The following is a 72,089-nucleotide window of genomic DNA, read 5'->3' as shown; positions in this document are numbered from 1 at the left end:
GTGCCCATCACGAAATGTGCTGAGTACTTGCCATGTGCCAGGCCTGGTGCTGAAGACGGGCTCAATTCTCCTAACGCCTCCTCAAGTGATGTTGTCGCCCCCACCCCCCCACAGGCGGGGAACTGAGGCACCGAGGTTAAACGGCTCGCCCAAGGGGCCCCAGTCAGCAACGGGCTGGCCTGGGACCAGAACCCTGACTCCACGCGCTGGGCTCTTAACACCAGACTCTGCTACTTCCAGGACCAGCCATCAGGTTTGTGGAGAACAGTGAAAATGTGGGGCCCCTTGTTCAACAAGTATTAAGACTTTCAAGATGATGACAGCAGAGTATTAGCCGATTGCGGGGGCCTTTCTGAGTGTGGGTGCACCTGGAAGTGCGCCCTGACCACCTGCTTTGGACGTTTCCCTGACAATCTGCGGCTCCCGGGCCTCTCTTCCACGGCTGTGCTCTCGTGAGGACAAACCACGTGGCCGGGCAGTGTGCCTCAGGCCCTGACAGCTGTCACAGCGGCAGTGCCCCGGGGCTTCAGAGCTCTGGGCGGCGGCAGCTGCCGTCCAGACAGGAGGCAGGCGGGGTTCAGTGCCTGGACTGGGCACCTGAGGCCACCCTCCTGCCCCCTCCGTGCCCCCAGTTGGCCAAACCCCACCCACATTTAGGTTGTGCGCTGGGAGCCCCTCTTCACTCGACCTGTGGCTCTGTCCGCGACGGGCCCCAGGCTTGGAGAGGGCCAGAGTCTCGCCCTTCCTTTAAGCTTCGCTTTATTAAACCATAAAGAAATGTCAACTGGGGTGCATTTCAAGTGTGTACATGTTTAAAATTAAGGCCATTAGCACATCCAAAAATAATATAATGCAATGTGTATGCTTTTCCCAAGGTAGTTCCTGGGTTTATTCACTCATACCTCACACAGACAGCAGAACCTGGTAAAGGAATATCATATTTTTCACTTTTGAGGTATAAGACTCAGAGAGTAAAGTATATGTAAAGTGCACTAATCCTACACGTACGATCAGATGGTTTTTACATGTGTGTACCCTCTGTAACCACCCCCCAGGCCAGGATTTCTACAGCACCTGGAAGTCAACACCCAAGAGGTAACCACCATTATGATTTCTATCACTACTGGTTGCCTTTGCCTGTTCCTGGATTTAATATAAATGGAACAATACAGTGTACATTCTTTTGTGTCTGGCTTCTTTCATTGAACGTGGTGTCTGAATTCATCCATGTAGTCAGTGGTTTATTTTCCCTGCTACGTAGCATTCCATCCTATGAAGACGCACGATTTACTTTCCCGTTCTCTTGCCGACGGGCCTCTGATGGGTTATTTTTCGTTTGGAGCTGTTATGAATAAACTGTCATGACCATTTACTGTGGACTGAATGTTTGTGCCCCCTGCCCCTAGAATTCTGTGTTGAGACTTAGTCCTCAATGTGATGGCTTTTGGAGATGATTAGGTCATGAAGGTGGAGCCCTCATTAGTGAAACGAGTAGAAGAGACCCCAGGGGGACCCCCTTATAGAAGAGACCCCAGGGGGACCCCCTGCCCCTTCCACCATATAGGGAACACAGCAAGAAGACGGAAACAGGAAGCAGGTTCTCATCCAATCTGCCAGCAGCTTCATCTTGGACTTTCCAGCCTCCGGAGTTCTGAGAAATACATTTCTGTTGCTCCTAAGCCAGCCAGTCTGTCGCTCTCTGTTCAAGCAGCCCAAACAGGCTGAGACCACGTTCTTGTATATGCTTTTTGGTGGCTATAGTCTCTCCTTTCCCTTTGGTAGGGTAAGGTAAGTTCAGTGTTAGAAAATACTGTGGCACGGTTTTCTGAAGTGGTTATACCAATTGTCACTCAGCAGCACAGGAGCGTGTGGTGTCTACATTTAGGGATGGAGGCAGATGTCATCTTCCCCAATCCTCTAGTGTCACTCTGTTTAAGTGGGACACCTTGAGGTCTGGGCAGCCTCCTGGTGCCCCACTGGGTCCATATCTGATAAGAAAACTCCACGGAACCGCCTGAATTAGTGTTCTCCAGAGAAACAGAACCGATGGATGGCTATAGATACCTACAAGAGGCATTTACGATGGGAATGGGCACATGGGAAACAGGGTCTGCTGTCTGCAAGCTGGAGACCCAGTCTGCGTCCGAAGGCCCGAGAACCAGGAGCACCGGTGTCTGAGGGCAGGTGATGATGGATGTCCCAGCTCAAGCAAGGAGAGCAAACGCACTCTCCCCCGCCTTTCTGTTCCGTCCAGGCCACCCATCGGTGGGATCCTGCGCACCTGCATCTGCTGAGGGCGATCTTGACTGATCAGATGCTCATCTCTTCCAGGAGCACTGTCACGGACACCCCCGAGTGACGTTTCACCGGCGATCTGGGCATCCCTTCGCCCAGTCCAGTTGTCCCATAAAATTAACCTTCACACTGCCTGTCGTACCTCAGCCTTTCCTCACCCCGCTCCAGCCCCCCCAGCGAAGGGGTTCTCCCCATTTGGCCATCTGGCAACGAGGTAATGAAAGGGGCAACAAGCCCAGAAAGAGCCAGACGAGAGAGAGGAGGGCGAGACTGGACCCTGTGCTGGTTCCTCACTGTGGGATCTCGGGCAGCCCTGTCGACATCACACTCAATCAGAACCCTCCAGTCCTTTCAATGGACGTTTCTTGGGGAAGCTCCCACATGCCGGGCACATTTGCTACTTTGTGTGACCATTCCAACCACCCTGCAAATGTGCTGTTATTAACTATCGCTCTGTGTCAGGCACCTCGTGAATATTCATGGCCACTCGTCTTCAGGACTCCTCCGTGTCTGAAGGAGAAAACGGCGGAGCCTGAAGACGCGCAGCTCGTGCAGGGTCAGGACTGGCACCAGACCGCCCGGCGCAGCGGGAGGCCCATGCGTCTCGACAAGCGGTGCTTCTATCGTTGTGAGTTAAACACATGCACATATGTGCACGCGTGTGCACATATACACGGGTGGACGTGTGTGAATGGCAATTCCTCTGACAGGCATGGCTTTTTCTGAAAGACTAAGCACAAATGGATATTTTGTAAATCGAATAACATTATTTACCGGGGATAAGTGGCTTTAAAAAGCAACAACAATAAAACTCCCAAACCTAAAAGGAGACATAGCGGGAGGCTGCTGGGAAATGTAACCCTGTCCTGTGTGTGGATCTATGGGTTTTATAGTTAAAGCAGGAGCCGCGTGGCTCACTCCTACCCCGTGCCCCTCCCACGCACCCCCACCCCACCTGGCACCCCTGTGCACAGCGCCAGAAGCTTAGCATCCTGTCCTGCTTCGCAGTGACCCAAAGTGGGCAAGGCCCTAGACGCTGGTGCTTTGCTTGGGCCAGGTTGGGTAGGCGGGGTCCATAGCCCGCAGGGTTCAGGGTGGTGCCTGAGGGCCGTTCTCCCTACTCCCCACCTCACCACTCCCAGAGGGCAGCTGTTACTCCTGCCAGGTTTGTTTATTTCAGAGTCTGTGAAGTGAGCTAACACAGTTAGTAAATCGATAGAAAAGGATGCTTTCCAGTTCCAGAAATAATTGTCCCTTCTGCGTGTCCCCTTGGGGAGATGGGAGGAGCTAGCCATGAGCCCCGCATGGGGCTCGCTCGTGCTGTGGGAGGTCAGCAGCCTCTCTGGGCCACAGTGGGGCCCTCCCCACCATGGTCCTCATTCATCCGAGGGGACAGCTGCACAGCCACCGGCTGGGGCCTCGTCCCTCCTGCTGCCCAGCCGGCTCCTCTCAGAACTTCCCCCTTGAACTACCCAGGCAGCGGGGGGCCCTTGGCAGGGGATCGCCCCCCACGTCCAGCAACAGCGGAGCAGCTGCCAGCAGCCGCAGCAGAGCGAGGCCAAGCAGTGGGTGGGGAGGGCTTTGTGTTAGTTCCCAGCAGGGCCAAGCAGGGTGAGTGAGACTGGACCCAAGACAGCCAAGAAATTCCTCTGAGAAGTAACGGATGGGTGGAGAGGAAGGTAAGATGCAAGGAGGAAAATTTGCATTTTTTAGTACCTACTATGTGCCAGGAACTGCATAAGGTGCTTCCACATGCCTTATCCTATTTGGGCTTTATGACAACCCAGGGAGACAGACACTATTTGTGATTATTCCCGGCCAGCGTCACTCTCGGGCATGCAGCCCACGCAGGTATACAGGACCCTGTGCTCCGGGGAGCCCTGCACATGGTTTAACGCCGCCTTGAGATCCTCAGTAGCTTTTTAACAAGGGGCCCATGTTTCCATGTGACAGTGGGCCCTGCAAATCCAGTAGCTGGTCCTGATTGTACTCACTTTACAAGTGAGGAAACCGAGTCTCCGAAAGGTTACATAACCCGCCCAAGGTCACAGCTAGGGAAGAGCCCACGTAGCACTTGGACCCAAGGCTGATTCCCAAAGCCAAACCCTCCAGGACCGTGCATTTCACTGGGAAAAGTATATTTACTGAGCGATGGTCAGCCCCGAGGCCCAAGGGCAGGAGTGTGCCCGGTGAGCCTGAAGAGCGGTCAGGAGGCCTCTGGAGCAGGGACAAGTGTGGCAGCAATAAAGCCACATTCGACGCGTCGCCAAGCCTCTGGGGCCCAATCTCCTTTTCTTTCCAGCCATGTGACTTGCCTGGGGAGACGATTTGGAAACAGTCACCCAAGCCGGACAGACGTGGCTGTTTCTCTCAATGGGCAGTTGTGCTCTCGGAGGGGAAGACATGAGGACCCTCTGTAGACACAGCTTTGTGGATAAGCAGATCGAGCCTCGCTGAACCGCTGAGGCTCCTTGGTCAAGGTCTCCACGCGCGTTCTCACTTCCTGGGGAGCAGCCCTGAGGGCAGGGCGGGAGGCGTTTCATTGGGTCGAAAGGGGACCTTGAGCTCCAACAAAGAACACAGCAGGCTCGGGGCTCATTCTGCCGCGGGGACAGCCGGTCTGCGGTCTCAAGGAATTTCTCAAAACCACAGGGCCAACCTTGTCACCTGGCATGAAACGCTGGAAGAAAACATATTGGCACAGTTGACAGCAGTGACTCACCCTCTTCCTCAGAAGTGGCTCTGAAGCCGGTGACCTCGTGGGCTCATGCCCCAGGGAGGCCCCCAGCTCCCCTTTGTCTTTCGCCTTGTCATCCCTTTCCTTCCTCAGACTGTGCAGAATCCGCGCTCTGCTCCTGTGGGGTTCATGAGAGCTTGGGATCCAAGGCAGGGGTGGGAGGAACGGAGAAGAGAGGAAGAAATATCAAGGTGCAGGATGAATAGACTTAGTCCATGATGTAGGGGGGTCGGCATGGGAAAGCAAATGGGGGGATACCTTTCTGACTGTGCTCCTAGATAATAGTATCCAACATTTAACTGAGTGCTGATTTTGTTTCAGATAATATATCAAGTGTACCCAGTCTATTGCCACCTTGAATTTCTCATTAGACCCATTTTACAGATGGGGAAAACTGAGCCTCGGCTAGGAAAACACTTGCCTCGGGTCACAGAGCCACTAAGTGGTTCTCAAACCTTAGCACGTATCGTAATCACCTGGAATGCTTGTTACAATAGAGATTACTGGGCCCTACCCCCAGAATTTCTGATTTAGTAGGTCTGGGGGTGGAGCCTGGGAATCTGCATTTATAATGATGCGTTGATACAGGCACCACATTTTGGGAACCACTGCATCTCAATGAACGAGTGTTTCTCCACCCTAGTTGTGCATTCGAACTACCAGCACACTTCAAAATTCGGGTGCTGGCCAGCTTGTACTCTCTGTACATCCGACTGTATTGGTCTGTGGTGTGTCTGGACTTTGGTATTTTCTTTAAAAACCTTCTGGGTGTTTCTCATGTGCAGCCAGAGATGAGAACCACTGTTCTAAACTCTGTCAGCAGGAGATACAGGCAGAATAGCAAGTTTCTAGAGGAAAATAATAGTCCCTGTTCACTAATATACAGAAACATAATGACGTCTGCTTTCAAGCTCAAAATCTCCAGCATTACGAGGCAATCTGCTCGGGCTCCGCTCGGGCCCAGCTAGATGCTAATTGAGTTTCCTCTTTGGGCCGGTGCTTTTCCAAGGACCCGAGTGCCGACTGATTGGGGCCAGCCGGTTGGTGGGAACGGACCAGGTGGAAATCCATTGAGAAGCTGACGACAGGTCTACCTTACAACTGGGCATTTTTCTTACAAAAGATAATCTGCAGTGATTTCGCTTCAGTTTGCAGCAGTGTGTTTCATGACCAGCGTGCTCGCGTAATTATGCAAGGGAAGTATATTTGAAATGGCTTAAATGGTTATGTATAGGTAGGATCTGCTCAAGCATTTGATGTGCTGTTAAGAAGTCTGCATTCAGGTGGATTACCTTTGAAACGTGCTTTTGAAATGGGAGTTTGCTGTTCTCGGTGCAGTGCTGAGAAGAGGGTGCTCTGTGTAACCCAAAAGTGGCTGTGCGTTTTATAGGGCTGGCCTACATTGTTTCTGAGGCTGATTCAGCTGTATCTGATGATTAATTGTTTCGGAACTAACTGGGTAGGCTTGTGGTTACTCCTTTAAAAAACAAGGAAAACTGAAAAAAAAAAAAAACACAAGGAAAGTTAAAGAATACGAGGAAAGTAGAATGTCTCAATTCACTGGGTCTCACCAAAGTGAAAACAAAAATGGTGATGATGTCGACTGGATGGAGGAGAGGAAAAGAAGCTGGACTCATGGGTCCAGGTGGAGCCCCAGACTTGGCGCTGGAGAGGACATCCAGGGTCCAGCCCACAGCCTGCAGCCGCCGAGGTGGGTGACTGCTCCACCCACCAGTGTGGGCCCAGGGCTGCCAAGTCGCCTGCGTTTTCAGAAGACAGAAATCCAGATCGTAAAGTAAACGCTCCTGATTTTAAATGTATTGCTTAAATACAATAAATAATGTGTGGGCCGCAGAGGTCTGTGGGCTGTAGTCGGACCACATCAGTGATCTTGTCCAACCCCATTATTTTCCAGAGGAGGAAACAGGCTCTGGAGTGTTTACTCAGTTATCGATTTAAATTAAGGCAGTTAACTGGGAGCTCGTTTCCTTGCAAGGCGGTCAGAGCCTGGTGAGGGGAAAGGCAGGAAGTGGGCGGGTTGTGACATTGGCCACAGGAGGCTGTGAGCATGGACAGGGGGTGGTCTCGTTCAGCCTGGGATCCGGCAGGACTTCCCTCTGGAGAGGCACCCTCAGCTGAATCTTGGAGGAATAGGGGTCAGAGAACTGGAATGGCCAAGACCCAGGGGCAGGCCCTGGCCGGTTTGGCTCAACGGTTAGAGCGTCAGCCTGCGGTGCAGAGAGACCCGGGTTCGGTTCCCGCTGAGGGCATGTACCTCGGTTGCAGTTTGTTCCAGGCCCTGGTTGGTCGTGCGGGTGGCAACCGCTCGATGTGTCCCTTTCACGTCGATGTTTCTCTCTCTCTCCCTCCCACTCTATCTGAACAAAATATATGGAAAAATGTCTTCGGGTGGGGATAACAAAAAGACCAGGGGCAGGATGTCTGGAGAACTACCTGCTGAGGCTGTGACACTAAACCAAGGACAGAATCCGAACGCTCGCAGGCTGAGCGAGAAACGGGGAGATTTTGATGTGGCTGAAACTCTAGTCCACACCCCAAGATGTATCTTCACTGTGGTGCAGGAAAAAGGTGAATTAAGTGTCTGAGAATCTGAGCATGGAGCTTAGCCAAACCCAGAGGAGAAAAGGGTGACAATGTCAGGTGATGAAATACAGTCTTGGCTTTTTTTTCTTTCCGTATTTGCTTTGAAACGAGCATTCCAAGCGCTGTCATCATAACCTCTGAAAAGCTGCCTGATTCTTCTGTGGAAAAGGCTGATTCTGCTTTTACCAGCTCCCAGTGCTTAGAGTGGATGGGTCTTCACATGTCAATAATCAACGTGCCTTTCCTTCGGTACCTTGCCGTTCATTTCACCGACTAGGGAGGAGTTCTTTCTCAGCCCTGGTGCCTTCGTTGGGAGGAAGGGAAGAGATCATTCAGATGGCTTTTCTGTGCTGTCATGCGCTGGGGAGAAGTTCTTTCTTTCTTTTCTTTTTTTTTCTGTTCATATTGTTTCTCTAAGAGGGACCACTAGAAGTGGGCAAAAATAAGGGTGGTCCTGTTTCCCCCCTCGGTCAGCTGTTGCTTGGTTGTTTCTGTGGCTTCTCTAAGTTTGAGGCTCCATAGTTTTCTGTATTTTCTTGGCTTTGTAATAGACTTCTGGGACCCAGACACTGTCCCTACCCTCGTAAAGCTTACAATCTCATGAAGAGAGCCGTGTGTCATCCAAGTCATGCCAGGGTTAATGACAGGGTCCTCGCCACGTGCCAGGGTTAATGACAGGGTCCTCGCCACGTACAATGAGGAGTTTAATTCCTTTCATGGTTGGCAAAACTGATGCCACCAGCAACCATCAGGACCCAACAGTTACCTTTTCTTTTAAATTAAAAATAGAAGAAACAGAGATAAAATTCAGCATTTAAACCACTTTCAAGTGTAAAATTCAGTGATTTTTAACATCGATGTTACGCAGCCATCACCACTATCGAATTCCAGAACATATCCATGACCCTTCAAAGAAATCCCATACTCGGCAAACGGTCACCTCCCATTTCCCTTCTTCCCAGTCCCTGGCAAACACGAATATACTTTCTGCCTCCATGGATTTACCCATCCTGGGCATTTCATATATGCAAATAGAATCACACAATATATAGCCTTTTCTGTCTGGCTTCTTTCACTTAGCAGCTTTTAAGTTGCAGTATATATCAGTACTTCATTGTTTTTCCATTGCATAAATATACCACATTTACCACATTTTGATTATCCATTCATCAGTTGATGGACATATGGGTTGTTTCTACCTTTTGGCTACTGTGACTAGTGCTGTTATGAACATTTGTGTAGAAATTTTTGTTTGAACATTTGTTTTCAATTCTTTTGGGTATATACCAAGGAGTGGAATTGCTGGGACATATGGTGATTCTATGTTTAACGCTTTGAGAAACTGCCAGACTATTTTCCGCAGTGGCTGAACCATTTTACACTCCCATTAGCAAATGATGAGAGCTCCTATTTCTCCATGTCCTCATCAACACTGTTATTATTTGTCTTCTTTATTATCACCATCCTAGTGTGTATGAAGTGGTATCTCGTTGTGGGCTTGATTTTCATTTCCTAATGACTAATGATGTAGAGCATCTTCTAATGTGCTTGTTGGCCATTTGTATATGATTTGGGGGGAAATGTCTGTTCAAGTCTCTTGTTTATCTTTAAACTGCGTTGTTTATCTTTCTGTTATTGAGTTGTAAGGATGATTTATATATTCTGGATACTATACTCTTAGCAGATATATGATTTACAAATATTTTCTCCTCTGCTGTGGTTGTCTTTTTGCTATCTTGATAGTGTCCTTTGATATACAAAGTTTTAAAATTATGATGAACCATGTTTTCTTTTATTGCTTGTGCTTTTGGTGTTACATTTAAGAAACTTGGATTATTGCCTAATCCAAGGTCACAAAGATTTATACCTATGTTTTCTTCTAAGAGTTCAACAGTTTTAACTTTTACATTTAAATCTTCAATTAATTTTGAATTAATTTTTGTTTATAGTGTGACACAGGAGTCCAACTTTATTCTTTTGCATGTGCATGCCCAATTGTCCCAGCAACATTTAGTAAAAAAAAAAAATTTTTTTAAATTGATTTTACAGAAAGAGGAAGGGAGAGGGAGAGAGAGATAGAAACATCTATGAGAGAGAACATTGATTGGCTGCCTCCTGCACACCCCCCACTGGAAATTGGGCCCACAACCTGGGCATGTGCCCTGACCGGGAATCGAACCAGCTACCTCTTGGTGCATGGGTCGACACTCAACCACTGAGCCACACCAGCCAGGCCGAGCAACATTTCTTGAAAAGACCCTTCCTTCTTTTATCATTAGATGGTCTTGGCACCCTTGTCAAAAATCAATTGATCACATGTCAATGAGTTTATTTCTGGATTCCTCATTCTATTTTATTGATCTACATATTTATCTTACCTCAGCACCACAGTTTGGATTATTGTAGCTTTGTAGTAAGTTCTGAATTTGAGAACTGTGAGACCTCCAACTTTGTTCTTCTTTTGTAAGTCACATATGCTATTCAGAACCCCTTGCAGTTCCCTATGAGTTTTAGGATGAGCTTGTTCATTTCTGCAAAAAAGGCAGGGAGACTTTTGATAGAGTTTGAACTGAAGCTGTGGATCACTTTGGAGAGTATTGCCATCTTAACTACATTAAATGTCCCAATCCATGCACTCAAGATGTCTTTCTATTTATTTAATCTTATTTAAACATTTTTGCTGTTTTCAGTGCACAAGTCTTGCACTTTCTTAGCTAAATCTATTCCTAATAGCTTTTTTTTTTTTAATCCTCACCCGAGGACATTTTTCCATTTTTTGTTTAGGTAGAGTGGGAGGGAGAGAGAGGAACAGAGAGAGAGAGAGATAAAGAAACATTGATGTGAAAGGGACACATCGAGTAGCTGCCACCCGCACAACCGACCAGGGCCGGGGACAAACTGCAACCGATGTACGTGCCCTTAGCGGGAACCGAACCCAGGTCTCTCTGGACCGCAGGCCGATGCTCTAACCGCTGAGCCAAACCGGCCAGGGCCCTAATAGCTTATTTTTGATGCTGTTGTGAATGGAATTGTGTTTTGTTTTAATCCTCATCGGAAGATATGTTTTTCTTTTTTAATCCTCACTCGAGGATATTTTTTTTATTGCTTTTTATAAAGAGTAGAGGGGAGGGAGAGAGAGAAAGAGAGAAACACATTGATTGGTTGCCTCCCACATGCTCCCCGACTGGGGCTGGGGATGAATCTGCAACCCAGGTATGTGACCTTGACCAGGAATTGAACCTGTGACCTTTGGTGCACAGGCCAATGCTCTAACTGCTGAGCCACACTGGCCAGGGTCCAAGGATATGTTTTTAAATTAATTTTAGAGAAAGAAGAAGAGAGAGAAACATTGATTGGTTGTCTCCTGTATGTGCCCTGACTGGGAATCAAACCTGCAACCTTTTGGTGCACAGTATGATGCTCCACCCACCCAGGGCTGGAATTGTTCTCTTAATTCCTTTTTGGAATGTTCATTGCTAATGTATAAAAATATAACTGATTTTTGTATATTGATCCTACAGCTTTTATTAGCTCTCGTACATATTTTTGGTATGTGTGAATTCTTTGGCGTTTTCTATATGTCATCTGTAAATAGAGACAGGTTTACATCTTTCTCTTCAATCTGGATTCTTTCCTCCTCACCCCACCCCTTTGCTTAATCACCCCGAATAGAACTTCCGGTACCATGTCGACAGAAGCGGCAAGCGTGGACTGCCTCGTCTCCTTCCTTCTCGTAGGGGAAAGTATTTACTCTTCTCCACGACGTGTGATGTTAGCAGACAGGTTTTCACAGGTGCTCTTCCAAAGGTGGAGGAAGGTTTTCTTCTACTCTTAGTTTGTTGAGTGTTTTTATCACAAAAGGGTGTTGGATATCTTTTCAAATGATCTGTCTGTATCTGTGCAGATGCATGCAGGTTTCCCCCCTTTTTCGATTATTATGGTACTGGGCACATGATACAGGTTCAGTAACTGTTTACTGTATTAATGATAGAAAGGCCACAACCATAACAACAGCAAAGTGGTACTGTTGTGTGTTGCGGGGGTGTGTGTATGTGCTGTTGGTTTGTTGTTTCTATAGCATGGACGGGGGTCGCCCTCGGTCATCACTGCTCTTTCCCCCAGCGGTCCTTTCGACCTGCAGAAGCCCCTTGGATGGCTGGGTAAGGGTTTAGGTGGTTGGAACTCCTCCAGTCAAATCAGAACTGACAACTATACAAGAATCGTATGACCTTGACCTTTTTAACGTTTGGGCTTGCCAAACCAGGCAAGGGAGCTTTACCTTCCAGATGTTTGGGTCTAAAACATTAATGTCGCATCCTCAGGGCATTCGTTGTGCATCAGAAAGCTACAAAGAGTTAATTCCCAGAAGCCATTCCTATTAATCTTGGTGACTGGATAGAAACTAAATTTGGGACCTCAATTACCTGATGGAGTTGCACGGAGACTTAGCCGGCAGTAATATTGATGAAGATGGCAATCATTTTCTCCCACTTGGAGAGCCAATTGCAATCCCATCCTAAGCAATCTGTCCTTCAAGTGCATCTAGAAGTGGGTGTTATTTTTCTCTTCTGTTGTTGAAAGAGTTTTTGGTTCCTGAATCTTTAACCCTTTATGCTCCACAACAACACAGCCCTACTTGACAGAAGAAGGTAAATAATACCACTAACTTCTTTTTTTTATAATCCTCACCTGAGGATATTTTTCTATTTATCTTCAGATACAGTGGGAAGGAGAGAGAGGGAGAGAAAGAGAGAGAGAGAGAGAGAAACATCGATCTGAGAGAGACACATCGACCGGTTGCTTCCCGCACGACCCTGGCCAGGGCCGGGGACAAACTGCAACCGAGGTACATGCCCTTGACCAGAATCGAACCCGTGACTCATTGGTCCATGGGCTGACGCTCTAACCGCTGAGCCAAACTGGCCAGGGCAATACCACTAACTTTTGAATTGTCTTTCACAGTCTAGGAAGCACTTTAATGATATCTTGTCTCCATCAATCCTCATCACTGCTCAACAAGTTGTGTTGGCCATGCCCACTTGTCAGGTGGGCACACTGAGGTTTGGAGAGTAAGGTAAGTCACCTGCCTGTATATCCAGCTGGTAAGGGGCAGAGATGGGCTCAGAAACCTGGCTTTCTGGCCCATGTTGTGCTTGTTTCTCCAGGATATAGATGGCTTCCTTAGACAAGTGCAGATGTTTTCGAAAGGTCACAGACAGAAAAGACCAGCGGTTTGTGGGGGCGATGAAGAGCCAAGTCTGATTGAAAGGCTGTGTGGGAGGAGAGAGAAGAATTTCGAAGAGGGGCCTGAAATGGCCACTTTTAGCAGGTCGAGCAATACTGCCACTGGACACCAAACATCTCCACCTCTCAAGCAGTGGGATGTGTCACGGACCTCGGTTTATCTGCAGGTCCCCTCTGCCGACCCTTGTCACTTATCCCCCTGGTGAATTATTGGTGGCATGGTTTTTGTTTGTTTGTTTTTTTATCCTCACCCGAGGACATTTTTCCATTTTTTGTACAGATAGAGTGGGAGGGAGAAAGAGGAAGGGAGAGAGAGAGAGAAACATCGACGTGAAGGGACACATCGAGTGGCTGCCACCCACACAACCAACCAGGGCCGGGGACAAACTGCAACCAAGGTACGCGCCCTTAGCGGGAACCGAACCTGGGTCTCTCTGGACCGCAGGCCAACGCTCTAACCGCTGAGCCAAACTGGCCAGGGCTGGTGGCATGGTTTTGATCCCAAGCCACCTGAGGCACATCTGGTCAGCTACCTGGACAGTGGGCATGTGTTCAGAGAGTGTGAATTTCCCTGAGTAGGAATCTGAGCAACAGGAGTCATGGGAGCAAATCCTCATCAAAACATAGTCAAGCAGTGTTGGCACAGGCCTGGACCTAGGAAAAGACCAGGAGCCTCCTCCAAGCCATGTTAACTGTTACCGTGTCCGAGGAAGAGGGGCCAGTGGCTTTGTGAGGACAGGAGCTTTATGCTTCCTTTCTTCCTTTGCCTTTTGTCATTGAGCAGAGGGAAAGAGAATGAGACTTGATGGAATCCATTCATTCATTTATTCCTTTGTACTTAATCCCACATTCTATCACTCAATAAATACATATTAAGCATCTACTGTGTTGGGGCCTGCGCTTGGCAGTGGGGATAAACAATGAGCGAGCCAGACATGGTCTTTGGCTTCATGGAGCTTAGAATCTAGCAGAATGCAAAAGAAAAACAAAATTAAATAAACAAATAATTACAAATCAATGTATAATACCAGGAGAAAAATAAACAAGACCCTTTTGCTAGAGAACAATAGGAGGAGACTTAATTGCATTTGATGGTCAGAAAGATTATTATTATTATTTATTTTTTTATCCTCACCCGAGGACATTTTTGCATTTATCTTCAGATAGAGTGGGAGGGAGAGAGGGGGGAAGAGAGAGAGAAACATCGATGTAATCGACAGGTTGCCACCCGCACAACCCCAACCGGGACCGGGGACAAACTGCAACCACGGTACGTGCCCTTAGCGGGAACCCAACCTGGGTCTCTCTGGTCCGCGGGCCGACGCTCTAACTGCTGAGCCAAACCGGCCAGGGCCAGAAGAAAGATATCTTTTTGAGGATATGACATATAAGTTCTATTTTAAATATAAGAAACCCATCTTGGAGCAGAGGAAGAGGTTAGGGAAAGAAGAGCTTTGCATGCAAAGCATAAGGAAAAGCACATGCAAAGGCCCTGAAGTGGCAAAGAGATTAGTGCCTTCAAGAAAATGAAAGAAACCCAGTATGGCTAATATGTAAAAAGCAAGGGGGAGCATTATCGTAGATGCAGACAGAGAGCGAGGCAGAGGCCAGATCATGCAGTCTTATTTTTCCTCCCCATCCTCCTACTCCCCCAATCCCTGTGAGACCTTGGAAGAGTGTGTTCAATGGAAATATGTCAAGGCCAACAGAAATAGGGCAAAGGGAAAGTAAGCAATGGAAGGATTGAATTATTGGTCTTAACTTCCTCACTCCTATATTCTACATTTATACCCTTGCCATTACCTCTTGACTTTGGGCTTGACCTAGTGACTTGCTTTGGCCAATGTTATGTGAAAGCTACAAAGGGTAGAAATATGCTTGCACAAATGAGTAAAACTCCTTGCACTTTTGCCTTGTCATTAAAACACAAGTCCTGGGGAGTCCAAGGAAGAGGAGAGACATTTGAAGCAGGCCTGGAGGCACCCTGAAGCCTGGAGCAAAGCCTTGTCGAACCTGGCTTAAAGTAGAGTGTCATTAAGCTTTTCTGTTTTTGCCTTTGAGTTTTGGGAGAAGTTTGTTACACAGCATTATTCTGGCCATAGTTGGCCAATATAAGCAAGATGGTGAGGACTTCCTTGAGGCATGATTGATAGAGACAGGATACTTATCCAGAGAAAAGGAGATTGAAAAGAAACTAAGATATGTCGCATGATAGAAGAATCAGGTTTGTTCCATGTGACTAAAGTAGATGCGTGAAATTAATGGGTGAACATACAAGGAGGAAGATTTAGCTAGACCTAGGGAAGAACTTTTTATCAGCTAAAGTGCAAACAACCACTAACCTACTTTCCATCTATATAAATTTGCCTTTTCTGGATATTTTGTATACATTTAATTATATAATATGTGGTCTTTTGTGATTGGCTTCTTTCACTTTGCATAATCGTTAATAGTTTCAAGGTTCATCCATGTTGTAACGTGTCAATACTTCATTCATCTTATTTAGAACCATTTTAGGTCCACAGCAAAGCTGAGCAGAAAGTATAGAGAGTTTCCATATACCTCCTGGCCCACCCCCCTGGCACCCACAACCTTCCCCACCATAAACACCTGGCACCAGAGTGGTACATTTGTTACAACAGATGAACCCACACTGATACATTATCACCAAAGTCCATAGGTTACATTAGGGTTCCCCTGACCAGGACGGGTAGGAGCACCCAGAGGCTGTGCTGCACTCGAGGTTCCGGGAGGGGGCGCCAGGGGTCAGGTGGGAAAAGGTTCCCCAACCTCATCTCAGTGTTGAACAGGACCTTTCTCTCCGGCAAGGTTGGAAGTATTTAATCATCACAGGTTTTATTGGGGGTGGGGGGTGGTAGTGGGGGGGGCATAGAACTTTATGTTTGCTTTTTAAAGTTTATTGGTTAATCCTTATTTTACAAAAAAGGAAAAAGCCTAAACACTATATCGCCTATGATTGCACACAAGACAAATGCAATTTTAATAAAACGAGGCAATGATGAGCAAGCATAAAGCTTAGGCTGGGCTTGTTCGACTCATTTGATTCTAGCCATCCAAGCTGGTGTGAAGCGGTATCTCGTGGCTTTGTTTTGCATTTCCCTGGTGGCTGATGATGTTGGGCATCTTTATCCTCCTTGGAGAAATGTCTCTGCAGATCCTTTGCCCATTTTAAAACTTGGGATGTCTTTTTATTGTTGAATTGTGAGAGTTCTTTATATATTCAGGATACTAACCCCTTATTAGATGTATGACTTGCAGATATTTTCTCCCACCCACCCACTGTTATGTAGTGCTTGCCTGCTGGCCCCCGCCCTCTGAAAAGCTGGAAACAGAGGGTGTAAGTAGAGTTTTGATTTGTTTTTAAAAACGCACACAATTCTGGGTATATATCCATAAGAGTGGAAAACAGAGACTTGAATGGATCTTTGTACACCTATGCTTCCAGCAGCATTTTCGCAGTAGCCAAAGTTAGGAACAACTGTGTAGATTATTGGAAAGCGGTCTAGCTTTGGATTCAGCCTACCTGAGTTTGACTCCTGGCTCTGCTGTGTGACCTTAGGCAAGCTGCCTTCCTTGTCTGGTCCTTGGCCTCCTTAGCTCTAAACTGAGGTGGTAATAATTCCTTCCTGCATAGAGCCCTCATTCAATGAGAGAATGTACCAAGCAGTGTCCCACATCATGGCTGTGTGGTAGAAGGAGTGCTAGACTTGGAGAAAAAATACCCAGAAGAATGTTTCTTCCCAGCCCCATTCCTGCTATCGGTTTGAACTTGGGCAAAGCCTTTATCTCTCTGGATCTCAGTATCCCCATCTATAAAGTAGGGATAATAACACCTGCCCCTGTTATACACACTGTTAAGTTGTAAGCTTGATAAAAAGTCGTTCTGTAAATGGGACAGCCTTATACAGAAGTAAAATGGAGATTAAGAAATAAAGAAGTACTTGGCATAATGATAAACTGTTAACTCAGGGTGCTATTGTTAATTAACAATGATCCCGCATAATAGGCAGCCATTAAATGGATAATAATGCAGACTATGTGGAAACAACACCATTTACGAGAAGTAGAATGTTTACAAAATTATACATACATGAGAATCAGAACTATGCAGAATCATAGAATGTAAACAAAGACTAGAAAGGATTACAATAAAGTGTAATTATTGTGCACAGGCATGAGGAGGATTAGGGGTGATTGAAACACATTTCTTTAAAGTCATTATTATGTTGTTTTAATAGTAAGAGTATGCTTTTTAAAAAATCGGTGTGGTGGGGGTAATTTGGGGACAACTTGCACTTGAATCTGACCGTAAGGCCCACTGGCTTTGTTGGACACGGGAATGAAACCACAGTGAGCGTCGTCCCTGCAGAAGCCTTGCTCTGTCTGTCCTGCTCCCTGGCCTACCTGTCCCTCTCCACGGACAGATCCCTTGCTCGCAGATCTTCCCTGAGACGCGCATGGAGAACCCCTGCTGGCATGACCACGGCAGGAGTTTCTGTCTGAGCCTGGTTTCTGTCTGTCCGGAGGCCTCAGTCCCGGGCCCTCTATTCCACTTCACTGGGTTGCTGGGAGGATGGGATGCGGTAGTGGATGTGGAAGAACCGAACCCCCTGGATCCCACCGAGTGAGTACGGGCGTGACTGGTGCACAGCGCCTGCCCTTGCGCCCGGCGCTGCAGGGCGAGGGCCCCACAGCAGTGCACCTCACTGACTGCCTCGCCTCCTGCTTCTTTTTCACTTCGACCGCAGCCAGCGTCCGAGAGACCTCAAGCATATGCATTGCACACGTACATCTCTTCAAAAAGAGAGCATACGCAATACAACTGTGCGTTTATTTGAAATACATTTTTGTAGTCAAAGGGATAGATTTCCCTGTTCTTCCAGTCCAGTCCCCAGAGCAGCCACCTCTCACCTTCTTAGCTGTTTCTTCTGAATGTTACCTGCATATCCCTAAGCAAACACGGCTGCTTCTTTATTTTACCTGTTCACTACACACTCATTGACTTCCTGCTACATGGGGAAAGCTCAGCTACCATCCTCCTTTGTCTCCCCCTCCCAACACAATGATGTCACTATTTCAGCTACAATTGCTCCTTTAAAGACTACACTATCCCTTGTCTTCTTCTTCTTCTTTTTTTGAATATATTTTTTTCTTTATTGATTTTAGAGAGAGAGGAAGGGAGAGGGAGAGAGAGAAACATCAATGAGAGAGAACATTGGTTGGTTGCCTCCTGCATGCCCCCCACTGGGATCAGGCCCACAACCTGGGCAAGTGCCCTGACCGGGAACTGAACCGGCGACCTCTTGGTGCGCAGGATGATGCTCAACCACTGAGCCACACCGGCTGGGCATTACCCCTCTTCTTGTTCACCCACTGTGTTATCTCCTGATGCTCCCCACCCAATGGTTCATAAAAGACAGCTAGTGCCGTGGTCCCTCTCCCTTCCTCCTCCTTCCAAGTTTCTGTCATAGGACTTTGACTTTTACATTGTCTCATGGCTACAGCCTCGTTCTGACTCCTAACTGTAACGCAGTCTTCCATGAAGACGGAGTCTGAAATCAATAAACAGTATGTACCTTACTGAGACATCTACATACACATATGTTTTGGGTTTTTGTTTCTGGCCAGTAGCATATCTGCTTATGTTTGCTTCCTTGGGATAATTTCCTTGATCTGGGATTTCAAACCGCTTTTCTTTTTTCTCCAGCACTATTTGATGTCATCTTAGTCTCAATTTCCCCCTAAGTTTTCACCCCCATAGGTATTCTATTGAGTTTTGTCTCTTCCCCAAGATCTACCTTCTGGAACCTTCTGTCCTCGTCTTTAATCTGGACCGTCATCATCCCGTAACTTCCTTTTAATGATTTCCTGACTTCAGCCTGCAGTTTCTGAGATTGGGGTTGCTGTTGATTTTTCTTCCTTATTTTGCCAGAGCATATCATTAAGTAACACCCTATGGAGAAGTGCGTGGTGGGTGAAATTTTCGAGTCTTTTATGTTTGGAAATGTATTTAGCCTTTATACTTGATTGATAATCGGGCTGGGTGTTGAGTCTCGGGCTGTAAATCAAATTCCTTTAAAACTTTGCAGGCGTTGCTCTATTGTCCTCCAGATTGATTTTCCTATTGAAAACCCCGATTCCCTCTCATTCGTCCTGTTGTGTGAGGACCTGGCCTTCGGTGGAAGCTTCGCGGCTGCTCTCCTTATCCCTGGTGGCCTGTTACTGCAGCGCTGTCCCCGGTGTGGGCTCGTTGCATTCATCTCTCTGGTCTTGTTTCCTCCACCTCCGAGAAGTTTCCCTGTGCTATTTCTTTGATCATGTCCTCTCCCCTGTTCTTTCTGTCCTCTTTTCCCAGAAGCTCCTATTGGTTGGATCCTGATTTGGGCCTCTGTCTCCCTTATCTACTGGTTCATCCCCCCCCCCCCCATTTCTTTGTCTTGATATTTTCAGATCATGCTAATATATTTCAAGTGGAGAACAGTTTGTCTGTTCAGCATAAAGTCTTATATAAAAACGCATTCCTTGTTATATTATTTCTATAAGAACCGAGTGACGGACATTTCAAACAGGTCTCACTTTAAGAATTTAAGGATTACCATAAAACATAAATAAAAGCTGCCTTCCAGGAGCGAGGCTCTGAAAACCTAACTACAAAACGAGAGGAAGGGCCTGCAGAGGCGTAAGGGGGAGATCGTGGTAACTAGGGGCAGCAGGAGACAGGAGAAAGAAAAATGGGATCTTAGCCAGGGCTTCAGGGGCTCCCTCAAGTCGCCAAGCACTTGGGGCTTGCTGTCCTGACCCCCCACCCCTGCCATAAAGTGGGTAGGATCAGCCAGTGAGACAGAGGAGCTGAAAGAGTCCAATTCCCAGCCTGCGATGGGATCTTTCTGAGCAAGGCAGCTGGACTGGGAACCACAGGCGGGTCTTCTTGCCAAGGACGGAAGCCAATCAAGGCACTGGGCAGAGGGGAGCAGGAGCGTGGCCAGCAAATGAGAATCCGGCTCCGACAGGGCCCAGGAATAGGCCTGAGTGAATGTCAAGGTCCGCTAAGAAATCGTCAGAGGAGGCCCTGGCCAGTCGGCTCCGAGGTTAGAGCGTAGGCCCGCAGACCAAAGAGTCGCAGGTTTGATTCTAGTCAAGGGCATGTACCTCGGTTGCAGGTTTGATCCCCGGCCCTGGCTGGGGTCATGTGGGAGGCAACAAATCAATGTGTCTTTCTCACATTGATGTTTCTCTCTTTCTCCCTCCCTCCCTCCTACACTATCTGAAAATCAATGGAAAAATATCCTCAGGTGAGGATTAAAAAAAGAGAGAGAGAAATTGACAGAGGAGGCTTTGAATGCTGATGGGGTACCCAAGGCCATTTGGGTCAAGAGAAACAGCACTCACCTCGCTCAGGGGGCTGAGCAGGCGCATCCCCAAACTACACCTGTTACGTCCATGCGGCAGGGCCTTCCTCTAACGAAGGCGAAGCAACAGAATGGACAGCGCGCGCGCACACACACACACACACCCCGCCCCCAGCGGCTCTGCTCTTCTCTCCTTCACACACTAACATGCTGGGAGTCTGCCCACCCTGGGCCGGCACCCAGCTGGGGCTGCAGCTCCCACACCGCATCGACGCCCTCCTATTTCTGTGTCCTGGGGGAGCAGACGTGGGAACAGAAGAGGGCTGGCGATTCCTTCACGGTTCAGCTGCCTCCAAATGAGATGCTTGGCAGGAGATGAGGACTGCAACCTGTTGTCCCCATGTTCATTGTTTATTTGCTAAAGGAATACTTTGGATAATTAGTCACTCATGCAAATGTTTACTGACTCAACAAACGCTTATTGAGTTCCAATAATGATAATAATTAGCTCTCATTGAGTGCTTACCATGTGTCAGGCACAGTGCTAAGCCCTTTGAACTCCACTGTGTGCCAGATGTTAGGAACACAGAAATAGAGATACATTACCGCCTTCAGGTGGCTGAGAGGTGGGAAATCAACATTGTCAGCATTTCATATAAGCTTCACAACAACACCCCTCTGAAGTACTGTTGAGAGGAAGTGTAGTTTTTTTCCTAAATATTTTTATTTTTATTTAATTTTTTTTCTTGATTGATTTTAGAGGGAGAGGAAGGGACAAGGAGAGAGAGATGGAAACACTGATGAGAGAGAATATCTATTGGCTGCCTCCTGCATGCCCCCCACTGGGGATTTGGCCCACAACCTGGGCATGTGCCTTGACCAGGAATCAAATCAGCGACCTCTTGGTGCATGGATGATGCTCAACCACTGAGCCACACCAGCTGGGTTTTTTTTATTGATTTTTTTAGAGACAAAGGAAAGGAGAGAGAGAGAGAGAGAAGCATCAGTTTGAAAGAGAAACATCAATCAGCTGCCTCCTGTGTGCCCCCTACTGGGTATCAAGCCCACAACCTAGGCAAGTGCCCTGACCGGAAATTGAACCAGCGACCTTTCAGTGAATGGGACGGTGCCCAACACACTAAGCCACACTGGCCAGGGCAAGGACGTGTAGTGTAATGATTAAGAGTAAGGCCTGGGTTTGAAATCTGCTTATATCACTTTTTCGCTGTGTAACTTTGGGCAAGTTACTTAAACTGTTTAAGTCTCAGTTTTCCCATCTACAAAATGGGTGTGGAATTAATAAAAGCTGTATCTTATGGAGTTTCGAGGGTTGAATGAGACGATGCATGTAAAGTGCTGGCACATCACTTGGCACATGGTGAGTTATTACTTAGCCCCAGGGTACTACGAGATCCCAGGAATTAGCATGTTAAATTAAGGCTACCCAAAGGCATTGATACTCATAGGATGAATAGGAATTAGACAAAGCAGGAAATAGAATTTATCTGGATGGTTTCTTTTATTCTGGTTGGAAGCCCAGCATTGCTCTCCTGCCCCCATCAGTATTTCTGTGGAATAACACAAACCTCTTCCATTCCAGGTTCTACCACCGTAACTCATAGCGCATCATTGCAATAGGCTTTGGAGAAGTTGCTTCTCCCTTCTGGGCTTCCCGTTCTTCATATTTACAGAGCAGAGGCTGTACTAGCTCCACCTAAAAAGCTATCTTTCAAGCCTTTCTTATAATAGCACAAACCTGAAGGAAATAGAAATGTCTATCAGTGGAGAAATAGTTTAATAAATTATGTTACATTCACACGGTGGACGACAGCACAGCCGTTCAGAAGGTAAATCCAAAAGAGCTGATATAGAAAAATGCTCTCCATTGAGCCGAAATTGACACGCAATAAACACGCCAGTTCTGAGGATACAGCTCTATGCATTTTGGCAAATGTATTTACCTGTCACCATGACTCTGATCGAGATGAAAAAAAAACCAACACATTTCTATCGCTAAAAATGTCCCTCATGCCTCTTCTCCATTAGTCCCCCCGATCCACACAGAGGCAACCACTGTTCTGATTCTAACGCCATACATTCATTTTGTCTCTTCTTAAACTTCAGATTTTTGGAATTACAGTGTTTTTTTCCTTTTTTTTTTTTAACTATTCTTTTTTTTTATCTTCACCCGAGGACATTTTTCCATTTTTTGTTCAGATAGAGTGGGAAGGAGAGAGAGGAAGAGAGAGAGAGAGAGAAACATCGATGTGAAGGGACACATCGAGTAGCTGCCACCCGCACAACCAACCAGGGCCGGGGACAAACTGCAATTGAAGTACGTGCCCTTAGCGGGAACCGAACCCGGGTCTCTCTGTACCGCAGGCCGACGCTCCAACTGCTGAGCCAAACCGGCCAGGGCTTTTTTAACTATTCAGCATGTTATTGCAAGTAACAGTAGTTTCCTTTTTGTTGCTATTACACTGAATGTTTGTGTCCTCCCCAAATTCCTGTGTTGTAGCTTTAACCCCCAGGATGGCTGTATGTCAGAATGGGACCTTAAGGAGTTAATTAAAGTTAAATGAGGTCATAAGGAGGGGACCCTGATCTGATAGGATTACGGTCTTTATACAAGAGACCCCAGCGAGCTCACTCTCTCTGGAGCCCAGTAAAGGCCAGGTGAGCACAGTGGGACGGCAGCCCCTATAATCCGGGAGGAGAGGCCTCAGACCAAAATCCACTTTGCCAGCATCTTGATCTTGAACTTCCCAGATTCCAGAACTGTGAGAAATACATTTCTGTTGTTTAAGTCACCCAGTCTGTGACATTTTGAGCAGACTTGCTGAGTAGCAAGTAGTTCACTGTTTGTTTGTAGACCAGGGTTTGTTTATTCTCTATTGATCAATATTTGAGCTGTTGCAGTTTGGGGCCGTTATGTATAAAGTTGTGTGACCAAGAACAGCTGCTGAGGGGCTAAGAATTGAACAGAGGTTGCGGAATACTGGAGGGAAGTTGGAGTTCTGACCCAGCCAGAGAGGAGAAATACAGGACAGTCAGTGGAGAAGGATCATCTCTTAGGAATAAGAACCCCAGGGGTAAGCACTATGCCCTAGGAATAAGGGCAAAACTGAAATAGACCCACCTTAACGAAGACTCAAGCCAAGCCTCAACAAGGGCAAGGTCACCCATAAAAAATGTAACTGCCTTCCAAAATAAAATCCAACACTCTGTAGAAAAAGATGTTAAAAAACCCAGAGTCTCAATGCTACATCAATCATAATACCAAGAATGTAATGAAAAATTACTACTCGTTTTCCTATTGCTATAAATATTCTTGACCTTCGTTCTATGATGTAATTAAATTACTAAGACACAGTTTGATTCTTTCAGGTTTGTTTTTCAGCTTCATCAGGTGGGGCCAGAACAGCATGTAGTGTAGGGCTAATTCTGTCCCACTTTTCTGAGGCAGAACTTTTCTGAGGACACCAACTGAATATCGGAATTATATGAATAGTGCTGCTGTGAATATGTGTGTATAAGCATTTGTTTGAGAACCTCTTTGCAACTCTTTTGGGTACTGAGGAATGGAATTGCTGGGTCATATGGTAATTCTATGTTTAACTTTTTGAGAAACCACCACATTTTTTTCCCATCAGTGGCTGAACCGTTTTACATTTTCATTAGCAATATCCAAGGGTTCCAATTTCTCCACATTTTTGCCATCACTTGTTATTTTCCATTAAAAAAAAATGTATAGTCATTATAGTGGATGTGAAGTGATATCTCATTGTGGTTTTGATTTGCATTTCTCTAATGGCCAGTGACATTGAGCATCTTTTTCATGTGCTTAAAGGCCATTTGTATATCTTCGCTGGGGAAATGTCTATTCAAGTTCTTTGCTTATTTTAAAATTATGGTGTGTTTTAAATGGAAATAATCAATCACATGTATGCTATGATCTGACAAAATAAACTTGTTTGTGTGTGTGTGTGTGTGTGTATACACTAATACATGCATAGAGTATAGTGGTTAGATGCACATCAGCTTGTTTTCTGTATCTGTGGGTCTGTTTTTGTTTTGTTCTGTTTATTTATTAGTTTTGGATTTTTTTTAGATTTCACATATAAGTGAGATTATACGATTTCACATATAAGTGAGATTGTACAATATTTGTCTTTCTCTGCCTGACTTATTTAATTTAGTGTAATACCTTCTAGATCCATCCATGTTATTGCAAATAGCAAGATTTCATTCTTTTTTATGGCCTAGTAATATTCCTGTGTATGTGTGTGTGTGTGTGTGTGTGTCTTCTTTATCCATTTATCTATTGATAGACACCTAGGGTGCTTCTGTATCTTGGCTATTACTAGTACTAGTAATGCCGCAGTGAACATAGGAGTGCATATAGCTTTTTGAATTAGTGTTTTTGTTTTCTTTCGATAAATACCCAGAAGTGGAACTGCTGGATCATATAACAACTCTATTTTTAATTTTTTGAGAACTCTCCATACTGTTTAGCATAGTGGCTGCACTAATATACAATCCCACTGATAATATGTGAGGGTTCCCTTTTCCAAAAACCTTTTAGTTTGATGTAGTCTCATTTGGTTATGTTCCCTTTTGTTTCTCTTGCTCGAGGAGATACATTAAAAAAGATATTGCTGCCCTGGCCAGTTTGGCTCAGCGGTTGGAGCATCGGCCTGCGGTCCAGGGAGACTTGGGTTCGGTTCCCGCTAAGGGCATGTACCTCGGTTGCAGTTTGCCCCTGGCCCTGGTTGGTCATGCGGGTGACTGCCACTTGATGTGTCCCTTTCACGTCGATGTTTCTCTCTCTTTCTCTTCCTCTCTCTCCCTCCCACTCTGTCTGAACAAAAAATGGAGAAATGTCCTTGGGTGAGGATAAAAAATATATATATATATATTGCTAAGAGCAACATCAAAGAATTTACTGCCTATGTAGGGGTGTTATAGTTTCAAGTCCAATTTCTTTTTTTTTTCTTTTGCATGTATCTGTCCCTTTTGCCAATATCACTTATTGAAGAGACTTACCGATTGTACATCCCTTGTCATACATCCTCACCTCCTTTGTCATAAATTCACCATAAAAGTGAAGATTTATTTCTGGGTCCTTTATTCTGTTTCTTTAATCTATTATCTGTTTTTATGCCAGTACCATACTGTTTTGATTATTCTAACTTTGTAGTATAGTTTGATATAAGGGAGTGTGATATCTCCCACTTTGTTCTTTCTCAAGATTTCTTTGGCTATTCAGGGTCTTTTGTGGGTCCGTATAAATGTTGAAATTAGTTGTTCTAATTCTGAGAAGAATGCTATTGGTATTTTATTTATTTTTTATTTTATTTTATTTTTATTAATTTATTTTTGTTACAGATGTTTCTCCTTTTTCTCCATTGACACTTTTCTCCCAATACCCTCCCCCCAGCATTGTTGTCTATGTCCATGGTTATGCATACATGCATATAAGTTCTGTGGTTTATCTCTTCCTCCCCCTCTCCCCCCTTCTTCTGAGATTTGTCAGTCTGTACCCTACTTCTATGTCTCCGGGTCTGTTTTGTTCATCAGCTTGTTTTGTTCATTATATTCCACAAGTAAGTGATATCATGTGATATTGGTCTTTCTCTAATTGGCTTGTTTCTCTTAGGATAACACTCTCCAGGTCCTTCCATGTGGTCTCAAAGGATAAGAGATCTTTCTTTCTTATAGCTGCATAGTATTCCATGGTGTATATGTACCACAACTTTTTTATTCACTCATCCATTGATGGATACTTGGGCTGTTTCCAGATCTTAGCGATTGTAAATAGTGCTGCTATGAACATGGGGATACATATATTCTTTCTGCTTGGTATTTCAGGCTTCTTAGGGTATATTCCTAGAAGTGGGATCACTGGGTCAAATGGCAGTTCAATTTTTAATTTTTTGAGGTAACACCATAGTGTTTTCCATAGTGGCTGAACCAGTCTGCATTCTCACCAGCAGTGTACTAGACTCCCCTTTTCTTCACATCCTCTCCAGCACTTGTTGTTTGATGATTTGTTGATGGCAGCAATTCTGACAGGAATGAGGTGATACCTTATAGTTGTTTTAATTTTCATTTCTCTGATGTTTAGTGATGTTGAGCACTTCTTCATATGTCTCTTGGCCATTTGTATGTCCTGTTTGGAGAGGTGTCTATTTAGGTCTTCTGCCCATTTTTAAATTGGGTTCTTTGTCTTCCTTTTGTTGAGTTGTATGAGTACTGTATATATTTTGGAAATTAACCCCTTATCTGATGTATCATTGGCAATTATGCTCTCCCATACAGTGGGTTCCCTTTCCGTTTTGATGGTTGTTTCTTTTGCTGTACAGAAACTTTTTAGTTTGATGTAGTCCTATATGTTCATTTTTTCCTTTGTTTTTCTTGTCTTAGGTATTGTATCAGTGAAAATTCTGCTGTGTGTGATGTCTGAAATTTTGTTGCCTACATTTTCTTCTAGGATTTTTATAGAGTCACGAGTCACATTCAAGTCTTTTGTCCATTTTGAGTATGGTGTAACTTGGTGGTCTAGCTTTATTTTTTGCATGTAGTTGTCCAATTTTCCCAACACCATTTATTGAAGAGGCTGTCTTCACTCTACTGTATGCTCTCGCCACTTTTGTCAAATATTAACTGAGCATAATAACTTGGTTCAATTTCTGGGTTCTCTGTTCTGTTCTATTGATCTATATGCCTGTTCTTGTGCCAGTACCAGGCTGTTTTGATTACAATGGCTTTGTAGTATAACCTGATATCTGGATTATGATCTCTCCTACTTGTTCTTCTTTTTCAAGATTGCTGTGGCAATTTGGGGTCTCTTTTGGTTTCATATAAACTTTTGAAATACTTGGGCTATTGGTATTTTAATAGAGATTGCATTGAATCTGTATGTTAGTTTAGGTAGTAATGACATTTTAACAATATTAATCATTCTAAACCATGAGCAAGGTATATCCTTGAATTTATTTGTATCTTGTTCAATTTCTTTCTTCAATGTCTTACAGTTTTCAGAGTCATGGTTCTTTTATGTCTTTGGTTAAATTTATTCCTAAGTATTTTGTACTTTTTGATGTAATTGTACATGAGATTGTATTCCTAATTTTTTCTTCTGATTGTTCATTATTGGTGTATAGAAATGCAACAAATTTCTGTATATTGATTCTGTATCCTGCCACTTTACTGAAGTTATTTATTAGTTCTAAGAGTTTTTGTAGTGAAGTCTTTGGAGTTTTGTATATATAGGATAATGTCATTTGCAAGTAATGAGAGTTTTACTTCTTTCTTTCCAATTTGGATGCCTTTTATTTCTTTGTCTTGTCTGATTGCTGTGGCTAGGATTTCCAATACTATGTTGAATAATAGTGGAAATAGTGGGCATCCTTGTCATGTTCCTGATCTTAGAGAAAAGGCTCTCAGCTTTTCACCATTAAGTATAATATTAGTTGTGGGTTTGCCTTTATTATGTTCCTTCTATCCTCACTTTTTTCAGAACTTTTCATTATAAAATGATGTGGAATTTTGTCAAATGCTTTTTCTATTTGATGATTATCTATTGAGATGTTCATATGTCTTTTATCCTTTATTGTGTTAATGTGATATATTATATTACTCAATTTATGAATGTTGGGCCATCCTTGCATCCCTGGGATGAATCCCACTTGGTCATGGTGTATAATCCTTTTAATATATTGTTGAATCTGGTTTGCTAATATTTTGTTGAGAATTTTTGCATCTATGTTCATCAAGGATATTGGCCTATAGTTCTCTTTTCTTCTTCTTTTTTATGGTAATGTCTTTATCTGGTTTTGGTATCAGGGTAATACTAGCTTTACAAAATGAGTTTGGAAGCATTTCTGCCTCTTCAATTTTTTGCAATAGTTTAAGAAGGATAGGTATTGATCTTCTTTGAGTATTTGATAGAATTCACCTGTGAAGCCATCTGGTCCTGGACTTTTATTTTGGGGGAGTTTTTTTTATTTTTTTAAATTACTGCTTCAATTTCATTGCTAGTAATTGGTCTGTTTAGATTTTGTATTTCTTCCTGGTTCAGTCCTGGAAGGTTTTATACTGCTGGAAATTTATTTATTTCTTTTAGATTGTCAAATTTGTTGGCTGCACTGCCTGGTGTGGCTCACTTCGTTGGGTATCATCCTGAACACCAAAAGGTTGTTGGTTTGATTCCCGGTCAGGGTGCATGCCTGTGTTGCAGGCTCTATCCCCAATCTTCAGCAGAGGGAGTGAAGGAGGCAGTTGATCAATGTTCTGCTCTAGCATTGATTTTTCTGTTTCTCTCCCTCTCTCCTTCTCTCTTCTTGTCTCTTTAAAATATCAACAAAAAAACCTTAAAAAAATTTTGTTGGCATATATTTGTTCATAGTATTCTTTAATGATTATTTGTATTTCTGTGGTGTCAATTGTAACTTCTTTTTCATTTATAATTTTATTTAGGCCCTCTCTTTTTTTCTTCATTAGTTTGGCTAAAGGTTTCTCTATTTTATTTACCTTTTCAAAGAATCAGATTTTAGTTTTATTGATCTTTTCTATTGCTTTTTTTTTCCTGAGTAGGAGATTGTGTTCTGCTCCCATTTGACCTTGATACCACTTTTATGAAAAAAATTAGAAAATCTTTTTTTCATTAATTTATTTTTGTTACAGATGTTTCTCCTTTTTTCCCCATTGACACCCTCCTCCCCGTTCCCCCACCCCATCCCCAGCTTTGTTGCCCATGTCCATCAGTTATGCGTACATGCAAATAAGTTCTGTGGTTTATCTCTTCCCTCCTCCCCACCCCCTCTTTTGAGAGTTGTCAGTCTGTGCCCCACTTCCACGTCTCTGGGTCTACCCTGTTCCTCAGACTATTATGTTCATTATATTCCACAAATAAGTGAGATCATGTGATATTTGTCTTTCTCTGCTTGGCTTGTTTTGCTTAGGATAATACTCTCCAGGTCTCTCCATGTCGTCTCGAAGGATAAGAGATCTTTATTTTATTTTATTTATTTTTGTTATAGATGTTTTTCCTTTTTCCCCCATTGACACCCTCTTCCACCTCATTCCCCGCCCTGTCCCCAGCTTTGTTGTCCCTGTCCCCAGCTTTGTTGACCATGTCCATTGGTCATGTATACATGCATATAACTTCTTTGGTTTATCTCCCCTGCCACCCCCTCTTCTGGGGATTGTCTGTACCCTACTTCCATGTCTCTGGGACTGCCCTGTTCTTCAGATTGTTATGTTCATTATATTCCACAAATAAGTGTGATCATATGATACTCGTCTTGCTCTGTTTGGCTTGTTTTGCTTAGGATAATACTTTCCAGGTCCATTCATGTTGTCTCAAAAGATAAGAGCTCTTACTTTCTTACAGCTGCATAGTACTCCATTGTGTATATGTACAACAGCTTTTTTATCCATTCGTCTACTGATGGATACTTGGGCTGTTTCCAGATCTTAGCGATTGTAAATAGTGCTGCTATGAACATGGGGATACATATATTCTTTCTGATTGGTGTTTCAGGCTTCTTAGGGTATATTCCTAGAAGTGGGATCACTGAGTCAAATGGCAGTTCAATTCTTAATTTTTTGAGGTAACACCATAGTGTTTTCCATAGTGGCTGAACCAGTCTGCATTCTCACCAGCAGTGTACTAGAGTCCCCTTTTCTCCACACCCTTGCCAACACCTGTTGTTTGATAATTTGTTCATGGTGGCCATTCTGACAGGTGTGAGGTGATACCTCATAGTTGTTTTAATTTGCATTTCTCTAATGATTAGTGATGTTAGCATTTCTTCATATGTCTCTTGGCCATTTGTATAACCTGTTTGGAGAAGTTTCTATTTAGCTCCTCTGCCCATTTTTTAATTGGGTTCTTTGTCTTCCTTTTGTTGAGTTGTATGAGCACTCTATATATTTTGGAAATTAACTCCTTATCTGATGTATCATTGGCAATGGGAACCCATACAGTGGGTTCCCTTTCCATTTTGATGGTTGTTTCTCTTGCTGTGCAGAAGCTTTTTAGTTTGATGTAGTCCCATGTGTTCATTTTTTCCTTTGTTTCTGTTACCTTAGGTGACGTATCAGTGAAAATTCTGCTGCATATGATGTCCGAAATTTTGTTGCCTACATTTTTTCTAGGTTTTTATGAATTCACGAGTCACATTTAAGCCTTTTATCCATTTTGAGTTTATTCTTGTGTATGGTATAAGTTGATGGTCTAGTTTCATTTTTTTGCATGTAGCTGTTCAATTTTTCCAACACCATTTATTTATTTTTTATCTTCACCCGAGCACACTTTTTGTTCAGATAGAGTGGAAGGGAGAGAAAGGGAGAGAGAGAGAGAGTAACATCAATATGAAAGGGACACATTGAGTGGCTGCCATCTGCTTGACCCAACCAGGGCAGAGGACAAACTGCAACCGAGGTACATGCCCCTAGCGGGAACCAAATCTGGGTCTCTCCGAACCGCAGGCCAATGCTCCAACTGCTGAGCCAAACCAGCCAGGGCCCCAACACCATGTATATGTATAATATCATGTCATCTGTGAATAATGACAGTTTCATTTCCTCCTTTCCAATTTGGATCCCTTTTATTTTTCCTTCATGTCTGATTGCTATGGCTAAGACTTCCAGTACTATGTTAAATAAGAGTGGCAAAAGTGGGCATCCCTGTCTTGTTTCTGTTCTTAAGGGAAATGTTTTTAGTTTTTGCCCATTGAGTATGATGTTGGCTGTAGGTTTTTCTTTTTTTTTTTTTTTAATTTTTATTTAATTTTATTTTATTTATTTATTTTTTTTATCCTCACCCGAGGACATTTTTCCATTTTTTTGTACAGATAGAGTGGGAGGGAGAGAGAGGAAGAGAGAGAGAGGGGAACATCGATGTGGAAGGGACACATCGAGTGGCTGCCACCGGCACGACCAACCAGGGCCGGGGACAAACTGCAACCGAGGTACGTGCCCTTAGCAGGAACCGAACCCGGGTCTCTCCGGACCGCAGGCGGACGCTCTAACCGCTGAGCCAAACCAGCCAGGGCGGCTGTAGGTTTTTCATATATGGCCTTTATTATGTTGAGATATGATCACTTTATTCCCACATTGCTGAGCGTTTTTATCAGAAATGGGTGCTAGATTTTGTCAAATGCTTTTTCAGTGTCTATTGATATGATCATGTGGTTTTTATCTTTCATTTTGTTTATGTACAGTGTATCACATTTACTGATTTACAAATATTGTACCAGCCTTGCATCCCTGGGATGAATCCCACTTGGTCATGGTAAATAATTTTTTTGATGTATTGCTGGATCTGATTTGCTAGTATTTTGTTAACGATGTTGGCATCTATGTTCATCAGGGATATTGGCCTGTAGTTTTCTTTCTTTGTAATGTCTTTTTCTGGTATTGGAATTAGAATTCTGCTGGCCTCATAGAACGAGTTTGGAAGTCTTCCTTCTTCTTGAATTTTTTGAAATAGTTTGAGGAGAATGGGTATTAGTTCTTCTTTGAATGTTCGGTAAGATTCCCCCGTGAAGCTGTCCGGGCCTGGGCTTTTGTTTGCTGGGAGAGTCTTGATTACATCTTCAATTTTCTTCATTGTTATTGTTCTGTTCAGGTTTTCTATCTCTTCCTGGTCTAGTTTTGGGAGACTATGTGTTTCTAGAAATTTGTCCATTTCGCTTCGATTGTCGAATTTGTTTCCATATAATTGTTCATAGTATTTGTTAACGATTCTTTGTATTTCTGTGGTGTCAGTTGTTACTTCTCTTTCATTTCTGATTTTGTGTATTTGGGTTCTCTTTGTTTCTTGGTGAGTCTAGCTAAGGGACCATCAATCTTGTTTATCTTTTCGAAAAACCAGCTCTTTGTTTCATTGATCCTTTGAATTTTTTTTTTATTTGGTCTCTATGTCATTTATTTCTGCTCTGATCTTTATTATTTCTTTCCTTCTACTTGCTCTGGGATTTTCTTTTTGTTTACTTTCTAGTTATTTAAGTTGTGAGGTTAGATAGTCAATTAAAATTTTTTCTTGTTTCTTGAGGTAGGCCTGTAGTGCTATGAACTTCCCTCTCAGAACTGCTTTCACTGCATCCCATAGATTTTGTGTTGTTGTGTCTTCATTTTCATTGGTTTCCAAAAATTTTTTAATTTCTTCCTTGATCTCCTTGGTAACCCATTCATTGTTCAATAACATGCTATTTAGCCTCCATGTGTTAAAATGTCTTTGCATGTTCTTGTTGCAATTAATTGATTTCTAGTTCCAAGCCATTGTGATCTGAGAAGATGCTTGATATGATTTCAATCTTCTTGAACTTGTAGAGACTTAGTCTGTGTCCTAACATGTGATCTATCTTTGAGAATGTCCCATGTGCACTTGAGAAGAATGTGAATTCTGTAGTTTTGGGGTGTCATTTTCTGTAGATATCTATTAAATCCATTTGGTCTAGTGCTTCATTTAGAGTCTGTGTTTCCTTGTTAATTTTTTGTTCTAGAGGATCTACCCAGTGATGTCAGCAGAGTGTTGAAGTCCCCTGCTATAATTGTACTGATGTAGATTTCTCCCTTGAAGTCCTCCAGAATGTTTAATATATTTTGGTGTTCCTATATTGGGTGCATATATGTTTACCAAAGTTATATCTTCCTGTTGGATAGATCCTTTCAATATTATGCAGTGGCCTTCTTTGTCTCTAGTTATGGCCTTCATTTTGAAATCTATTTGATCAGATATAAGAATTGCTACCCCAGCTTTTTTTTTCTTTCCATTTGTTTGGAAGATTTTTTTCCATCCATTCACTTTCAACCTATGTGAGTCTTTTGTTGTGAGGTGGGTTTCTTGTAAACAACATATATATGAGTCATGCTTTCTTATCCAATCAGCTACTCTGTGTCTTTTTATGAGAGTATTCAATCCATTTACATTTAAGGTGATTATTGATATGTATTTATTTATTGCCATATTTTCTATTGCTTTTAAAATTCTATTTATTTTTTTCGCTCTGATCTTAACTGTTCTCTACCTTCTGTGTACTATGCATTTTGTTTGTTCTTTTTCCAGTTTCTTTAGGTGTAGAGTTAGATTTTTTATTTGGGACATTTCTTGTTTCTTGAAGTGGGCCTGTATAGTTATGAACTTACCTCTTAGAATAGTTTTTGCTGCATTGCATAAATTTTGAAAAGTTGTATTTTCATTTTAATTTGTTTCAAGATAGTTTTTAATTTCTTGTTTGATTTTCTTTTTGATCCATTTGTTGTTTAGTTTCCACATACTTATGTTTTTTCTAGTTTTCTTCCTGTAGTTGATTTCTAGTTTCATGCCATTGTGTTAGGAAAAGATGCTTAATATGATTTCAGTCTTCTTGAATTTATCAAGACTTGTTTTGTGTCCTAATATGTGATCTATCCCAGAGGATATTTTCTGTGCACTTGAAGAAAAGGTATATTCTGCAGTTTTTGGATGTAATGTTCCATAAATGTCTATAAGTAGATCTCATCTAATGTAATATTTAAGGCCATTATTTCATTATTAATTTTCTGTCTGGATGATCTACCATTGATGTGAGTGGGGTATTAAAATCCCTTACTATTATTGTAGTACTGTGAATTTCTCCCTTTATGACCATTAGTAGATGCTCTCTATATTTAGGTGCTACTATGTTGGGTGCATAGATATTTATGACTGTTATATCTTCTTGAATTGACTCCTTAATAATTGTGTAATGTCCTTTTTACACTTTTTATTTTAAAGTCTATTTTGTCTGATATAAGTGTTGCTATCCAGTTTTCTTTTCGTTTCTATTTGCACGGAATATCTTTGTCCATCCCTTTACTTTCAGTCTGTATGTGTCTTTCTATTTGAAGTGAGTCTCTTGTAAGCAGCATATAGATGTGTCATGTTTTTAAATCCATTCAGCCACCCTCTGTCTCTTTATTGGAACATTTAATCTATTTACATTTAAAGTAAATACAGTAAAACCTTGATATAATGGACTAATTTGGGCAAGGGCGTGCCCATTAAAGCTGAAAGTTCATTATAGAATAAAGTTTTCCGAATGCATGTGTTAAAAAATTGACAAATCATTTTACCTCTTTTTACTTATGTAAGCACATTTGTGTAATTAAAACTAAGTACGTATGAAAAATTTAATTTCACAGAAAAGTTTTCTATATGTATGACTGCAATTTTAAATTTGTACTGAATGGGTGTAGTAAATGTGTGCATTCGCCGCTCACTGGGAGTAAGTAAGTGCACACGGCGGGGGTGCAGCTTGGCACACACCAGAACATCAGCAGGTTCAAGTTAAACTGCTGCAGAAAGTCCCTCCACGAGACAGCAGAACCAGTGACCATGCGCCATGTGGTGTGATCACCTGCTCATCATTTGCCAAACATTGTTTATGAGCAGTGACTCTTGGATTTAAATATGTAGACTACAGTTGTAAGTATGTAATATTTATGTCAGCAAAATTATGACTCCCCCCCCAACATATGGCCTATTCACTAAAATTTGCTTAAAAAACTGAATTAATTTAAAAAAAACTTGTTAATTTAATTATAAGCAAATCTTTGTTAAAAGCATTTTAAATTTAACAGGATATTAATTTTTACATATGACATATGGACTGGAATTTTTTTTTTTTTTAATTCTGACCCGAGGATATTTCTCCATATATCTTCAGAAGAGTGGGAGGAAGCGGGGGAGAGAGAGAGAGAGAGAGAGAGAGAGATCAATGTGAGAGAGACATGCCAATCAGTTTCCTCCCACATGACCCAGACCAGGGTCGGGGATCAAATCGCAACCGAGGTACGTGCTTTTGACTGGAATCAAATCCGTGACTCTTCGGTCTGAGGGCCAACGCTCCAACCACTGAGCCGAACTGACCAGGGCTAGACTGAAAATTTTGTCCATTAAATCTAGGTCCGCAAAATTGAGGGTTTACTGTATTGGTATGTACCCACTGCCAATGTTAATTGGTTTTAGGTTGTTTTTATAGTTGTCCTCTGTTTCTTTCTTCTCTTGATCTCTTCCCTCGTGGTTTTCTCTTTCTTTAGTGTTTTGTTTGGGCTCCTTTCTCTTTGTTCTTTGTAGATCTCTTTTACGTTTCTGGTTGGTGGTTACCATAAGATTTATATCTCTATTTATAGCATTCTTTATTTATAGCAGTTTATTTTAAGCTGCCACACATTGAAGTTCAGAGATATTGTATGAAGACTACATTTTTACTCCTCCCTCCATGCTTTATGTTATTGATGTCATATTTTAGATATTTTTATGTTGTGTATTTCCTAACTACTTATTGTAGTTTGATACATTTTTCTTTTAACCATCACAGTAGCTTTTGAAGTGTCTTATTTGCTTTGTCTGTTGAATATTTGGCTTTTCCTGTGAAGTTTTACCTTTTCTCCTCATTTCTTATTTCTGATTATGGCCTTTCCTTTTCTACTTAAAGAAGGCCCTTTGACATCCTCGTAAAACTGCTTTCACAGTGATAAACTCCTTTAGTTTTTGCTTGTCCGGGGAATTCTCTCTCTCTCTCTCTCTCTCTCTCTCTCTCTCTCTCTCAGTTCCAAATGATAACCCTGCTGGGTAAATTCTTCTAGATGGTAGGTTCCTGTCTTTCAGCTCTTTCAAGATGACCTGTAACTCCTTTCTGACCTGTAAATTTGCTAATGAGAAATAAGCTAATAACCTTATAGGGTTTCCTTTATATGTAACTCATTTTTCTCTTGCTTCCTTCAAAACTGTGTCTTTATCTTGAACGTCTGCCGTTTGAACTACAGTGTGGGTCTTTTTGGGTTCATCTTGTTTGGGACTTTCTGTGCCTGCTGACCTGAACGTCTGTTTCCTGTCCCAGGTCTGGAAAATTTCCATCCATTATTTCTTTAAATAAAGTCTCTGTTTCTTTCTCTTTCTTCTCCTCTGGGATCCCTATAATGTGAATGTTTGAGCACTTGATGTTATTCCAGAGGTCCCTTAAACTAACCTTGTTTTTTTTTTAATTATTATTTTTTTCTGCTGTTCTGATTGGTTGATTTCCACTAGTCTGTCTTCCAATCACTAATCCATTCTTCTGTATTAACGAATCTGCTGTTGATTCCTTCTAATGGGTCTTTCATTTCAGTTATTATGTACTTATAAATTACTTATTTTAATTTCCTTGGGTTTTTTTTTTTTTTCCTTCTTCTGGGGGTTTTTCTTGTGCCTTCATTTGAGAGGTATTCTTCTGTCTTTTCATTTTGTTTGACTTTCTATGTTTGTATGAACTAAACAACATAGCTTTCTTTTCTAGTCTTGAACAAGTGGCCTTATATAGAAACGGGCTCTGTGTGGACTGTACGCCGGGGGTTTTGGCAGGCCTGTAGAGGTGAGCAGGTGCCGACAGTGTCCGGGGTGGGAAGGCCAGGTGCGTGCAGTAGTGCCCTGTTGATCCCGCTCACTCCCTTTGTTCAGGCAAAATGGGCTCAGGCGCTGTAACCAGGAACACACTGCAGTGCCCCTGCAGGCAGGCCAGAGCCCCTGGAAGGACCCCCACCCTGAGGGGAGGGAGATATTAACCATGGCATTTGCTGGCCCTCTGACCCTGGAGAATCCCGCAGCCGCCGGAGAGCTGCAGCTCCATACAGTGTCTCCCTTGGTGGTTGTATAAAGTGGCCCATGTGGAAGAGACCTCTGTGTGGGCTCTGTGTGCCCAGTAGTTTGAGGGAAGCTCTTGGAGCCAGGCGGGCACTTTCAGCACCCGGGGCACCTGCCTGCCTGGAGGAGCAGCTCTGGGCAGAGAGGCCGGCTGGCTGCGGTGAGGCCCGGTTGCTCCTGCTCGCTCCCTCTGTCGGAGTCAGTGTAGCTGGGAAGCACTGCGGGGACCTCGCAGGTAGGCCCGAGCCCCTGACGAGAGCTCCACAGCCCTGTCGGAGTGCAGGGGAGCACAGTGGTGGCTCACGGGGCCGTCCCACCCCAGAGGGTTCCTGCAGATCCCACAGGGCTCCTGGGCTTCCAGCTCCCTCTTTGGGGTTTCTTGTTTGTTGTCAGAAGCTGGCCATTCAGCACTCACTTGTCTCGCAGGAGTGATTGCTACCAATATGCATGATTTTTGCTCATGAGAGGGAGTGAGTTCAGCCTCTGCCTACTCCACCGCCACTTTGGACCTCTCTTGGATGCACGGACTTGAGAGTAACACTGCCTGGTTCGTGTCCTGGTTCTGACTTTCCCCAGGTACAACCAAGGGCAGGTTACCTAGTCCCGCTGTGTCTGGGCTTCCTTATCTCCAAGATGGGGACAGTAGCCTCTTCGGGTTGCTATCAGGATGAAATGACAGTGCGTGTAAAGGGCTTAGATCAGTGTTCAGGAACATCGTAAGTACTTGCCACATAGTTGCTGTTCATTTATAAACAACAGTGACATACAGACATGTGTTGGTATATGTATAGGAAAAAATCCATTAGGAAAGGCAGTCATTAACACAGACTTTCACTGAAGAACAAGATTGGAGGATGATCGAGGGCACACGTGTTCTCTTCTTAATTCGCATAGTTTTGCATTGTTTGAGTTTGTTAAAACAGCATGTATAAAAAAATAACGATTAAAAAGAAAAAACCTTAATACTCATGTAAAAAGAAGGAAACTTTCTACTTTAAAATTTAACTTTAGCCCGGCCGGTGTGGCTCAGAGGATTGAGCATCATCCCATGGACTGAGCGGTCCCGGTTCAATTCCCGGTCAGGGCACATGCCCGGGTTGTGGGCTTGATCCCCAGTAGGGGGCATGCATAGGGCAGCCGATGGATGTTTCTCTCTCACATTGATGTTTCTATCTCTCTAAAAAAATCAATAAGAACATATTTTAAAAATTTAACTTTAACCTCACCCCTCAATGCAGGCTCTGTACAATTGGCAAAGGCCCTACTTTCCTTACGGCTTTCCAGAGGCTGCGGTTTAGCGAGCTTTCCAGGGGAGGGCCGTGGGGTGGCCCCTGCCTGCTCCAGATGGTCCCCGCTCCTCTCCCCAGCTACTCCCTGGCTCCCGGCACACCTTGCTGTCTCCTGCTTCAGAGACTTCACTCTTCGTTCCCTGCAGGAATATTGCCTTGGGCCCCGCCCTGCTCCCGGACTGTCCTCCTGGAACTCACTTGCTCTTGAAAGCCTTCTTCTCTCCCTCTCCCACGCTGAGTTGGGTGTCCCTCCCTTCTCCGCGCTTTTCCAGTGCTCGGTGTGACCCCAGCTTGACCGCATGTGACACCATACTGGGGATTTCCCGTCGACCTCCTGTGATGTGAATGGTGGAACAGGAGCCGAGTTTATTTCCACCACGTCTTCCCGGTTCTGTCCCCAAAGGCTAGCAGATGGCTGGGAACATGGGACGTGCCCATAGCATTTCCTGAACAGAAGAATGAGGGGAGACCGTGGGTCCCACCAGAAACCCAAGCTTCAGCTCTCGGCTGTGTGTCTTGGCGTATGTGAAATATAACTCCACGTCTCAGAAACAGCGCTTGAAGGATCTAAAGAAAATGCTCTACAGGAAATTTCCCCAGTGGAAAGCTAAGTAGACCATAGATCCTTGCCCCTTCTCACAACAGAGCTGCCTACAGATTCCAAACAAAACCGATGACTGTCACTCATCCAGTTCTCATGGATATTATCGAAGGATCATTTCCTTCTTCGAAACAAAACAAGATGGGTTTCTTTCAAGCTTCTGAGTCTCAAAACAGCCACCCCCTCAAGTTCCAGAGGTGATGCAGCTGTTCTGTCAAAACACAGAAATAATAAGAAAAATACTTTTATCTCCCTGAGAAATAAAGAACTCGAAGTTTCCAAAATTTCCAAAAGAAAATATTAAGAGGTACTGAGTGTCCAGCATGTGTTCCTGGCACCGGGACAGCACAGGGTTGCGGGGCTAACACTGAGTCAGGCCTCCAGACATCCTTCAGAACAATGTTGCACAAATGAGGCACCTCCAGAACTGAGCTCCCTTAACGCACTGCTCAGGACGGGGCCAGACAGGAGAGTACTCCCTCCATGAGACATGGTTCAGCTCAGAGCATTATCACTGAACTTGAAGTTTGCCTTGTGGGTTATTGTGATTATTATTGGTACAAGTTGTAACTAGGATTTGGCTTGTGTGCTTGATGGTTTGCTGTTTTGGTGGTTGTTGCAGTGATGTTGGGTTGAGTGTGTCTTCTTGCTATTTTAAAATTCTTCTTGGGATTTATGGAATTCTGGTGACAGTATGCATTGGCTCTTGTTCTTGTGTGTGAATAGGCAATAGACTTATATATGCAGAGATGATCAGGACATAAGAGAGCTTCTTGTAGGTGAGGTACCAATCATAGCCAACCTGGGAGAGATGCTCAACCTGGCCTGGCCTGTAGGGTCCAGGAAGGCCACTCACCCTTTGAGCTTGGCTGCTCCAAGGCTCACAAGAGATGAGCAGAACCTCTTCCTGAAACACCCATGCACCTTCTGGGTGTGCTCGTCACCTGACAGACTTCTAGTGGTGGGAGACTGACCTGTTGCCTGATATCCCATGATGCCCCAGCTCCCAGCTGAGGTTGAAATTGATCTCTTGAGATTTCTGGAGTAGAGGTTTTATAACTGGGAGTGGAGGTGGCTGTAGTCTGAGTTACATTTCTGCTTCTTAATATCCAAAACAGACCTGAGAGTCTCACGGTGGCAATGATATTAATATTAATCACCACCACCATCATCATAGCTAATATTTGAGTGTTTACTATGTGCCAGGCACTCTGCAAAACACTTGAGATGGAATTTTTTATTTGATCCTCCCAAGAATCCTGTGGGGGGTTATTTTTATAAATAAGGAAACTTATTTGTAAACAAGGCTGAGCAACTTGCTCAAGGTCACCTAACTCATAAGTGGAGGAGGTAAGACACAAACCCAGGCAGCAATTTGCAGGTGGTAGTGGACACACCCTAAGGTAACCTCCAATGAGTCATGTCCTTGAATAATTCTGTCCCCTTGAGTGTGGGTAGAACCTGTGATTTGCTTCTAAGCCATAGAAAATGCACAGGTGATGGGTGTCATGCCCAGGATTATGCTACCTTATAGGAGACTATGTCCCATCCAACTAAAGCAAGAGGGATTTTCCTAATGGCCTTACGGGAGCAAGCAGCCTGATGCTGCCTAAGGAAAGGACCAAGTGACAGGGAACTGTGGGTGGCCTCTAGGACCTGAAGGCCACCTCCAGCTGACAGCCAGTAAGAAGCTGGGCCCTCACTTACACAACCACAAGGACATGAGTTCTTTCAATCACCTGCATGAGTTGGGGAGCCACTAGTTGATATTTCTGGTGAGAACACGGCTTGGTGGCAACATCCTGACTGCAGCCTCGTGAGACCGTGAGCAGAGGCCCCAGCTAAGCCGTCCGTGCCTGGACTCCTGCCCCATGGGCACTGTTAAGATAATAGGGTGTAGTTTTACACCTCGAAGTTTGTGGTGCTTTGTTACGCAGCATAGCAAACTCATACACAGCCACCAACTCCTGCGCCACCCCATCGGACTTTGCAGCAGGTCCCCAAGCTCTGGGGTGTGGACTCTCCACAGACGTCCTCTTTCCCTTTCCAGGGAGTCCCAGCTTCATTTCTTAGAAAGGGGCCAGAGCCAGGGCATCCTGGTTTCTTTTCTGAGAGGAGGCAGAGAAGCAGGGGACCCAGGAGCAATCAAGTCTTTCTCCGCAAGAAGCACTTGGAGCTCTCCTGGCTGCGACATTTCTGGGCAAGGGGAGATCCTGGGTCAGGATGAAGGCATCACAGCCGAGGACTGGTCCCAGCAGAAGTGTGCGGTGATGAATGACGGGATAGGGTGGGAAGGTCGTGTGGGGATGTCTAACCGAGTTAGTGCTGGCCTTGAAGGGCACACCTCACCTTGGCGCTCAGTGCTGGGATTTCAAGTGCAACCCACGGGGCACACGTAGCTGGAGTGATGCAACGTCTGTCAGACACTTTCAGTGTTTCTACTTCATTGAACATGCCTCTAAAAAGTCGTACCCCAGGACGGAGCTGCCTGCATAATCCTCCTGAGAATAAAACGCAGCCCTCTGCGCGGGGGCTAATAAAGCTGGAAGGCTCCTCTTCCCCGTTGACCGTGTGGCCGGTCAGGCCAGTGCGGAGCTGCCGGAACGAGGGCTGCCGTGTGAGGCCATTTCAAAGGGCATTGTCTCCGTCCCGGTCACCCAAGTCACTGGATCCTTCACTGGCTGGCCCTGGAGGCTGAGAGCCATGCAAAGGCCCACCCAGGGCAGGCCTGCCCTCCAGGCTGAGCTGGCACCGTCCTGGGGGCCACGGGGTCATCCTTTCACTGATCATACTTTGCAAAGAAGGGCAAGGAACACGCAGGGCCTGAACGCCGAGCTGGAGGCTGGTGGCTGGTGTAAGGGGTGGGCCTGCCAGCCTTGGGTTTCTCAGCCAGCTGCTTCCAGAAGCAGAACAGCTACTGGTTCATCTCTTTGTAGGATGCGCATGACATCCGGGCCCTGCCCCTGTGCACCTGGAAGGGACAAAACACTTGCCGGTCAACAGTGTCTCTGTGGAGATGACAGCTGAACTAGGTTGTGGCCCCAGCAGGCCCAGCTCTGGCCTATTTGCATTTCGCAGCCAGGATTTCCTGGGGAGGGGAGAATTAGCGGAAGGTGGGACTCGGCGCCTGAAACAGAAGAGGACTTTCTCCGGAGAGCTGGGTGAGGGGGGAGTTCAGCATCAGGTTGCTTACGGGCTCCCAGAAGCAACCCTGCTCGGGGCTTGCAGAGAGGCGGGCCCTCCGAGATCAGAGGGTCCCTGGGCTGCTGTCTACATGTGATGGCCCAGAGGCCAGGCGGGGGCTGCGTGGGTGGGCCAGGTCCTTGGTCCTCCTGGGAAGATCCGTCAGAACCAACAGAATTTGTGCCAAATGAGCCCTGGGCAGTTTTGCTCAGTAGTTAGAGCATCAGCCCACAGACCGAAGAGTCTCAGGTTCGATTCTGGCCAAGGGTACTTACCTCTGTTTCAGGTTCAGTCCCAGGCCCTGGTTGGGGTCATGCGGGAGGCAACCAGTCGATGTGTCTCTCTCACATCGATGTTTCTCTCTCTCTCTCTCTTCCTCTCTCTCCCTCCCACTCTATCTGAACAAAAATGGAAAAATGTCCTCGGGTGAGGATAAAAATAAAATAAAATAAAATAAATTGGTTCTGTTTAAAAAAAAGAAGAAGAAGAAGACACAGGAGAAGCACAAAAGACAGATGTGCAAAAGCCCAGACTGCATCACTCATGCCTCCATCTGTGGAAAATACTTGAGGAAGACTGAGGAAGCCACACACGACCCACTGGGCCTCGGGGAGGAGGCCGATGAGGTGACTCTCCAGGCGCGTCCGGAAACAGCTGTGGTCTCGTGACAGGTCTCTGAGTGGGCAGCTCCGTTCCACGTTCTCTTCACGGCCGGCCCGTTTCATATCCACGTCCACACGTGTGCTTTCATTGCTTCTGTTTTATGTGGACGTGTGTGTGTGTGTGTGTGTGTGTGTGTGTGTGTGTTATGTTGCTGTTTCCTCCTTTTTGATTCCCTGACTTGGGTCGGACCAAGCCCCTCTTCCTTCTGTTGTCACTTGCGTAGCTGAGGAGTCTCACTGCGCTTTTCAATTCAGGAGATGCAGTTAAATACGGGGACCCTCCCGTTCCTTCCGTTCCTAGAAGCACGCACATTTCTCTACTATTATTTGAAAATAACATGCCAACTGAGGATGATGGGACAGAAATATAGAAGGCGTGGGTCCCCAGGGATGGGGAGCTTCCATATGAACCCCAAATTGCCTGCTTTGGAGCTTATTCTATACACGAGAGAGAGGCTTCTGGCCTCTGATATTGGGGTTTTCAGTTCTGTGCAGCAATGATTAATTATTTTGTTCAAACACTTCCTGTCTGTCCCACTGGGAGGATCATGTTGTCCCATTTTGTTGAGGAGAGGCTTGGCCCTGCCCCGAGCAGAGGCTCTGAGAGCCAGCCTGCTGTTCCTCCGTCTTCTCTTCTCTGCGGGAGCCTAGCAACGCCCCAGGAGGAAGACGCTCCGACAGCCAGATCCCGGAGTGAAGGGCAGGTGGACCGGAGCCGTAGCCTCGCCTCCCACCCCCCCCACACACAGTGGACCGGTCATGTGAGCAAAACCCAAATCTTGCAAGGCCCTGAGATTGTGGAGTCTCTGTCAGCACGCACGCCCCAGCCTGCTCGGACTGACACAAGAGTGAAACAGAATCCCAGCAACTGGTGTTTGTGCCTAAAACCGATTTCACGCCGCGCATCATGCCATCTCCTATTTAACCGCCTCCCTGGACTTCCGTTCACCCCATTTTCTGAGGAAGTGATGGGGACACGGGTCACCCTCCCAGAACCGCACAGGCAGCGAGAGGCGCGGAGCCAGATTTCAAACTCGGGACTGAATCCCCCGTTCATGTTGCTGCCAGAAGCGGCCTCTGGAGACACTGGGCAGTCGCCCTGGCGTCACCCCCGAAGCGCAGGAGGCGCTGGGGCTCCCGCTCGGGTCTTCTGGTTCGATTCCATTTTTAGCTGGAGTGGCACATGGTACTAGGTTTCTGCCTGTTACCCTTGGAGTCTGGCTGATTGATCACAAAATAAGGAAGCTCCAGCCCGCAAACCCCCCACGCTTAAAACAACAACAACAACATAAATGGAAGGAAAGCTTAACTGTCAGTGTCCAGCTCCCACTGCCAAACTGGGCATAAAAGTCACCGTTCAGTTCAAGCGCTCCATACTGTCTGCGTGAGAGTCCTGGCTGATTTGTTTCCTGAAATTAGGGGGAGGTGATCCTCTGTGTCACTTTTGGGTGGTAGCTCTAGACTTCTTGTTTGAGTCAGCTCTCAGGGTTGTACAGGGAGCAGAACAGGGTCCCCATTATCCGGGAGTCTGGGACTCGCTGCCTGTCTCTGCTTCACACCGAGCTTGGCAGATTGGCCCCCTGCTCCGGGAAACCAGGCCGTCCCCAGCCACCTCCCTGGGAGGGAAAAAAACGTTTTCAAGGGCCTCTTTCACCAGGGAGAAAAAAGCATCCAGAAACCTCACAGCAGCATAAACCTAACCATTCAGGGCCCCTCACAGATTTTTACACAGGACTTCAGGGGGAGGGAAAGAGAGGAGGCGGGAAACACGCGGAAGACAGAAGAAAGGGCTCCTTGAACGTGGTCTGGGCAGGAACACGGGGCAAGTCTCCGTGGGTGGTGGGGGCTGGGGCAGCCGGGAACAGCATCCACGGCTCCCTACACTAGGCTGGCTGTTTTTATTCTGACATTCTCCCCACCTGAGCTTTTATGTGAGTGGATTTCTGGATCTCCAGGCTATCATTTAGGGAATAGTTAATGATGAAAAAGTGTTAGTTTGGACCGAATTACATTCAAAAGCTCTGCTTCTCAGAAGCTGATTTATTGCCTCCTGCTCCTCGCGGAAGCTCCCTTTCAAAGAGGGATGGCGTCGTTTTCTGATCAAGGCTCTTCTCGGTCTTCATGTCTGTTCCGAGCTGTGCGAGTAGGGACCACCATCCCCCAGCTGGGGCAAAGGCCCGGATTAGGGAACGGGAGAAACACTTGGTGCTCTGGGAAGGGTAACATGAGTGTGCCAAGAATGGCGAACAAAGCCCCGGCGGGGATGAGTCTATCGGCGTGTTGGGGTCGCTGTCTGCGTGGGGCGGAGGGAGTGTGACCAACTCACCCACGGGAGAGGTGGATGCCATAGACGGGTGGGTTTGGACTTGGATCAAGATTTCTGAGATGGCTTGAAAAGTCAGATGCTAAGAGGCGTCTAGAGTCTTGACATCATGATGGATCACAGAAGCCTGGAAGAGTGAGACTAGTTTCCCTAATAGCATCTCACCCTGAACTCAGCATTAATCTCTTCACATTCAGCCTTTGGCCCTGATCCATTAGCCATGAATAGATTTAACAGAACGGTGTTCCCTGGCACTAAGAAGTTAATCCAGGTTGAAGGCATTGCTTTCTTTGGAGCCTGCAAGCGTCTTAAGGCATAAGAAACCCTAATATCACCTGCAAGACTTTTAGCAGAAGTCATCACCACATGCCGTCTTGAAACAGAGGAGATGAAGCACCCAGCTCCCTGGTATCTAACGCACTTTCTCAAAGTGAGGATGGGTTTGGAAGAGGCTGAAGTTACCTCTGTACTGGATGGGGTTTCAGTGAACTATTGTTATGTAATAAACCACTCCCAAACTTAATGACTTATGACAACCACTAGTTATTTCTCACAAGCCTATGGAAAAACTGTGGTTCTTCAGGTCTAGGCTAGACTAGGCTGATGGCAGCTTGGCTTGCTCATGTCTCTCATGTCAGCTGGTGGGTTGGGCAGAGACGGGCTGGTCTCGGATGGCTTCACTGGCTGGCTTTTGGCTGCGGTATTGGGGGTGACGGAGTCAGGAGTCTCTCGTCATCCTGCAGGCTAGCCCAGATCAAGAAGTGTGAAAGGCCTTGAAACCTAGACTCAGACTAGCTTGGGGTCACTTGTACCATGTTCTCTCAGCCAGAGCAAGTCAGGAGGTCAGCCTGGATTCAGCACCTGGGGAAATCGATTCTGCCTCTTGTGGGAGAAGCTGCCTTTCCATTCCCAGTGGGGCGGGCACAGGCAGAGATGGAGAATTGGGGCCATATTTGCGATCAGTCTACACCGCCTATTTTCAATTGGTGTGCCACAAGAATTTTTATAACATGCAATACCTGACTATTTAATCAGGGGCACTGACCTCTTTTTGTCTTAGGCTATCAAATTAAAAAAAAAAAAGAAAAGAAAAGAAACCCCACAAAAACGACAACAGCCAACATAACAATAGCCATCTGGTGCGGATGAATCAAAATTATATATATTTCTTTGTCAGACTGCAAAAAATTTTTTTGCTGTGCCGCAGTACTTTAGTGATTCGTTTATGTGTGCCATGAGATGAAAAATGTTGCAAATTGCTGGTCTACACAAATGGATTGGTTGTATTTGTGAGGTGGCTGACACAGGCCATGCGTGTGATGTGTGACCTGGAACCCAAGCCATCTCTGTGAAGTGAGTAGACCCATGGAGAAATCAGACTACAGCCCTGACTTCAATGGGGCTGTGTCCCTAAGCAAGCAATTGTAGGACCAAAGGGTTTCCCACATTCCAAATATTGCGTAGGATTTCTTTGCTGTACCTTTATAAGTGCCTCTTGCCTTTTACAGAAAGAGAGAGCAGACGATCAGGCCTCCCCACTCCCCCCGATGTTTCTTTTTGAGACAAGGTTTGCACTAACTAAGCCTTTTTTGGAAGCACCTGATCACAGTGTCTGCTCTGTAGTTCATGGGCTCCTGCTGACCTCCACAGCACACATGGAAGAGGTAGGAGGAGTGACCAGAGCTTTGTGGATTAAGGGCTATAAATCAAGCTTCAGAAATCTAGGACACAAATGTGACCTACTAAGGACAGCAGTGAACCTGAGTGCCCCTTCCACGGTTATTGAGATCGGTTCTTTCACACACTCAATTTGGATGTATGAGTTGGCTTTGAATAATGACCCTGAAGCTCTCTAGGGTCACCTGCACAGGCTGACGATGCCTCCATCTCTAAGAGAAAAGGAGCAGCGTTGGCCAGACTCCTGATCGTCCCACCCACCTATGGTGATCCTACTAGGAAAATAAAAAGTTGTTCCTCACCACAATGCCCATGTGGCAGACATTGCTGGTGTGGTTCCAAAGCTGTCCCTCACTGCCCCCACCCCCACACTGCTTTCTTCCATGCCAGTGGAACCCTCATTTGGTTTCAGTACAGGTAGCCACCGGTACTGGCAAGATAGGACCCTGCCCAGTCCCAGAGGATGAACAATGATTGGTTCAAGTTAACCATTCTACTCCCATTGTCCTGTGCTGATTGGTTTAAGCCCAGACATGTGACCCAGTTTCTGGCCAATAGTACTTAGGAGGAAGTCTGCTGAGGACTTCTGGGACAGACTTCCCCCTGATAAAAAGAAGGATGCACTAAGAGAAACCTTCACTCCTTCCTTCCCACTATTAGAAGAGGAAGTGATGTTTGGAGGCCTGGCAATCAACTTCTTATGACAATGCGAAGGCCAAGAGAGCCTCTTGAAGCAGAAGCAAGCTCTGACATCACTGAGCTCAGACGGATCTGGAACCGGGGAGAATTCAGCCGGATCTACTGACTAGCAGCAGCGAGGTTTATAGCCGGGGTTGGCTCTTACTGGCCGGCAGCGCCTCCAATTAGTCAGTACCTGTGCCATATGGATTGTTAGGTATTTTGAATACCACCCTTGCCCCTCGCTTGGGACCAGTGCTTCTGGATTTATTGTTATGTGATGAAAATAAACCCCTATTTTTTAAAAAAAATGCTTTATTTTTTTCTCACCTGAGGACATTTTTTCATTTTTGTTCAGATAGAGTGGGAGGGAGAGAGACAGAGAGAAACATCGATGTGAAAGAGACACATCGAGTAGTTGCCTCCCCCATGACCCCAAGCAGGGCCAAGACAAACTGCAACCGAGGTACGTTCCTTGTCTGGAATCGAACCCATGACTCATTGGTCCGTGGGCCGATGTCTAACTGCTGAGCCAAACCAGCCAGGGCTAAAATATGTTTGTTTGTTTTTTTAATTGATTTTTTTAGAGAGAGAGGAAGGGAGAGAGAGATAGAAACATCGATGTGAGGGAGAAGCATCGATCAGCTGCCTCCTGCACGCCCCCCACTAGGGATCAAGCCTGCAACCAGGGCATGTACCCTGAGGGGGAATCAAACTGGGACTTCTCAGTCCATGGGACAACGCTCAGTCCACTGAGCCACACCAGCTGGGCTAAACCTGTATTTTTTTTTTTCTGTCTTTTTTTTTTTTTTAATCCTCACCTGAGGACATTTTTCCATTTTTTGTTCAGATAGAGTGGGAAGGAGAGAGAGGAAGAGAGAGAGAGGGAAACATCGATGTGAAAGGGACACATCGAGTGGCTGCCACCCGCACCACCAACCAGGGCCGGGGACAAACTGCAACCGAGGTACATGCCCTTAGCGGGAACCGAACCCGGGGCTCTCCAGACTGCAGGTGGATGCTCCAACCGCTGAGCCAAACCGGCCAGGGCTAAACCTGTATTTTTTAAGCCACATCAGAGGGATAGCCAGTTCCTTGCGGCCAAAAGCATCCTAACTGATGCTGGTAGGGGCCATGGAAACTGGGTCATGTCGGAACTGTGCATGTACATATTTCACCTGTAGGCTTTGGGGGCTGCCAGCATCTGTCCTGTTCCTTCTCCCCATCCCCATTGTTAGGTAACAATGATGTCTTGCTCTGTTTATTGGCTCCCTGAGATATTTTTTTAAAAATAGTGCTAGTAGTAGGGTACAGGCACGCTATCTCACATCTGTGCCTGCAGAAGGAGGTGACGGCAGCTCCATCAGTACACGGTATCTGCTCTTCACGGAAGGGTTGAGATAGAAATTTATCCTCCTTGGCAGAAATAGGAGACTTAGCTAACTTCTACCTAATCTCTCTATTTGCTCTCGCTGTACCGTGTGATTAGCCATATTGATAATGTCCCTTTTAGGAATGAGGCCTGGCTATCTATCAGTCAAGCCGACAACCAACCAATCTCGTTGATACACACCTTCCGTAACAAGAGGTAGTGACTTCAGGGAGTGGGTCTGTGGACATACTTGCTGCATGCTATTGCAATTATTTATGTTTCTGTGTCCATTGTTGACGTAAGAATGTCCAAACCTGTAGAGCATTTTAATAAAGATGTAAGTGAGCCAAACAGGATAAGCCTGGAAGCAAGATCTCAACAAGCAGAAAAGTGCTTCTGAGAACGGCCGCTTGCTTGGAATTAAGGGGGGGCAGGTAAGGAAGAGCACATGCGTGGGGGTGGGGAAGGGCCATTGGCTTTTGGGATAGTTAACAAGATTGCATGTTGTCTTGAGGCTGGTTACTTGAAAAAGGCATTTCAAAAGTGTGTTGACACAGGGTGTCCACTGGTCCGAAACAAGCCAAACAGAGAAAGACAAATATCACTTGTTTGTGGAATATAATGAAATAAACAAACTGATGAACAAAATTGACCCAGAGACATAGAGGTGGGGTATAGACTGACAAGCCTCAGGGAAGGGGAACCTGGGGGGGGGGGGATAAACCACAGAACTTATATGCATGTATGCATGACCAATGGACATGGACAACAAAACTGGGGATGGGGGGGATGGGGAGGAGGGTGTCAATGGGGGGAAAAGGAGAAACACCTGTAACAAAAACAAATTAAAAAAAAAAAAAAGTGTGTTGACCTAGATGCACAGAAACAATGGATAGGGCTTGCCTAAGGCAAAGAGAAACGTTTACTAAAGAAGACATATGCTTGGGGTGTGACTCCCCACCCTGACCTGCCAGTTAGGAATTTATGATCAGATCACTGTGAGGTTACTTCCCACAGAACCCCTCTTTCCTCTACTCGGTCTTCCCGGCTGGACTGTGAGCACCTACATCTCTAATCTCTGTATCACTAAGTTTGGCAAAGGCCCTGGCCCATACAGACGATTCGTTGAAAGAAAGAATGAGTCATATACAAAATAATTTAAAAACGCATGCCCTGACACCAGTAGGTGATGTTTGTGGCCACAGAATAGCTTACTTTCTATCTGACTTCCAGAAGATGTTCTAATTGGGGATGCTGGAATATCTCATCCCATTTTAAAACCAACACATTCAAAAATACCTTTTCAGAGAAAACAGCCCACCTTTCCATGGGCTTTGGCATTGTTTGTGCCTAGAAAACTTGTTTTTCCCCCAGTGGGAAAGATGCTTCTTTCTAAAGCAACTCTCCTATTAAATGTGAAGACAAGAAGTGGAACTATTCTCAGGGTTAAAAAGATTTTGCATCAAGTCACTAAGTAGTATGTTTGAACTAACTCTAAAAGCTGACTTAAAGGGACTAGATAAAATATATTTATATCTCTGCTAACCATCTCTCCACGTGTGAGCTGCTCTGAAGCCTCCCAGGATCCGGGAGAGACAGCATGTAATCTGGTCTTTAGATGGCCATCTGAAAGCCCATCAAATAGCAAGGTAGGAAAAACACAACCACCTCCAAAACTTCCGAATTGCATTGATCTGTGGCATTAAGCCCTCGCCACAGGAAGCGAAACGAAGGATTTGAGACTCACCGGAGGATTCGTTGGAAGTGCTTTGTGTTTTTGTTTTGTTTTCTGTTTTTAATTTATGTATGCAATTGCCCAGGAGTAATAAATGGACCTTATTTGCTATATTTCGAGGAAGATAAAATCGTCAGGACTGTGTAAGGATTTCAAAGCCAGGGAAAACAAAACTAGCTTTGAAGCCTCCCCTCCCGGATCTTTTGTCCTAATCTTCTAAGAGATCATCTTGATAATGTTTATTCTTTTCTCCTTCGCAAACAGTTGAAAGTACTATTTTTCTCAGTTAAAATAGCAGTCTGATTTTTAATTAGATCAGGTGAAGTACACACTGAGCACCACAGATTATTTAAATGATTGCAAAAGAAAGCAGGAATCACCACCCTTCGCCCCAAATCTCTCCTCTTCCTCTCCCTAACCCTGCATGGATCCCACCAGGAACCTGGTCTTTGCAGGGTGGGTTTCTCATTTGGATTTATACACACCATCTGGACCAGTTTTTTCTGCTGCATTTCCCCAGTAAGCGAAAAGATAAGCCATTTCCATCTGTTGGGAGATGATGTGGAGAGTTTTTGTTTCCACTGGTGGGCACAGGGAGGGGGACGCACAGCCCACACTAAGTGCAGCGAGCGTGGACTGGGGGGTGGGGGGCTTCATTTTAAGTTTCCCATAAGCCACGGACGTCAGGTTCTCATAAAATCCCATCTTGTGACTCTCCCCCATAGCCTGGAGCAGAGGTTGGCCAACCTCCTCTGTAAAGGGCCAGATAGTAAGTATTTTAGACTTTATGGGACATTTGGTCTCTGTTGCACCTGCTCAACTTTGCACTAAATCAACCACAAACAGCATGGAACCAAATAAGCATGACTGTGTTTAATAAAACTTTATGTATAAAAACAGACAGTGAGACTTGAACCTCCGGCTTGGAGCATCTCTCCATGTTTCACCTGATGGGCACCCAGATCATAGTTTTTGGAGGAATGGCACCCTGCTTGCTCATGAGGAGGTGAGTCCGGCAGTGCCTCTGACCCCTACAGGTAAACCATTGTACCACCCGACCTGTGCTCAGGCCATACCTTTGCATGATGGACAGCTGGGGAGCATTCTAGTAGGTAGACCCTCAAATTAATGAGCTTGCTAGCTGCCCTGGTTGAGGCCCTACAAGTGTCCCAGCTCAGTCATGGTAATCATCTTCTCCTTGCCCCCAAATTCTATTCTTTGGCCTCTTCGCCATACTCTCAACTAGAGATAGCTTTCTGAAACACCGTCTAATCCCAGAGCTCTTAGTCAAACGATGGTTGATGAAGAAAGTCCAGTCATATCTAATCATGGTTTTGTTTTGTTTTTATCCTCACCGGAGGACATTTTTCCATTTTTTGTTCAGATAGAGCGGGAGGAAGAGAGAGAGAGAAACATCGACGTGAAGGGACACATCAAGTGGCTGCCACCCAGGGCCACGACCAACCAGGGCCGGGGACAAACTGCAACCGAGGTACGTGCCCTTAGCGGGAACCGAACCCGGTCTCTCTGAGCCGCAGGCCGACGCTCCAACCGCTGAGCCAAACCGGCCAGGGCTAATCATGGTTTTCAAGACTCATCCTAAGTGATAAGGGGCTGACTCACCTGTTAGGCATAGAAGACCTGGTGCCTGGGGCCCATGATACTTTTAAGGGCCTAAGAACATGTTTTTATTTTAATTTAAAGTAGACGAAAAATGATTCTAATAATAATAATAACAAATATATGACAATGAATTCAGCCTGAATTTTATTCATTTTTATACTCCTCTAATCACAAATATAATTAAAAATTTTTTTTCTTCAGTGAAGGGGCCCATGGAGGCAAAATTACCCAGGGCCCTTGCTAAGGATTGCCATATAAAACAGAATGTCCAGTTCGATTTCAATTTCAGATAAATAATAATTTTTAGTATAAGAATATCCCCAAATATTGCATGGGGCATACCTATTCTAAAAACGTATTTGTTGTTTATCTGAAATTCAAATAAACTCAGCATCCTGTTGATCTGAAACCCACTTTTTCTTTTTTCCTGCTACGTCTGGCAATGCTACAGAAAAGTAGACAGATCTGGCCTGGGACTTTGACCCTCGCACTGACCAGGGTGGGGAATTTGCTTCATCTCAGTGTCCTCACCTGTCAGCAGGAATAACGCCACCTCATGGGAGAGACAACTAAGTGACATCACTTAACAGATGCACAAAACAATTTTAATGCCTTTTCCTTCCTATCAGGGGCCCTACCTGCTTCTACATTTCTCTTTTCCCTTTCCCTACTGACCCTTGAAGTCAGGCTTCAGAGAGCCCCCAGGAGAGGCACTGTCCTCGAGTCCCTCCCGGCCAGGCTCTGCTACACACGGGGAAAGGCACAGGGCCAGCAACCAAAGGACCGGCAGCCGCCACGTGGGCACGTGGGCACGTGGAGCAGGAGCAGAATAGGGCATAGACCACACAGTATTTTGATCAAACATTATTAGGAAGAATCATAATGGGATATTCCTCCTGACACGACGTGGAGAAAAGGGGATGAAGTGATGAAGAGACACTGATGAGAAGGACACCTGGACTCTCATGTGCGTGGTCGGCCCTCATTACTCGGGCTGGGTGGGAGGTCACACGGGTACTTGCTGGGGCACCCAGTGCGCTCATTGGCTTTTCTCTTCCCTTCGCCTCGCAGGGAGACGGTAAGACTCACTTTCTGATCAGCTCGTCAGTACGTGGCAGGATCCTTCAGGGAAGGTGAAATGTCCATTATGTTGTTATGATTTCCCACCCCCTCCACTTGCTTCAGTTTCTGACTCCTCTGCCTCTTTCTGACTCGGAGAGATTCAGTGACAGCTGCCCTCAATCTCCAGTTTAATTCGGGTAGTTGTGTCTCGGGGGGTGGGATTTCCCAGGTTGATCTTCAAGATAAATGATTTAGTTACTTTTTTTTGTTTATTCCCCCAGCGCAGGGAGGGTGATGTTATGGTGAGCTACTCAGGAGGGGACAGGGATGTAAATAAATAAGTGATCCCAGGACGATGTGCTAAGCGCTGCCACAAAGTGCTGTCCGAGGTGCTACGAGGACACCAAGAGATGAGGGACCGGTGGTCACAGAAGAATGCACACTTGGGCTGAGTTGTAAGAGATGAACCAGAGTTTTCCCAGAGTGGCAGATGTGTCAGGAAACATTCCGAATGGAGAGACCAATGTGTACCAAAGTTCAGATGCAAGATTGGCCTGACCCGTTAGAGAACTTGGTTTGGCTAGAATACAGGGTGTTTGGGGAAGTAGCAAGAGCTGGAGCTGGATAGGTAGGCTGAAGCCTGGTTAATTCATTCAACAAACACCCACTGGACACCAGAGGTTATGCTATGTGCTGGACACACAGTGCACGAGAGGACTGTGGTCCCTGCACTCTCTGGCTACACCCACGGTGAAGGATACACACGGAAGGAAGGAAGCAAACCCCATCATCAAGTGCCTGTAGACACTGTGAGATGGAACATGGAGAAGCAAACTGTCATTATTTGCAGATGATATGATACTATATATAGAGAACCCTAAAGATTCCACTAAAAAACTATTAGAACTGATAAATGAGTTTAGTAAAATAGCTGGATACAAAATAAATACTCAGAAATCCAGCTGCATTTCTATACACCAGTAATGAACTATCAGAAGGGGAAACTAAGAAAACAATTCCATTTGCAATCGCATAAAAAACAAAAACAAAAAAAACCAACAACCATGGAATAAATTTAACCAAGGATATAAAAGACTTGTACTTGGAAAGTCGTAAGACTCTGAAGAAAGAAATTGAAGAACATACAAATCTGTGGAAGCATATTCTGTGTTCATGATTAGGAAGAATTAACATCACTAAAATGTTGCAACTGGACAGTTGGTTGAGCATCAGCCGGTGCACCAAAAAGTTACCAGTCTGATTCCTGGTCAGGGCACATACCTGGGTTGTTGGTTTGATCTCTGGTTGGAACATTTACAGAAGGCAACTGATCGATCTTTCTCTCTCATATCAATCTCTCTCCGTCTCCCCCCTTCCCTCTCCTTCTCCTTTCCTCTCTCTAAGCATATCTTTGGGTGAGCATTAAAAAGAAATTTAGAAAGAAATTAATTAATTAAAAATAAATTTTAAGCCCTGACCGGTTTGGTTCAGCGGTTAGAGCGTCGGCCTGCGGTCCTGAGAGACCCGGGTTCGGTTCCCGCTAAGGGCGCGTACCTTGGTTGCAGTTTGTCCCCGGCCCTGGTCGGTTGTGCAGGTGGCAGCCACTCGATGTGTCCCTTTCACATCGATGTTTCCCTCTCTCTCTCTGTTCCTCTCTCTCCCTCCCACTCTACCTGAACAAAAAATGGAAAAATGTCCTCGGATGAGGATAAAAAAACAAACAAAAAATAATAAATTTTAAAAATCTATTTAAAAAAAATGTCCAGGCCTGGCTGGTTTGGCTCAGCAGTTAGAGCGTTGGCCTGTGGTCCAGAGAGACCCAGGTTCGCTTCCCGCTAAGGGCATGTACCTCAGTTGCAGTTTGTCTCCAGCCCTGGTTGGGTCGTGTGGGTGGCAGCCACTTAATGTGTCCCTTTCACGTCAATGTTTCTTTCTCTGTCTCTCTTCTGCTCTCTCCCTCCTGCTTTGTCTGAACAAAAAAATGGAAAAATGTCCTTGGGTGAGGATAAAAAAATAAAAATAAAAATGTCCATACTACCCAAAGCAATCTATAGATTCAACACAATTCCTATCAAGATACCAGTGGCATATTTCACAGAATTAGAACAAATATTCCAAAAATTTATATGGAACCACAAAAGACCCCAAATAGCCATAGCAATCTTGAGATAGAAGAACAAAGTTGGAGGAATCACACTACCTGATATCAGAATATACTATAAGACCATAGTAACCAAAACAACATGGTACTGGCATAAAAACAGACATATAGATCAATGGAACAGAATAGAGATCCTGGAAATAAACCCAAGACTTTATGGTCAATTAATATTTGACAAAGGAGAAGAGAACACACAATGGGGTAAAGATACTGTAGTCAATAAATGGTGTTGGGAAAATTGGACTGATACATGCAAAAAAAAAAAAAAGAAACTTACATACACAGAAAAGTGTACACATCATACATGCTGAGCTCAATAAATGATCCCAAAGTGTACAAATCTGTGTAATTAATAACCTAGTCAAGAAATATAGGTTGAAAAGCATGGACCTGCTGTGATGGCAAGTAAAAAAAAAAAATGTTTAATATATGCCCTAAAGGATTAACTGTACAGGGTTGATCTCCCTGTATTAAAAGTCTGTTTTCAGACATTGGACAATAGGCAACATAGGGCTGTGATACCCGAGAGAAAACAAACAAATGAGGTAAGCCCTGTGATCGCCACAGCTTACTGACTATGGACAGATTCTAGCTGAAGCTCAAGGATGGGAAATCCAAGGAGAGCTCAGCAGTTTCGCTGAATTGAGGGGACAGATATCAGTTCAGGGAAGCCGAGGCACGGAGAGGAGGCTACAGAGTGGGAGAGAGAGGCAGGGGAGTGGGGGGGGGTGGGGAGAGATACACAGGGATTTACAGAGGGGTCTTCACAAATCTTCTGTGAAAACTGATTATACACGTATATGGTAGAAGTCCCCAAGGGTGGAGAAATAATTCTGGAAAGCAGTAGGCCAAACAATTCTGGGAGCTCACAAGGTTGGAAATAGTTCATGTTCCCACCAGCCAAAGTGATAATGCCTGTGGTACATTGTGAAAGTTAATTTTATATGTCAACGTGGATGGTATTTTGGGGTGAGGTTAACATTTCAATGGGTGAACCCTGGGTAAAGCAGATTGCCCTCTTGTCCATGGGCCTCATTCGGTCAGCTGAAGGCCTGGCTGGAGTAAAAAGGCTGACATCCTGAGCATGAGAATTCCCCAGCACGCCACCTTTGAACTTCCTGGGTCTTCAGGCTATTGACCATTCTCTCTCCTGAGTCTCCATCCTGCCAACCCACGCTGCAGGTTTTGGACTTTTCTTCTGCAACTATGCCTGCTAAATGTCAATGGAGCAATATCTCTACATTACTGAGAAAAAAAGACCTGCCAACCTAATATTCCATTGCCAGCAGAAATGTTTCTCTGAGGAATAAAGACTTAAATAAATAAAGATGAATTAAATAGATGACTTAAATACATACTTATTAATAAATACATAAAAACAAATGAAGAATAAACAGACTTTTATCACAGATGCCAAAGCTGAGAGAAATTATCACAAGCAAACCTATGCTACAAGAACTATTAAAAGTTCTTCAAGCAGTCTGGCCAGTGTGGCTCAGTGGTTGAGCATCGACCCATGCACCAAAAGGTCGCCGGTTCGATTCCCCATCAGGACACTTGCCCAGGTTGTGGGCCTGATCCCCAGTCTGGGGCGTGCAGGAGGCGGCCGATTGATGTTCTCTCACTATCAATGTTTCTATCTCTCTCTCTCTCACTTCCTCTCTATATATATAATCAATAAAGGAAAAGAAAAAAAAAAGAAAAAGTAAAGAAAGGAAAATTAGGATCTATACAAAAAAACAGAGTGCCAGAAATGGTATATGTATAGAAAAAGAAAACTGTGTTGTTCCCCTCATTTTTAATCCCTTGAAAATATAATTGCTTAAGAAATAAAATATAATTGCTTAAAGCAAAATAATAATAATAGTAATGATGTTTTGTGGGGTTTATAGTATATGTAGAAATAAATGATATAACAAAAACAGCTCAGGGAGAGAAGAGGAATATGGAAGAATATACTGTTGTAAAGTTTTTACACTAAATGTGGAGTAAATTAATATTATTTGTATATTGTGTTAAGTTAAAGATGCATATTAAAAATTCCAGATCAATCACTAAGAAATAATTGTAAAAGGGGATATGCCTAAGAGGACAATAGTGGAAATTACAATGGAATCATTAAAAGATGCTCAAGCAATTCAGAAGAAAGCAGAAGAGAATTGGAAGAATGAAGAAAAGATGGTACAAACAGAAGACAAATAAGACAGATTTGAACCCCACCACATTGAGAATTATCTTAAATGTACATGGTGAACTCTCCGACTGAAAGGAAGAGATTTTCAGATTTGGGGAGAAAGGGAAGATCCAAAATTTGCTGTCTACAACAAATTCTCTTAAATACAAAGACGTAAATAGGTTAAGAAAAAACAGATGAAAGAAGAAATACTATGAAAACACTAATATGAAGTAAACTTCACAATATGATACAAAATCAGAGATTAATAAGGACATTTCATAATAATAAAGGGCATAACAAAACCAAGAAGATATAATAATCCTAAATGTGTATACAACTGATAAAATAACCTCAAAATTCTTTAATAAAAAGCTGATGGAAAAAAACTAGTGGAGTTTAATGAAGAGACAGACATCTATAATTTGTTGGAGAATGCAATACATCTTCATTAGTAATAAACAAATAGACAAAATCATTAATGATGTAAAAGGCCATCAGCTTGACTTAAATGACATTACAAGACATTCCATTCAAAAACAGTAGAATAGACTTTACTTTTTTTTCAAGAACACATGGAACAATCACCAAGGGTAGAATGTACTGTGGGCCACAAAGTAAGTCTCAATAAATTTTAAAAAGACTGAAGTCATACATTGTATGCTCATTTTACTACAATGAAATTGTAGTACTAGCACTCAATAACAGAGAGATATCTGGGAAATCCCCATTCATTTGGTGATTAAACATATCCTAAATAATCCGTGGGTAAAGAGGAAATCAAAATGGAAATTAGAAAATATTTTTAAGTGAATGAAAGTGAAAATACAACCTATGAAATATTGTGGGAAACAGCTAAGACGATGCTTAAAGCCAAGTCTACCACATTCAATGTTCATGTTAGCAAAGAAGAAAGGTCTCAAACTCATTACCTAAGCTTCCACTTTAAGAAACTAGGGGAAAACAAAAAACAAAAAAACAAAGCAAATAAAATACAGTGTAAGCTAAAGAAAGGAAATGATAAAGATAAGACCAGAAATTGCTGATCTACAACATGAAAGAACAATAGAGAAAAATCAATGAAACCTAAAGCTGGTTCTCTGAGATCAATAAAATTGGTGAACTAGCCAGACTAATGAAGAAGAAAAGAGAAAGAAGACATAAATTATGAACATCAGGAGTAAAAAATATCATTATGAATCCTAGAGACATTAAAGGATAATGAAGGAATATTATGCCAACTTTCTGACAAAAAAACATACAAAACCATGAACAAATCAAGTACGTAAATGAAATGGACAAATTCCTTAAAGGGTACTAACAGCCAAAGCACATTCAAGAAGCAGATGACCTGAATAGCTCTAGATCAATTTTAACAAATACCTAAGGAAGAAATAATACTAATGATACATAACCTCTTTCAGAAAATAGAAGATGAGGGAATCCTTCCCAGTTCATTTTATGAGGCCAGCATGACCATGCTACCCAAACCAGACAAAAACATTACAAAAAAAGAAAACTACAGACCAATATTCCTTGTGAACATAGAAACCGAAAATCCTTAACAACGATTTAACAAAATGAATCTAGCAATATGTAAAAAGAATAATACATCATGATCAAGTAGGGTTTATCCTGAGAATGAAAGATTAGTTTAACTTTCAAAAATCAGTCAAGTAATTCATATTAACACAGTAAAAAAGAATAGCCATATGATTGTCTAAGTAGAATTTTTTTTTTTTTTTTTACAAAACCAACATCCATATATAAATATATAAAATAACCTCTCAGCAAATTTGGAATTAAAAAGAGCTCCTTTAACCTGATAAATGATGTCTTCAAAAATCCACATAAGATACAGCATAGGAAATATGGTCAATAATATTGTAATCACTATGTATGGTGTCAAGGGGGTACTAAACTTATTGGGGGAATCACTTTGTAAGTTATATAAATGTCTAACCACTCTGCTGTACACCTTAAATTAATGTAATATTGAATGTCAACTGTAACTGAAAAATATTTTAATTTAAAAATTTACATTATACTTAGTGGTGAGATGTTGAATATCTTCCTCCTGTGATCGGGCACAAAGCCAGCATGTTTGCTCTTACCAAATCTGTTTACCACTTTAATGAGGCAAGAGAATAAATAAGAGAAAAATAAAAAGCATACAGATTGGAAAGTAAGAAATAAATTTTTCTTTATTCTTGATAACATGATTATTTATGTAGAACTCTCTAGGAATCTATAAAAAGGCTACTAGAACTAATATGAGTTCAGAAAGGTGACAGAATACAAGTTCAATATACAAAAATCAATTGTATTTCTGTATGTTTAGCAACAAAAAATTAAAAATTGAAACTTAAAAATCCTAATGGGATTCTGATTAGGATTAAATTGATTCTATAGATCACTTTGAAGAGAATTGACACCTTTACTAACCTGAGTCTTCCAACCCATGAACATGATATACTCTCCACATATGTAGATCTTCATTAATATTATTAATAGTAAAGTTTTATAGTTTCTGAGTAGAACTCTTGCACACCTATTGAAGATTTATTCCTAGGTTTATATGTTTCTAGTACTATTGTAAACATTTTTTATTTTATTTTTTTTTATTCTCACCCGAGGATATTTTTAAACCTATCTTCAGACAGAGTGGGAGGGGGAGAGAGTGAGAAAGACACATCAATTGGTTGCCACCTGCACGACCCCAACCGGGGCCGGGGACAAACTACAACCGAGGTATATTCCCTTGGCCAGAATAGAACCCAGGACTCCCTGGTCCACTGGCCAACGCTCTAACCACTGAGAAAACCGTCCAGGGCTGTAAACATCTTTTAAAAACTCATTTCAACTTGCTTACAGTTAGATTATAAAAATTCAGTTGGTTTTTGCAATGTTTACTTTATATCTCGTAATTTGATTACATTGACTTATTAATTCTACTAGGCTGTACATATTCCTTTAGATTTTCTTTGTACACAACCATGTTGTCTGCAAATATTGATAGTTTTCCCCCTTATAATCATTGTACTATTAATTTCTTTTTCTTGCCTTATTGTTTTGGTTAGGACCTCCACTACAGTGTTTTTGGTAGATAGCCTTTATCCTGTTAAGGAAATTTTCTTCCATTCCAAGTTTTCTCAGAATTTAAAAAAAAAATCAAAAACAGATGCTGAATTTTATCAAATGCTTCTGCATTAGTAGCAAATGATTATGTTGCTTTGCTCATGATATGGTATCCTTTTCATGTATTGCTGATTAAGATTGCTAACAATTCGTTTATGATTTTTGAATCTACATTTACAAGAGATTAGCCTGAATTTTTCCTTTTTTTTTTACTGTCAGGTTTGGGTGTCAAGTTAATGCTAGACTCATAAAATTAGTTGAGGGAATGGGCGTTCTTTTTTAATTCTCTGAAATAGCTTGGATAAGATTATAATGATTTATTCTTTGAATGTCTGGAACTCACTAGTGATGCCATCAGGTCCTGGAGTTTAATACGTAAAAAGGTTTCTATGTACACATTCAGTTTTTCTCACGGTTATAAGATTGCTCAGGGTTTCTATTCCTTGAGTCAGTTAGATTTTCCTGAGAATGTGTTCGCCTTGTATAAGATTTCAAACTTAGTAACCTAAATATTTTCAACAAAGTTCTCTTATTATTTTGTTTCAGTGTTTGTAGTCTCTGTGTTTATGTTACTATTTCATTTCTGATATTATTTATACTTTCTCTCTATTTCTCTGTCAGTCTTACCAGAGGTTTGTTACTTTTATTAGTCTTTTCAGAGGACCAATATTGGGCTTTGTTAATTTTCTCTACTGTGTTTATTTCTTTTTTTAAAAAAATATGTTTTTATTGATTTTTTAGAGAGAGGGGAAGGGAGAGAGAGAGAGAAACATCAATGAGAGAGAACATCAGTTGGCTGCCTCCTGCAAGCCACCCACTGGGGATCGGGCCCACAACCTGGGCATGTGCCCTGACCGGGAATCGAACCAACAACCTCCTGGTACATGAGTGGATGTTCAACCACTGAGCCACACCAGCCGGGCGTAGTTCAGTTCTTAATATCTTCTAGTTCCCACTATATTTTCTTCTTTGGTTCCCTGATAATTTAATCTCTTATTAGACTCCGTCTAAATTTCTAAGTATATGGTGGGGTAGAAGATTCTAGTAGCTTTTTGTTATTGTTAGAGAATGCAGTCTGTATTATTTTAATCCTTAAGAAATGTATTGAGATTTGCTTTATGACCCAGGATACAGTCAATTTCTGTAAAGAATCTGTGTGTATTTGGAAAGAATGTGTTTCTGCAGTTTGAAAGCATGTCTGTGGTAGCAGTGAAAACGTGACACTCGGCTCCTCTGCTAAATGCGTCTATGATGGTCATAAACATGCACCTTGGCGCTCCTGCTGGGCGGGGCAGAGTTGACTGGAGCCCTAACGACTCCTCCTCTGGCTTCACCAGCACATTTGTGCTGAGACCACTCTTCCCCGGGGCTGCTCCCAGCCACTAACTGAGCGTGTTGGGCGTATCAGTGCAGGTCCATTCCTGTGGGATGTAAGACTCCTCTAATGGGCAACTTTGGCCCAAAGCCACCCCATCAGCCTGGCCAAACCATCTGTCAAACTGCACTGTAATCTGAGACTCTTCCTACTCCTCTCTCCTTCCTTCTCCCCTTCCTTTCAGACCTGCGCTGTGGTCGGAAGGCTCTCCCTGTCTCTCCTGCTCCCCTCTTTTTATCCTTCATAGGCAGTTTCCCAATAACCCTCTGGCACAGCTAATCCCGTCTTGGCCTGTTTCCTGAACTGACATAAAGTCTCTTAGGTCAATTGTATTAAATGTGTTGTTCAAAAGGTCTACATCTTTATTGATGATTTTTGTTTTACCAATTACTGGAAAAGGTGGGTTAGGTATCCTTGTGATTGCTGATTTGTTTATTTCTCTTGGTAATAGTCAATCTTTACTTCATATATTTGGAAAGTTATTGAGGGTATAAATTTAACATTATCACATCCTCCTGTTCAATGGAACCGCTTAACATCTTGAAATGACCCTCTTTGTCTCCAGCAATACTTTTTGCGTTAAGTCTATTTTACTTAAATTTTTCCCCCGCACTTATCTTCAGATAGAGCAGGAGGGAGAGAGCGAGGAAGAGAGAGAGAAACATTGACTGGTTGCCACCCACACAAGCCCAACCAGGGCCGGGGACAAACTGCAATCGAGGTATGTGCCCTTAGAAGGAACCAAACCCAGGTCTCTCTGGTCCATGGGCCGACGTTCTAACTGCTGAACCAAACTGGCCAGGGCTATTTTACTTAATATTAAGATAGCTATCTATACCCAGTACACTTTTTCCCCATTCTTTTACTTTCAAATTATTTTCTTTTCTTTTTTTTAATCCTTACCAGAGGACATTTTTGCATTTATCTTCAGATAGAGTGGGTGGGAGAAAGGGGGGAAGAGAGAGAAAGATTGATGTGAGAGAGACGCATCGACTGGGTTGCCACCCACACAACCCCAACTGGGGCTGGGACAAACTGCAGCCAAGGTACATGCCCTTAGTGGGAACTGAACCCAGGACTCTCTGGTCTACAGACCGATACTCTAACCACTGAGCCAAACCAGCTAGGGCTACTTTCAAATTCTTTATATATTCTTGCTTGTTTTTTATGAGTGGGATACAGTCAGATTTTTAAAAAATCCATTCTGAAAGTTTTATATTTAGGTAGGGCATTTAATTTGTTTATATTTGTGATCATTATTAACATTTTCAGGTTTATAGCTCTGTTTTTTATTTTAGTTCTATTTTTCTCACAAGTTCCATGTATATTTCTAGACTTTCTTGCCTCTTTTTAGATCGATTTGCTGTCTTTCCATGTTCATTCCACTGGCTTGAGAACTCGATTTCTCTTCTGTATGTGGTTTTTTTATTTTTTTATTTTTAGAAATAGCAGCAAATAACTTATCAAAATCAAAGTTACTCAATAATTTTACCCTTCTGAAAAATGTAAAAACCTCACAACTTCCATTTACACCTTACTGACTTACATGCTGTCATTGTTGTGCATTTTGATTCTATCATTTTTTCTTTAAAAACCCACAAGTCTATTACCATCATTGCTTTATACACTCAATATTTCACCTCTTTTTTACTTTTTGTGTGATTTATTTCCTCTTGCTCCTCACATCTTCCATCAGGACTAATTTTTTTTTTTCTGCCTTAAGTGAAGGTTTGTTGCTACCAAATTCTCAGTTTTTGTATGTCTGAAAATGACTTTTTGCCTTTCATTTTAAATATAGAATTGAACATGACAATCATTTTCTCTCAGCCCATTGCAGATGTCATCCATTGTCTTTTGATTTCTATCGCTGCGAATTAGTAGTAAGTTGTCTGTCACGCCTTTAAAAGCAATCTTTCTTTCCTCCCTCACTGCATTAAGATATCCTCTTTGTCTTTGGTGTTCTGCAATTTCACTGGAGTGGATCCGTATACCCTGGTTGGGGGCCCTAGGATTTCTTGATTCTGTGAGTTGATGTATTTCATCCGTCCTGGAAATTTTCAGCCCTTGTCTCTTTATATTGCCTCTGTCCCATCCTTTCTCCTTTCCTTTTGGAACTTTAATGAGGTGTTTGTTAAAATTCTTGCTCTATCCTCCATGTCTTTTTTCCTCATTTGTATTCCCTTTCTTTGTCTCCCTTTGCCGCATTATAGAAATGTTTTTCAGGTCAGTCTTCCAGTTTACACATAGTCTTTACACATGATTATGCGAGTAAATCTGTCCACGGAGTTCTTTTTCCCTAGAGGTTCTTTCGGTTCTTTTTCAAAATTGCTTGATCATATTTTATAGTTTCTTTTTCTTGTATATATTTTCATGCATGGATTTTATTATTATAATAACTATATATGGTGCCAGGTGGGTACCTGAAATAACAGGGGGAACACTTTGTAAAGTATATGATTGTCTAGCCACTGGGCTATGCATCTGAAACTAAATCAAAATAGTGTTGAATGTAAACTGATTAAAAAAAAAAAACATTAAACATGGTTGTTTTATACTCTTTATTGTACTATTCCAGGATCTGAAGTTCTTGGAGGTTTGTCCCAGCTATCCGCGGCTGCATGTTCCGAGCTGTTAGTACCGTATTCCATTGTGTTTAGTTTCTCCCCTGCCCCCTCCTCCTCCTCTCTCTCTCCCCAAGCCCTCTCTGTAATTTAAGTTTAACCTGATCATTTTCCTTGACATTTTATATGTGGGACTACTTTGAGGTCTGGGATAAATTTGGCTTCCTCTATATAGATGATTCACTTTGTCTTCTGCCAGGTGCTGGAGGCATTACTATTTCCTGGGATGACTCCAGTTACATTCTCCACTTGGGGTATTCAGACCACCCGAAGAGTGTGGATTTTTTGCTATAAACTGTGTTATGGACAGCTTGCAGTTTGAATGTTTTGTGGTGATTCCTGGCATGCACACACACACACACACACACACACACACACCCCTTATCCTCTCTAGTGCAAAGTTTGAGGCAGATTTTCCTTGCAGTCTCCAGGAGGGTGTGGGAGGTGTTTCTAAAACCACCCTCACACAACAGGCCTAGCCTTTGGGGATGCCCCATCTTTATGCTGGAGATCTCTTATTAGACTCCCCACTGTGGGAAGACCTGAAGCTTTAGCCTTTTTCACGAGACTTATGAGGCCATGGATACCAAAGTTCAAGTTCTCTAGGTTCAACAAATGCCCTTGGAGTATCATGCTCCACTTACACCACTGAGCTCCACTGAGCTCATCTCTAGGCTAAGAATTCTTAACTTTTCTGCCATTCACTGATACTCCTAGGAAATTATTTTAACCCAGAATTTTTAGTTGTTTTTAGTAAGTATATTGTCATGTTTCCAGAAATGGGAATAGGTTTTAGAAAGAAAAGAAAACACTCCCTTTTATAATTCAATAGTCTCCATTTAAATAGTGCAGATATACAGTATCTGCTGAAAATTCACTGCAATTTTTGTAGATTAATCATACTGTGTATTTGGAAAGTGCTTTTAACTTTTCAAATTGCTTTCACATGTATCTGTGGTTCACAAGGGGGGTGGTACTGCCCTTCAGGGGAGTTGTTTTGATTGTCATTATAAATGGAGCCATTATGGGCATTTAGTGGGGAGCCAGGGATGCTAGACTCCTACAATGCATGGGACACTCCTGCCCAAAGGATAATTGTCCTGTTTCTCATATAACTTTCGAATGTCCCCCTGGACAGTGAGAGACAAAATCTGGTGAGATTTCAGGAGAGGAGGTGTGTTTTTTCTCATATGTTCTTACCCCATGTTATAGCACAGGGAATTATTTTAACACTGTACTTCTATTTATTATTATTTTTTAATCCTCACCCAAGGATATTCCTCCATTGATTTTCAGATAGAATGGGAAGTTGAGAGGGAGAGAGAGAGAAACATCGATGCAAGAGAGAGACATCAATTGGTTGCCTCCCACACGACCCCGACCAGGGCCTGGATCAAACCGCAACCTAGGTGTGTGCCCTTGACCCGAATCGAACCTGAGACCCTTTGGTCCACAGTCCAATGCTCTAACTGCTGAGCCACACTGGCCAGGGCAACACTGTACTTCTAATAAGGCCCAGCTCATTTATGAGAATATCTTTTTCATTTTTTCCACTTTGATAATCTTTGTCTTGGTATGTTATTCTTATTTTAATTAAAATTATATCCCTCTGTTTCTTACGTATGCAAACAAATCCAGTTGGTTATCACTTACCCTAACCTTAGTTTCATCGTGGTGAACACCTCTGTTCCTTGTTTTCCTTAAGTTCTCAACCCAAACTAATATGCTCATTATAACTTGTTGCTATCATCTTACTTTTCAGTGTGCCTTTTAGTGGAAGCATGCCAGGGCCTTTATCGATAGAACCGGATTTACAGATTAAACTAGAAGTGGCAGCAGATAACTTACCAAAATCAAAGTTACTCAGTAACTAAATGGAGCAGGAGGGCAGCCATTTGTGTGAAGCTGTATTTCAATAAAACTTTATTTACAAAAGCAGGTGGTGGGCTGGATATGGCCTGGGGTTATAATTTCCCCATCCTGCCCTACACACAGTGCTGCCTTTCAGAGCACTCCAGACAGACACACAGACACAGCCAGAAAAATCACGCTTACTTATAATTCTCACCTTCATACTTTTCTATAGTTTCCAAACACTCTAATACATTGTTATTTTATGTATTACTTTTATATGTGTGCATTTATTTTACTTACTTTTTTTATCCTTACCCGAGGACATTTTTGCATTTATCTTCAGATAGAGCAGGAGGAAGAGAGGGAGGAAGAGAGAGAGAGAAACACCGACATGAGAGAGACACATTGAGTGGCTGCCACCCACACGACCCCAACCAGGGCTGGGGACACACTGCAACCGAGGTACGTGCCCTTAGCGGGAACTGAACCGGGACTCTCTGGACTGCAGGCCGATGCTCTAACCACTGAGCAAAACCGGCCAGAGCTGTGTGCATTTATTTTATAACTCCTCTTATTTATTTATTTTCTCGGGGGAGTATTCTATAACCCATGTACATAGTTCCAGACTGAAAAGACACAACGGCTGTGTTGTCAAACATTTCCTCCCCACCTCTCTGTCCTCTGCACAGGCAACGTGTCACTTGGTTCTCGGTATTCTCCTGGAGATATGCGACCACATGTAGCCAAGTTAGCAGGGCCACCATGGTGCTCAAGTCCAAGGGACACCATTTATATTGAGCAACTAGGATGCCACCGACATAGACTGCAATGGAATTGTGCCCCCTGGAGTTGTGTGTGTGTGTGTGTGTAAGTATACACTTACAAATATATGTAGATTTATATGTGCATGTGTGTATTTTTCTAATGCCCCCTCCACCTTTTAAGCAAAGGGTACTATATTGTATACACTGCCCTGCACCTTGCCTTTTTCTCCATGTAATAATTTATCCTGATCCTTTTTCCATATCAGTTTATAAAATGGCCTCATTCTTTTTCATGATGATGATGATAATGAAGATGCCGATGGTGGTGGTGGTCACATGCTGAGTCCTTTGTGTGCCAGGAATAGTTGCAAGCGCTTTGCATGTGTGAACTCCTGCAGTGCTCACAACACCCCCATGAGGCAGGCGCAGAGAGGTTAAAGGGCTGACCCAAGGTCACGGCGCACACATGCTCACCCTCTGAGGTTTAAAAGGAATTTTCCCCTGGTTCCTTCTCCCACTCGTGTGGTGTCGTTTCACATTTCAGTCTTTCCCCCATTCAGAGTTCTTCCTGCTGTAGGATGAGATAGGGCGTCAGCCCCACGTTTCCTGATGCTCCGGGTCTTCGCAGCTCTGCTTCTCGGCCGGTTCCGGACGCCACCGTCCCGCACCGCAGGTCTGCAGTGACTCGGGCCTGTTTCTGGACTTCCGTCCATGTCTGTTTGTGGAATCGCGTGCCACACTGTTTGAATTCTTGAGGTTTTATCATTTGTGTTGCTATCTGGTTGGGTTTCATCTCCTCATTACTCTCCTTTCTCACAACTATTCTGGATATTCTTGACTTGTTTATTTTTCCACATTAGTACTATGTTTATTGTAGCAAAATATACATTATGTAAAATTACCATTTAACCATTTTTAAGTGTACAATTCAGAGATATTAAGGACATTTACATTATTGTGCTACCATCACCACTATCCATCTCCAGAACTTATTTTATTTTTTTAAAACCTCACCAGAGGATTTTTCCATTTATTTTTAGGACAGAGTGGGAGGGGGGAGAGAGAGAGATCAATGCGAAAGAGACACATTGACTGGTTGCCTCCCGCACAACCTGGACCAAGGCCAGGACCAACCCCAACCAAGGTACGTGCCCTTGACCAGAATCGAACCCTTGACTCTGGTCCTTGTCTGACGCTCTAACTGCTGAGCCAAACTGGCCAGGGCCAGAACTTATTTTTAATCCATTCCCCCCAAATTTGTTTTGATCATCTCAAGCTGAAACTCTGTATCCATTAACAATGACTGTTCTCCCCTCCCCCCACCCTTCTACTTTCTGTCTCTATGAATTTGGCTGCTCTAAGCACCTCACAGAAGTGGAATCATATAGTATATGTCCTTACGCATCTGGCTTATTTCACTTGGCGTAATGTCCTCAAGGTTCATCCATGTAGCATGTATCACTTCTTCGTTCCTTTCTGTAGATGAATACATTTCCGACGTCTGTAGATGCCACGTCCCGTCTCTCCTGGCGTCTGTACTGGACACTGGGTTGTTTCCACCCTTTGACTTGTGAATAATGCCGCTGCAAACTTCGGTGCACTCCACATGAATTTCAGAATTAGTTCATTCAGGTCCAAACAAAACAACCTTTGCATTTATAATGACCCTCTACACCCCGCCCCTGTCCTGCTCCCCCCACCCACACCTCCTAAGAGTCACTTATTTGTTCCATCACAACATGGCCCGGATACCTCTCTGGACTCCTCTTCCATTGTGTGCGGTGCTGCCTGTGGCTGTGCCTGCCCAGCGTGCCTTCCCCTCTAACAAAGCTGTGAAACTGCTCTCCAGCCTCCCGCGGAAAACCATGTCTTCTTTGCTCTCAGTCCCTGACTCTGGCCACCGGCTTCAGGAGTTGGTTCCGAGGACTTTCCTGGAGCTTTTGATAATAATCTGCCTTTCTTGCACGTACTTGCAGACCCTTCCCCCCCATCCTAACGGCGCTCCTGGGGGTCCCCCACGTGCCCTGGCTTCCCTGCTTCTGGAAGACGCTCCTTGCAAACTGCCTCCCGCACAGGCCCCTCCGGGAAGCCTTTCTGTTTCGCCCTTGCCTGTACCATCAGGACTGCTGGCTTCCTTCCTGCCATTTGACCTCCAGCCTGTCGAAGGGCCATCTTTGCACTCACCGGATCACCAGTCTGCCAGGCCATACTCAGCATGGGCACAGGTCCTGCCCTCACCTCTCCATCGCCCACGGCCTGCAGCGGGTGTTTCTCACATAGTAGGTGCCAGTTTGAATTGGGTTAAACCAAAGTCACGTTCCTCTGCCGGCTGAGGCTCAATTACAGCAACCAAAGCCCTCCTACACCAGGCAGAGGACCCCAGGGGATGGTTACTGCGACTGTCCCGCTGGTGACCTGCGATGTCTGGGCACAACCTACTTCCCCTGAGTGCCCAGCTTTGCATGTTGATCCTGGTCACCTGCAGGGTCCTATAGGTCCTGGGTCTCTGTGCCTGAGTCACCACCCTCCCTGTCCAGCTCTCTGAAGGGTTCTGAGCAGCAGGAGGTGGGTGGGCTGCCAACAGGATCTCCTGTGCCTGGCTCCCTGCCTGGGGGGCTCAGCACCCTCAGTCACAGCTCTCTTCCTGAGAAGTTCCCTGCAGCCATGTTTTGGTGAACATATATGTATGTTTGCGTGCTTCGCTGCATTTCATGTCCGTCTTGATGGTTTGTCCGTATTTCTAAACATTAAAAATTTACTTATTCAACAAATATTTTCTGGGTACTTCCTGTGTCCTGGGCATGCGCGAGGCAAGGTTTCTAACTCGCGTAGATTTTACATCCTCATGGGTGGGGGAGGGAGCAAGCAATTAGCAAGGAAACATAAATTAGCACAGTAATGTCAGAGAACGAGCAGCGCTAAGAAGAAGATAAAGTAAGGTGATGTGCTAGAAAATGATTTGAGCAGAGGTGGAGAGTATTTCAGATTTGGGTGTTTCTGCTTCCTTCTTCTTAGAACGCAGCCTCCGCACCGCTGGGAGGCCCGTGCTGGGCCGGAAAGGCCAAGCGAGCAGGGATAACAGGCCCTGGGCCAGCTCGCCAGGGGAGAAAGGCCACGCCCTAGAACGCAGTGGGCGGGGAGGCAACTTTAGAGCTTGGTCAGGAAAGGCATCTTCCAGGAGGGGTTTCTGAGCTAAGAATGGGGAGGTAATAAGGAGATCCCCATACAGCGAGTGGAGAAAGAACATTCTTTTTTTTTTTTTTTGGTAGGGATGGCGGCATGATGAAGGTTGGAAGAGCAGGCCAAGATCATATCCTGGAGGGTCCTGTAGGCCACACCAAAGAGGCTGAGCTCCTGGAGGGATCTGGGCTGCGTCACGCAGAGACCACTGGCTACTCCGAGGGAAAGACATTCTGGGGGAGTCCCAGAGGGCAAGTGAGAGGAAGAGCTAGTTAGTCTATAAGGAGGATCCCCTATGCAAAAATGTAACCTATGAAAGAAGCCAACGTACAGAAAGGTACATTGGGCGCCATACAGATGGGACACTCAAGTCCAGAGAAGTCAGGGGACTTGAGCGACTGCAGGGCACCAATCAGAAGACCATGCGGGCTCATTTTGCAGATCAAGGAGACCGAGGGCATGTGTAGCAAATACCATTCAGTTTAATTTCCCCTATTTTACTTCAGTCACCAGTTTGGGAAGAGGAGCATTTCGACCATCTGCAAGTAATTCACATGCCTTGCTAACCTGCCTACCCACCCCACCTCCACACACACAGAAAAGCAGAAGCCACTCCCTGAGCTGGTGTGTCTGTATTCTCCACAGTCATTTCTCTGTATTACAGCTCTTGTCGTCTTACATTATACATGAATAACTAATCAACCAAACACAAACCCACTGATGAAAAAAACACACACACATAAACGCATGTTGGATCGAGGATATGAGCAGGGTGAAGAGTAATATTAATTTCACTGGTAAATAACAAAACGGGAACAAACGTGAGCGATGTAAGACAAGAACCGTGTCTCTGAATACTTCTGGGAATGGAAATGCACCAAGGAACAAGGGAAAAGGGAAGCTAGGAGCAGAGTGACCATATTTGAAGGGCACTAATGCCATCCTCTTTTCTTTCGGCATTCATAAGCCCAAGGACTATCATCCTGGGTCAACCATTTAAACCACCATCTGTTATTTCATCCAGCTGAACAATTCATACAATGACCTTCCTTCCCAGATGTATAGATGTTAGTCTTCACTCACCAACCAATATCCAAGTGGACGTATGCTTCTTGAACTTCATGGTGTGTGGCACCAGGCAAGGTATGTAGTAGGAGTCCAATAAATGCATCCATCCACAAACTTCCTCAATGAAGTCTGTCTTGGCCTCCGTCATTTCCCTGAAAAGTGTTTTTGACCACTAAGGATGAGCTCTACTTTTAGAGAATGGGTTGGAGCGTTCCTCCTCCTGGTCTTCTTGGTGGCATCTGACACTATTGAGACCCTTCAGTTGTCTTTTGTGACTCTGAATTTTTCTGGTTCTAATCTTTCCTCCCTAACTGCCAATGATTCTTTTCCCTTCTTTTTTGTTTTTAATTTTTTTTCTTTATGGATTTTAGAGGGAGAGGGAGAGAGAGAGAGTTAGAAACATCGGTGAGAGAGGACATCAATTGGCCGCCTCCTGCTTGCCCCCCACTGGGGATCTGGCCCATAACCTGGGCATTGGCCCTGACCAGGAATTGAACCGGCAACCTCTTGGTGCATGGGGTGATGCTCAACCACTGAGCCACACCGGCCGGGCCCTTTTCCTTCTTCTGCATTTGCAAGTACACATTCCATAAAGACTTTGTTTTTCTCTCCTATCACTCTTTCCCTATAAGAAATTAATTACATC

Source organism: Molossus molossus, unplaced genomic scaffold, assembly GCF_014108415.1.
Source record: "Molossus molossus isolate mMolMol1 unplaced genomic scaffold, mMolMol1.p scaffold_m16_p_19, whole genome shotgun sequence".
In the NCBI taxonomy this organism is placed as follows: domain Eukaryota; kingdom Metazoa; phylum Chordata; class Mammalia; order Chiroptera; family Molossidae; genus Molossus; species Molossus molossus.
The sequence above is the reverse complement of the archived record's forward strand: the minus strand, read 5'-3'. Positions refer to the sequence as shown.